The following is a 72089-nucleotide window of genomic DNA, read 5'->3' on the forward strand; positions in this document are numbered from 1 at the left end:
AATTTATAAACCGCAAATCCAATCCAAACCGCATCGCAAGTAAAATTAGTGTTCGAATCGGATGAATTTTTTACTCAAAACCGATCCAAACCGCACCGCAAACACCTCTAGTGCCGAACTCATCAAGAAGGTTCAGCTCCTTTGCGATAACCTCCGCTCCGTCATCTGTGCCACCACTACTCAGCCCTTTAATGAGCGTGCCATCCGCCGCATCGTAGCCGATGTCTCCAAGACCCTTGACCGTACTCTTGCCCTCCTACGCCGCTGCCATGGTAACGGTGACGTCCTCCACCAGGTCTTCTCCATCACCACCACCGTTGATTTTTGCAAGATTTGAGAAATCTATTCTCCCTAAGGTTCCAATTCTGTTTCTATTTTTTATTTTGTTAATTAGATTGTTAATCACATTATTTTTTATTTTGATTTTGTTAATCCACCAATTCTGATTTTGATTCTAATTTTGTTAATCTATTATTAATCACATTGTTTCAAATTCTGATTCTATACTTCTGTTTCTTCTGCTTTTCATTTTACTTTTGTTTTTTATGCTTCTAATTCTTCTTATGTTTCTACTTCTATTTTTGTTTTCAATTCTACTTCTGTTTCTATTTCTAATTTTGCTTATGCTTCTGTTTTTTCTACTTTTGATTCTATTTGTGTTTGTGTTTGTGTTTTTTATGTTTATTACATTATTTTTGCTTCATTATTTTTGTTGTTGAAGAAGAAGAAAAAGAAGAGATGTTGCTGTGATGGAAAAGAAAAATAGAAACTGTATTTTGGTGAAGAAAGAGAAGGATATTTTGGTTTGAAGGACGATTTTAAAAAGTTAAACTTAGGGACGATTTTGTATGCAAAAAAAGGTTGAGAACGAAAAAATTTGTTGACCTATATCTTAGGGACTAAAATTATACTTAACCCTAAATTGTATCTTTTTTTTATTTTGTAAATTGATCCAAATCATATCATAAATATTATTTTAATCGTAATTTTTTTTGTAATAATATACATATCTCGTTTATAGTATAAACGAGAAACAATTTTAATTGTTTATACTGTAAACGAAATATATAAAAGAAATAAAAATTGGTAAATGTGCTACAAATTTTCTATATACGTAAATAAAATATTTAAATTATTTATTTAAAATAAATCCAGTTAGAAGACACTAAATTTTGTTGTTCATTTAAATTTCATGGATTTAAATCCATAAACAAAATTTAATAAAAAAAGTGGAAAAAAGGAATTTAGTATATTGCACTGTGGAAAAATTCAGCGTGTATTAAACAAAAATCAACAAGAATTATACATTTGCAAAAAAAAAAAAAGTTATTTGATCTAACAATATAGGTCCTAATAAAATTATAATTTATAAAATTAATTGAGAGAAAAATTAAGAAAATTCGATCACGGATAAAATATATAGATGCAGTATTGATAATAAAATTGTTGAAAGTTTGAGGTCCTTACCAGTTCAGAAATACAAACAGATTAGTAGTTACAACTTACAATAGAAAATAAGTCTAAGCCACAAGAGCAAGCATTATAATTTTTGTTTGAAATATCAAACATGAGTTGTCTTGTTAAGAATTTCATGATACCACCACAACAAAAAGAGTCAAGCCAAGAGAAGCCAATAACAAAAACTATTACAAGCGAGTGGGGGAAGAAACAATATCCTCTTTGTTCTTTTGCCCCCTTTTTTTCCAATGTTGTTTTAGCAAAGCTTGTTTTTGGGAGTAAATTATTCATCCAGTCAATTGGTCCCAATTGATTACAAAGTGGACCACATTGTCAATGTCTTTGCAGGCTTATAAACTCTTTCTGCAGAATTCATGTGTGTGTCGCTATGCATTGACATGAAGCCGAATAAGAACATTGTTACCGCTACAAATCAATCATCCAATAGAATCTTTCTTTATTTTCCTTCACTAAATAATATCATTTTTTGAGGGAATATATAATAGCAATTGGTCCTAGTTTTAGTTATATTTTTCATTTCGGGCCAGCAATTTTAGTGGGCTTATTATGGTTACTTGAGTTAACAGGCCCAATGTAGTGCAATTTAATTTGATCAAACACATGAAAATGTGTGGCTGAGCCATGTGATCCAGTGGCATAAGTATTTGCCTCCAACTACAGCCACATAAAGCCACATAGATTCGAATCCTAGCAGTGGTAGCTAGGTTAGTGTGTGTGAGTGTTTATAACGACAAAAAAAAAAAAAACACATGAAAATGTTAATGTGATATTAATACTAATGACAAAATATTAGTTCTCAATCTTCATAGAAGTTTACAATCTGAACCTAAGTGAATTGCAGATAGCTAATGTAAAAATTCTCTTTATATGTGATACTAGGGGTGTAATCGGTTCGATTTGATTCGATTTTGGACCAAAAACCAACTGAACTGACCTGATCGATTGTACATTGATACCAACTATTCGGTTGGATGTTTTTTGGACAATCGAACCGAACCGAACCGAACCAACAGCGGTTTGGTTCGGTCGGTTTTTTCAGTTTTTTTATACCTAATAAACAGAATTTAAAATATTATAAAATGAAGTTTAAAACCTTCAATAAACTAGAATAACAAGAGTATATCACATCCAAATCCAATACAAATTCAACTTAATTAAATATAAAACAAAAGTAATTAAAAATGTCTAGCAAAACAACAAAAATAAACACACTTTAAATCGCAACAGTCACTTTTAAACAGATAAAAACCAAACAGCCAGTCAACTCCATGCTTAATCTGAATCCACACGAGACTCATCCTCATCTTCTCTAGTTGATACAATTTCTACAAAAATAAAACAAGAAAATCAATATAGATTATAAATATAATATAGATTATAGATTATAAACATAAACCATGAAAGAAACTACAAATTTCTTTTTTCTTACCTAATTCAAGTTCCTCAAACTCTTCAATAAACTCCTCACTGATACACCAACTTTTGTTTTTTCTTGGTCAATCACCAACTTTTTTTTTTTTTGACAAGTGTGATGCACCAACCTTCAACATCTAGATCACCTACCGTAAGAGAAAAATGCAACTACCGACCCAAACACCCCCCTCCAAAGAAAAAAAAATAAAATCTCACTTTTATCCTTAATACTTGAGATAAGTTCTAAAATTATTCCTAATATTATAAAATTGTCTTAATATTATCCCATCGTTAGTAATTTGTTAATAAAATTCACAGTGAGACAAAATTAGGATGATTATGTTAGAAATTTAAATAGGACGAAAACGTTGGGAATAAATTAAAAATAATATTTTACTCTTAAAAAAATTACCAAATCAAGTAAAATAATAATAAATTTTAATTGAATGAATTGTATTACAAATTCAAGATTTTTACTCATATTTGTAGAATGGTTAATATATAAGCTTTTGAAAAAAAAAAACATAATATATAAGCTTTTGAAAAAGAAAAAAAAACATAATACATATACAATAAAATATAAATTATACATTTTACTGTTTAATATACCAAATTTCTTTAATATTTAATTTAATTAAATTTTATTTTTAACTTTTAAATAAATTTTAATTTTTTGTTTAGTAATTTCAAATTTTTTACAACAGATAATTATTCAATTTTTTTTTAAATTTTGCTCTTAATAAAAAATGTATAATTTATATTTTATTGTATATGTACTTTGTTTTTTATTTTTAAGAATAAAATAAAAAGAAAAGATAAATTTATTTAGCATGAAAGTAATGTAATTAAAAATAATTTACTTAGATGTAATTAAAAAATAATTAAATAACTATATACTATAAAAAATTATATTATTGAAAGATAAAATTAAAATTTATTTTAAAATTAAAAATAAAGTGTATTTAAATAAAATATTAAAAAAGTTCGATACATTAGAGATAAAAATGTATAACTTATACTTTATTATATATGTATTATACTCATTTTTCTTTCAAAAATTTATCTATTAATCATTTTACAAGTATTTTATGATAAATAAAAATCTTGAATTCATAATATATTATTTTTGTCTCCAACATTTTTATCCTATTTAAGTTCTTCACATTTCAAAATTTTTTCAATTTTGTCTCAACATAAAATTTATTAACAGGTCACTAGCGACACTATTAACATTGTTGGAGTTGCAGGAATCAAGAAGTGCACGACCAAGGGTAGTAATTTTCTGAAATAAATTAAGAAATTTATTATTTCCTAAAAATATTAATGGCTTTAATTATCTATATTCAATTTTTTTCTACCGTTGGCTTAATGTCCAGGCAAATTGCAATATATGTTACTCAATTTGTCTAGACATTAGGAAAATTGTCACGAATTCCAACTATATATATGTAGCTAGTGTGAGGTGAGATTTTTTTATATTTAAATTAAATAAATAAAAAGTAAAATATTAAATTAGTCTCTTACGTTTGGGTATAATCTTATTTTAGTCTTTAAAATTTAAAGTGTCCTATTTGAATTCAAAAAAATTTCAGTTAACTTCAATGTAGTCCCACCGTCAGGTCAAAGTTAAATAATTAATGAAATATCATACATGACAGCAGTACAAGAATAAGGTGGATAATCTGGAGAATAAGTACAAGTTCCAGAGGCACAAAATTAACCGTGGATGCATCATTGTATTTATTTATTATTTTTCTTACAATTTAAATGAAATATTTTCTATAGAACTAAAGAGAATGATAAATAAATGTATTGATATATCCACGGTTGATTTTGTACCTCTGGAGCTTGTAGTTATTCTCCAAATTATCAACTTATTCTTGTATTGCTGTCATGTAGGACATTTCGCTAATTATTTAATTTTGACCTCACGGTGGGACTACATTGAAACTAAATGAAACTTTTTTGGATTCAAATAGGACACTTTAAACCTTAAGGACTAAAACAAAATTATGCCCAAACATGATCATGCGGGTGAGGCGGCTGCTGCCGAGGTCGATGTTGAGGTCGTGGAGATTCCTATTCTAGAGTATAGTAAGAAGCGGAAGAGAACGATTGAGGTGAGTAGCAGGGAGAATATGGAAGAGGAGGGGCCTGTCCCATTCGTGATGGATAAGAGTTTTGACGCCCCAACTTTCATCGATCAGCACCTCCTGCCGGGCACCAAGGACTTCTTCCATGATTGTGACGTTGCCGGTCAGGCGAAGTCCTATACCACGCTATCTTTCGCTTGGATGCTATCATTCTAAAGGTGGAGCCGATGCTGTCTCAAGTGGCTCTTTTGGATGGCATGCTTTGCCAATCCCAAGCAAAATTTGGTAGGTTGAAGGAGTAGTTGGGGGCGTTGGAGGCTACTCCGTTGAAGCCTGTGAAGGATGGTAAGGATTCTGGCTCGGAGATCCTCCGTCTCTTCAAGTTGAAAACTTTACTTTTTTCCCAAGTGTCTCGGGAGAAAAAACAGGCATCCGATGCTGAGTCGGGGGCCGCTTCCCTGCTTGCCAAGGTGGAAACTTCGAAGACTGAGATTGCCATGCTAAAGAAGGAGAAGGAAGGTTTGCTTACTGATGCAAAAGACACGATCTCTGCAACGGAGGAGGTTTTGATGGCTCAGGTTTGGGTGTTGGCACCTGATGTTAACGTGTTAGTCATAGGGGCCTTCTAAACTGTGAGGGATTGGGCGATTGTGGATTTAGAATAATTTTGTTTGTCTTTATCTTATAAGTTTGTAAGCCATATGTTCGGCATATACATTGCTTATTTTTTGATGCAACGATTTCTTTTTATTTGTAAGCCATTTAGTCGGTGATTTGAACGTCTTTATTGTCTTGTTTTGGCCATTTTGTTATGAATTGTGTTTTAGGCATCGTGGCAGGATGAATTTGTACGTGTTGCTTGTTTCTTGGGATATTCGTTTCGTTGGCCTTGGGGTTGATTGGGCCCCGGTGGTAGCCGTGTTTGTTCATACTATCTGTTTGGAAAAAATGGTTAAAAATTCAAAGGGGAATTTATTTTAAATGAACTTTGTATTAAAGACTTGGGCCTCGTTAAAATCTCCCATTGTGTTTGGGTAGGAAAGAGTGCCCAGAAAAGAAAATATCGTGAACTTAATAATTAATAAAAGATAAGAGATAAAAGAATTAAAGCTAAAAAGAAAAAACCTAAGTTGTCATCTAGGGAAGGTTTATCAATGGGTAGTAGCGTCAAATGTCCACGGCGTTGCACGACCTGGGTATCTTGGTGTCGTTGAGTCGCTCCAGTTTATAGGCTCCCTTGCTCGATTATGGATTTAACCTGGTAGGGTCCTTCCCAGTTGGGAGTTAGTTTTCCTTCTCCGAGTGTCAAGGGGCCGATATCGTTTCGTCGTAAAACCAGGTCCCCTTGCTTGAAATCTCGCTTCATGATATTTTGGTTGTACCGTAGACTTATCCTTTGCTTCAAGGAGAGTTCTCGCAGGTGGGCTATACTCCTAACCTCTTCTACAAAATCTCATTCCGCTGTTTCGTCGTGACCTCCTATGGTCCTTCGAGGGCTAGGTTCCCTGATTTCTACGTGGATGACGGCCTCTAAACTGTATGTTAGCCTAAGGGGTCTCTCCATTCTTAGTTTATGGTAATGTTTGGTATGACCAGAGCACTGAATTGAGCTCGTCAGCTTACAATCCTTTGGGTTTGTGTAGGCTTTTCATGAGCCCTTTTAGGATGATTTTGTTGGCCGTTTCTACCTGGCCATTGGTCTATGGGTGTTTTACCGAGCTGAACTTCTGTGAGATGTCGAGTCCTTCTAGGAATTTTCTAAAACGTCTATCAGTGAACTGGGTCCCATTATCTAAGATCACGACTTTTGGGATTCTGAATTGGGTTATGACTTGTTTCCAAAAAACCTTTCGGCATTGGCTGGCCGTGATTGTGGCCAGTGCTTCGGCCTCGATCCACTTTGTGTAGTAGTTGATGGCTACAATGAGAAATCTGAGTTGTCTGGGAGCCATGGGTAAAAGTCCTACGAGGTCAATTCCCCAAGTTTTGAAGGGTTGGTTTGTCGATATCGTACTAAGTTGGTGAGGGCTGCCTGGTGGAGGTCGGCATGCACTTGGCACTGCTTGCAGCTTTTGACCAACCGGAGAGCATCTTTAATGATCGTGGGCTAGAAGTATTTGACTCGGATGACTTTCTGAGCCAAGGTTCTTCCCCTAACGTGATGGCCACAGCATCCTTCGTGAATCTTGCGAAGTATGTAGTCCGTTTTGTCAGGTTCTATGCACTTAAAGAGGGGTTGGGACATTCCTCGTTTGTACAACTGTCCCACTATCGTGGTATATTTTACGGCCTCCTGCTTCACCCATAGCTTCCTTTGGGTCCTCGGGCAGCTTCCCGTTTGTGAGGTACCTGAGGATTGGGAAGGTCCATGAGTGTTGATTGGTCAAGGTCAGGTTTTTTGAGGGTGTGGTCGCGACGGAGGGTTCTTTGATGACCTCTTAGATTAGTAAGCGGTTTCTTAAGACTGACTTGGTGCTCGCCAGCTTTGAGAGTAAGTCGGCTCACGCGTTCCTTTCTCTGGCGATGTGCCGAATAGACACCTAGTCGAATTTGGTGATCAGCTCCTTAAACTTAGATAGGTATTGTTGCAGCAGAGCGTCTTGTTTTTGGTCATTTCTGTTTATTTGTGAACTGACTATCTGAGAATTGCTGTAGACCTCCAATGTTCTTGCACCGATCTCGTTGGCCAACGTTATTTCATCTAGGAGGGCTTCATACTCTACTTGATTGTTAGAAATCGAAAAGTCATATCAAATTAATTGCTCGATCATGATCCTATTCTCATTTTCCAATATTATCCCTGCTCCGTCAGAGCTGTTATTTAACGAGCAGTCAACATGGGGTTTCCATTATTTGGGAGCTTTATTTTTAGGATATCTCTACGATAAAATCTGCCATGACCTGAGCTTTAATTGCGTTCCTGGGTTCAAACTGGATTTTATACTGGGAGAGTTCCACTGACCAGGAAAGCATTCACCCCGATAAGCCTGGTTTCTGTAGGACTTGCTTAACGGCCTGGTCAGTCTAGACTGTGTTAGGGTGGCTCTGAAAATATTATCGGAGCTGTCAGGATGCCATGAGCAGTGCATGGAGTTTTTCGAGTCTGGAATAATGTGTTTCGATATTCTGGAGAACTTTACTTATGAAGTATATCAGCCCTTGTGTTTTTTGTTCATCTTCCTAGATTACTGCTAATGCATCTTCCGTTATGGATAGGTAAAGGTACAACGTTTCTCCCGCTTTGGGTTTTGAGAGTAGGGAGGTTTTGCCAGCATCTTTTTGAAGTATTGGAAGGCCTCTTCGCATTCAAGTTCCCACTTAAAATTTATGCCGTTTTTCATTAGTTTGAAAAAAGGGATGACTCTCTGGACCGAGGCTCCATGTAAGCATGCGAGGGCGGCGAGTCGTTCGATCAACCTTGGAACGTCCTTGAGATTTGCAGGGCTGGTCATCTCGAGGATGGCCCAACATTTTTTTGGGTTTGCCTCTACTCCTCATTGAGTGATCATGAAGCCTAAGAATTTTCCAGCCTCCATTCTAAATGCACATTTGGCCGAGTTGAGGGGCATCCGATGCCTCATCAGGGTGCTCAGTATAACTTTGAGATCGGCAATGAGTTCTTTACCTATTTTTGTTTTAGCCAGCATATCGCCAATGTAAACCTCCCCAGTTTGGTTCCAGAGAGATCTTTGAAGATTTTCGTGACGAGCCTTTGATAGGTGGTTCTGGCATTTTTCAGCGCGAAGGGCATGACTCTGTAAGAATAAGTGCCTTCAGGGGTTACAAATGCCGTTTTCTCTTTATTCGGCTTGTGCATGGGGATCTAGTTGTATCCCGAGTACGCATCCATGAAGATAAGATATTGGTGTCCTGACGCGGCGTCCACCAGTCCATTGATGTTTATCAGGGGAAAGGTGTCCTTTGGGCAGGCTTTGTTCAAGTCCATGTAGTCGACACACATTTGCCATTTGTCGTCTGCCTTTTTACCAACACGACATTGGCCATCCAAGTTGCGTACAAAAGTTCCCGAATGAAGCCTCCCTTAAGCAGGCTCTTGACTTGATTTTTGACCCCGGTTGCTTGTTCAACAGACATCTTTCTTCTACTTTGGGCAACCGGTTTGGCCTTTAGGTCTACGGCTAAATGGTGAGACATCAGATCTGGGTCTATTCCTAGAATGTTGGCAGGAGTGAAGGCAAAGAGGTTTTTGTTTTCTTTAAGGAGTTCCGTGAGTTCACTTTTAAGTTAAAGGGTAGGTTCCTGTTGATGAAGGTGAACTCATCATTGGTTGGCCCTATCTGTAGTTTTTCCATGTCTCCTTTCGGTTTTGGTCTGGGTTGGCCGATATGTCGGGCGTCCAGATCGGCTAGGAAGATTCCTGTCGCATCTCGGGATCATTTTCAGAGGGCTAGGCTAGTGTTGTCGTATTCCACTGCAACCTTCCTTTCGCCGTGTATGGTTGCTATGGTTCTGTCATCCGCTTGGAACTTCATGATTAGGAATTTAGAAAATGTGCCGGTGGAGAGGTCATTGATTATCTTTCTATTGAGGATGATGTTATAGGCTGTAGAATCCTTCAGGACCACGAACTCAAAGAGTGTGGTCTTCTTCTAGCTTCTAGTTTCGATGGTGACTGGCAGTACTATAGATCTGTCTGGCTTGAGGAAGTTGCTTTGAGTACGGTTACCCTATTATGGTAGCTGATAAACCACTATTTTATGGTTTACAATGTGCTTAATTGTGTGGTTTTATCATGGTCTTTACCCACTTATTCATATAATTAGCATGCATTTATATTTCCTTCCTAAAATTATTACATGATTGAAAACATGCTTCTTTGGTCTTAATTTAGCTAATCTTAATCCTCTCTTATTACCATTCGATGCCTTGATCTGTGTGTTAAGTGTTTCAGGCTTTATAGGGCATGAATGAGTGAGAGATTGGGAAGGAAGCTTGCAAAAATGGAAGGAACACAAGAAATTGAGGAGATGACCAGCGAGAAGTGACGCGTACGCGTCAGCGATGCGACCGCGCGGAGGAAAGGAATCCGCAGTGACACGGCCGCATGGCTCATGCGACCACACGGATTGGAAAAGCACAAATGACGTGGAAGCGTGGACGACGCGAACGCGAATGACGCGTCCGCATGGATGACGCGATCGCCTGACGTGCGCGATCTGCAGAATTACAAAAGTCGCTGGCAGAGATTCTGGGCCGCATTTCAACCCAGTTTTTGGCCCAGAAACATAGATTAAAGTCAGGGAACTTGCAGAGACTCATCATGCTCTCATAATTCACGATTTTAGGATTAGATGTAGTTTTTAGAGAGAGAGGTTCTCTCCTCTCTCTTAGGATTTAGGATTTTAGGATTTCTATTAGTTTAATTCAATTCATCTTCATTCCAGGTTCAATATTCCTTTTACTATTTAATTTCTCTTTTATTTTTATTTACTCTGAAGCTTTTATTTATGTTTGATTTATGTTGTCCAATTGGCTTATGAATATTTTCTATGTTAGATTTTACTGCTTTGAATAAATTTGAGGTATTCCAGATATTTATGATTTTAATTTAGCTTTCTACATTCTTGGTTTTGGTTAAGAAATCAGTAACTCAGAGTTATCTCAACTCAATATAATTGATAATTCTTATCTTTGCTAATTGAATTGAACTTCAATAATCCCAACCTTTTCTTAGGAAATAAATAGGATTCGAAGATCAAATTAATTAGTCGCTTGACTTTCCTTTGCTTTAGCAAAGGTCAACTAAGTAGAATTAAGATTCAACTTTCATTATTATTGATAAGGATAACTAAGTCTGGACTTCCAATTTCTCATACCTTGCCAAGAGTTTATTTTATAGTCAATTATTTACTTTACTTGTCATTCATCATAATTGTTCCTCATTCTTAAAACCCCCAATTTACAACTCATAACTAATAATAAGAACATACCTCCCTGCAATTCCTTGAGAAGACGACCCGAGGTTTAAATACTTCGGTTATCAATTTATTTAGGGGTTTGTTACTTGTGACAACCAAAACGTTTGCACGAAGGGATTTCTGTTGGTTTAGAATCTATATCTACAACGCGACTATTTTTATAAAATTCTTTACTAGCAAAAATCCTAACGTCAGTAGCTTTCTAGATTTTCATTTTGGAGTCCTAGCTTATCGAAGGCTTCTCTGAAGAGGATGTTGGAGTCGGCTCCGGTGTCTACCAGTATATGTTTTACTAATCCAGTTCCGACTCTGGCCAAGTTGACAAAAGGGGCGTTTTCTGCCGAAGTGCTATTCTGGCAATCGTCGGGGGAGAACATTATTGTCGTCGAGAGGGAGGGAGCTCTTTTTTCGTTTTTTACGGCTAGCACCCGGAGATCCTTTTTCAGTGTGGATTTGAATTTTTTAAATGTGTCTTTCCCAGTAATAACATTTATTATTATCGTTGGGTCGGTCTCCGGGCTTTCCTGGTGCATCACTCTCACCATTTCGGGATTGCGTCCTTCCTGGGCTCTCGAATAATTTTGGCAAACTCGGGGAGTTTGTCGTCTCGGATGGTCTGTTCAAGGGTATCTTTAAGGTCGAAACAATCTTGAGTCATGTGTCCATATACTCTGTGATAATCACAATACAGGCTTTTGTCACCACCTGTTCGCTCCTTTAGTTTTCTGGCTCTTATGAGGATGCTTCACGCTGCTATTTGGTGGTAGATCTCCGTGATTGGGGCCGGCTGGAGGGTGTAGTTCGTGAACTTCCCCACTGTAGGTGGTTGGTTGGGGGTGATGGATTTGAAATGCTCTTTTGGGGTTTCTTTGGGCAGCGGGTGGCTTCGTGGTGCCGTGATGCCGTTTATTGGCTGCCATGACTTGGCTTACCTCTTCATCGTTTATGTATTCCCTTGCCACAATCTAGAATTCATTTATTGTCCAGACCGGCTTAGTTGTGAGTTGTTTTCGGAAATCCTCATTCACTAGCCCGTTGCTCAGACATAGACTGGCCACTGAGTCCGTAAGCCCGTCAACCATCAATAATTTGTCGTTGAATCAGTCTAGGTACTTCCTTGTGGGTTCATCTGGTCATTGTGTGACTTCGAGTAGGCTAATCGGGTGTTTCACTTTTGTGATTTTAATGGTGAATTATGCCATGAACTTCATGGAGACGTTGTCGAAACTGGCTATCGAGCCATACGGGAAGGTGTTAAACCACTTGATTGCTGGGCCGGCTAGGGTTACCGGAAAGGCCCTTCTAGGTTCATCCTGGCCTCAAAGGCTATTAGGTGTTCATGTGGGTCTTTAGTGTCATCATACTTCGTGTCGGTTGGTTTGTCAAAACCTTTCGATAACTTGACTCTTAGGATTTTTTCAGTGAACAGGGTGGCTCCCATTATCACGTGTTCGCTCCTCCTTCACTTGGAATCTTTGGTACCTCATTTCATCATCGTTGTGTTGACATTCGCGTTCTCGCAATATGCTGCGATTTCGGCGTCTGTGGTGGTGTCAGTTGGGTGATCTTTCGTTCATGGCTTCTTGTCGTGGTATGCCCTTGGATATTGCTTTGCTTGCGTGTTCCGGTTGGTATCGTTCTTTTGAAACGACTTAGTCTTCCATGGTTTATACCCTTTGGTAGAGCTCTTGAATTATTTGGATCACTTTTTCTCCCAGGCCATCGGTTGTTCTAGCCTCGTCAGATTAGCAGTCGTCTTCTTGTAGTTGCTGTTTGCCTTGGGTCACTGGGTGTTCACAACACTGGTTATCCTCTGGTCAGTCAGTGGACGATCATTGTCTCGTGGTTGGGGCGTTGGGTTCAGTGGATCTGGTTCATGGTGATGATCTAAGAACCGCCCTTTGTGTTCTTCCGTCATGCTGCCAAAACTTGGCAAGTCTCCACAGATAGCGCCAATGTACAGGACTTCGCTGATACAGATTGAGAGAAGGATCAGGGATTCGCCGGCCTTGGTGGTGACGGGGTCGAACCTCTAGAGCGGCAAGGGGTGGTACCTGCAAAGACACTCTAATGCTCAAATTAGAATGGATCTAAGAGGTATAGGTAGAGGTTAGAAATGTGTAATGTACCAGAAGGAGCCTTTTGCTCCTTTTATATAGCCTGTAATTGTTATCTTATCTTTGTTAGCTAAGATAAGGGAAGTATTTGAATTTGAATATTGGTTAGGAATTTGTGGTCACCTGGCCAATTTGGGCCGTGGTAGTGGCCTGGGCCCGTGTAATTGGGTTGTTGCTGCTCCGATCAGGAACCCAGAGATCGAGTTTGGAATAAATGGATTATACATGTGGCACCATTTTACTCATCTTTTTTTAAAATGATACAGTATCTTCATGATACTAGTATCATTTTAAAGATAATACGTATTCAATGTAAGTTTTAATTTTAAATCATTTTAATTATTGTAGAAGTCAAAAGTGATATTCAAAATTGATCTTATTGGAGTTGTTCTTATGATTTTAAAATGGGAAAGAGAACTACATTGTAAAAAAAAGAGTTTACTTTGTCACATCAGCTAACTGCTGGTATGCTAGCATGGCAGATATCAAGTCACTTTAGCTTTTCAATAATCAGTATTAAATAAAAATTGGCCGAAAAATTACTATAAATTTCGAAGTATAATTTTAAAGATAAAATTAAATAATTATAAATTTAAGAAACCATTTTAAGTTTTGAATATAACTTAAAAAATCACTTTAACACTTAACTCCACCTCAGCACATACAAAACAGAAAAAAAGAAAAAGTTTAATGAATGAAACTGTTGTAATCATCAATTCATCGCATGTTTGGGAAAAAAATCATCAATTCATCTTACTACTATTATAAAGAAACGTGGTCTTCATTTAAATATTAATTTTTAATTTTAATTTTTATTTTTCATCAAATTTTTCGTTTATTTATTTTTTAACAAGTGGCAACACATAAATCTGGTTAAAACATTTACATCCAATTGTTCTATTAGATGGAAGAAAAAATGTTTGTCATAGTTTGAGAAACTTATAGAAGATCTGAAGTAATTATAAATGTAATTATTTAGAATGAACGGAGCTGAGAAGTAAAAAAAAATAATTAACTTTAGTTCTACGCCTCGGTTCATTTTGATTTTGTCATAGCGTTTTTTTTGTATTTTTGAGGGTTCTAAAAATTGAATCGATATAACTAAAAGTTTAAAGGATTAAAAATTTAATTAAAATTTATTTAGATATAATAAAAGAATAGAATAAATGATAATTAAATTTTTGAAGATTTTGATTTTAGACTAATTAGTTTCTAAAAAAAAATACTAATTTAATTCTTTACAATAGTAAATTGTAGACACGTAATGTTCTTTTATCGATTCATCATGTAAAATTTAACTGTAGTATTTATAAGTACTGGATTTGATGGTCCCAAAACGTTTGGACCATTAAATGGTCCTATAACAAAACATGTTTTTTAAAATTTTTAATAATTATTAAATAGTCCTTATTTAATTTTAATTACAAATTAATTTTTTATATATTATTTAATTATAAAATTTATTTTTTATTTTATAAATTATTATTTTATCATTCATTTATCATGTTTATTAATAATAAAAAACAAAAACAATAACGAATTAGATCTTTCATTAATCATAATAATTTTTCGACAATCCTAATCGATTTGTAAAATCATATTTCTTAAAAAAACCAATGAATTGGATTAACAAAACAATCAATTGAATTTCAAGTTTTCATAATTTAATCTATTGGAATTCAGGTTTTTCATAAAACAATTAATATGTATCAATGTAGCTTTTTCACAGTTCGGATGATCAGCTGCTCTTTTCTTATTGTAAGTCCGACAGCTGACAACATCGCCACATAGGGCAGATATATCTGTCTTCATCTCTCAAGGCATTTCGAAAGATTCAATAGGAGCGTGCTGGCATGGAATTGGGTAGTGACACAGAAAATACCATTTCTAAACGTTTGAGTTCTGACTCTGTTAACAATGTGAAAAGATCTCAAAACAATGGTAGAACAGACTTAGTGACAAAGCCAAAAAATAATAATGGATCTTCATATGCTAACCAAGGGAATCTGAATGTAAAACAAAATAATGTTGAAGGGGAAACCCAGTGCTGACACTGTACAAAGTGAATGTAAAGAATCAGATAAGATATTAACTTCATAAGTTGTTATATCTGAAAATTCTGTTCCGATTGGGTAATATGAAGAATCCATTGAATTAGAAAAAATTCACATTCTAATCATCGTTCAATTAACTGTGTAAAAGTTACAATAGATTGATTTTTGAGAAAATCATACTATCGTCCAACATTCAATCGATTGTTTTGTGAAAATCTGAATTCTAATCAATTGAATTATGAAAACCTGAAATTCAATCGATTGTTTTGTTAATCAAATCGATTGATTTTCTAAGAAACACGATTTCACAATCCTATACAGATATAACGGATCAAAGATAAAATTTTAATCAATTAGGATTGCCAAAAAAATTATTACGATTGATGAAAGATCTAATTTGTTACCGTTTTTGTTTTAGATTATTAATAAACATGATAGATGAATGATAAAATAATAATTTATAAAATAAAAAATAGATTTTATGATTAAATAATATATAAGGGATTAATTTGTAATTAAAATTAGATAAGAACTATTTAGTAGTTATTAAAAAATTTAAAAAATATGTTTTGTTATGGGACCACTTAATGGTCCAAACGTTATGGGACCGTAAGATCCTTTGTTGTACTTATATATAGCATTAACTATTGTGACGTGTCTATCTATGAAAAATCGTAATATACATAATAACTTTCGAAACGCAATCTCATCTATTTGGGTAGAATTTGTGATAAAAAAAAAGAGCAGTTGGTAAATGTTGTATAAAAACTCAAAAATAATAAATATTTTACAGTTTAAAATTATATTATTTTTATGTTTATGTGGCACCAACGAAACACATACTATTATAGATAATAAAATACATAAATAATTTAATTTTATTTGGTATTATCTATTAACAAAAAGATATATATATTTATCACTATTTATTATTGTAAAGGACCGGTATTTTTTTTTAAAGACTAATTAGTTTGAGATTGAAATCTTCGATCATTTAATAGTCACTTTACTCATTAATTTATATATAAAATATATAATTTATTTTTTTTTTATCTTAAACTCGTTAACTACTAAAAATCAGATTTGTTGAATCATTAAATCGGCTATTCGATTGTTTTTTAATTTTGACTTATTTATTACCCATTAATTTTAACCCTGAACCGGATTGATTTGGTGGCTAATTCAGCTTGGTTCTCAGAGCAATGGTTTTTTGTTTTAAAATATATAATACACTCATTTTTTTTATATAATATTTATCAATAAGTTATTTAATTATACGAATTTAATTTAATGTACTGTCATCATAAAATTATTTTATATAAATATTTAATTATATATCATTATTTTAATAAAAATATTTATTTTTTATATTAGTTACAAGAATAACCATCCAAAAATAGATCGATATAATTAAAAAAATTATGTATCAACACATTAAAATTAAATTCTTAATTATATTATGCTAAAAAAAAGTTATATTGATGGTAAAAATTTGGAGCATATTCCAAAATACAAAAGGTAACTGCTTTGATAATTTTCAGAAACTAGAATGTAAATTATGATTTCTCATATATATTTTATATAGTAGCCTATTTTATGTATTTTTGACTTACAGATATAATAACATATTCGATTAAGAGAAGTTATAGAAAATATTTGACTAGTAAGTCTAGTTATCCTCTTCACTCTAAAAAATTAACACATTAAACTTTTGTAAAAAAAATTAAAATAAAAAAATTAATAAAATAATATTTTAATCATCTTTAAATTTATAATTTTTATTATTTATGAGTTGAGTGATTATTGCATTACTTTACCAACCTACTCGATTTAGAGAAATTTAATCCAAAATTTTACCTATTCTTTAATGAATATTTCTCTTTCCTATCATCAATTTATTCATGTTTTTTTTACAACTATTCAATTATAATTGTTCATACCCTGACCCAATAGTAAAGGCCCAGATCCAAACAAAAGGTCTAATCCCACGGATTGAGCCTCACCCGGCACCAACCTTCGTCTTACGAAGTCGGCACTCACCACGACTTGTTCTAAAGAAGTCGGGAACGAGGGTTAGCTGGCAGATAAGCACTCATTCAGATGGGTAACTGCCTCTAAAATCTCTCTAACCACTTCCAGTATCCATATTTTAACCTCCCCAAGATAAAAGGACGGTTAACACCCTAAAAAAGTGGCACTACTCCAACGGTGGTTATTGGTTCACCACTATAAATACACTGACATTCCTCAGGTATCTCTAAGTCCCAATACTCTCTAGACCTGCTTACACCCTTGCTGACTTAGGCATCGGAGTGTCTTTGCAGGTACCACCCCCATTCTTTCACATACACAACTCGGAGGCGGCTCCCAGACGTAAACCAAGTCGGAGACCACCTTCCTCTAGCACTTGGACCTCACAAACAAGCCCAACCACCGTCTGGTTCTAGGTAAGCCCCGGAACATTGGCGCCGTTGCCGGGGACCCGAGAGATCAATCAGTGATGGCGGACAGATCCCCCGAAGAGGGTCATGTGGAATCAGATTCTGAACAAGAGAATCTGGACACCGGAAACAATGACACAGACTTGACCCTTCACCAGGAAACCAACGATCAGCACAGAGAAGGTACCTTCGGAGTCAAAAATCCGAAGGCAAATTCTTCAGAAGGGCGCGAATCGGAGAAAGATGGACCATCCCATGCAACTGAACTCATGGGATTAGTCCACGTCCACCAAAGTCACCTGGAACAGTTAGAACATGAACGGGAGCGACAAAGGGAGACTGAGAAGAACCTAAAAGAGGAGATGGAACGACGAAAAGAGTTAGAAAGAAAACTCTTGAAGTTAGAATCCTTCCTCAAAGGTCGGAACTCCCGTGACGAACGAGAAGAACCGCCCCTAGGAGGGGAGGATCCTTTCAGCGAGGACATAATGAGGGCAAAAGTTCCGAGGAACTTCAAAAGCCCCGATATGGACCTCTATGACGGAACCACGGATCCGAAGCATCACTTAAGCAATTTCAAAAGTCGGATGTACCTGACTGATGCTTCCGACGCTACGCGATTCAAAGCTTTCCCGACCACCATATCGAAAGCGGCGATGAAGTGGTTCGACAGCCTCCCGCCGAGGTCGGTCACCAGTTTTGAAGACCTCTCAAGAAAGTTTTTGATGAGGTTCTCTATCCAGAAAGACAAAGTGAAACATGCGCCAAGCCTCCTGGGAATAAAGCAGGAGGTCGGAGAATCCTTACGAGCCTATATGGAAAGGTTCAACAAAGCATGTTTAGAGATCCAAGACCTGCCCACCGAGGCAGTCATAATGGGGTTAGTCAATGGGCTTAGAGAAGGTCCCTTCTCACAGTCCATATCCAAAAGACACACCATCTCCTTAAGTGATGTGCAGGAAAGAGCTGAAAAGTACATCAACATGGAGGAAAATGCTAAGCTGAGAGATCTGAGTTGGCAACCTGGGCACCTTCCCTCAACAAAAGAGAGGGAGAGGGAAACCAAGAAAAAGGAAGAACTAGGCCTCGATAGACCAAGGAAATATCACTCTTATACTCCTCTAAAGGTTTCTATAGTGGATGTATACAGAGAAATTTGCAATACCGAAAGGCTGCCACCTCCCAGACCCATCAAAAATAAAAAAGGGGGGAACCGCAGCGACTACTGCGAGTACCATAAAATATATGGTCACTCTACAAACGATTGTTACGACCTTAAAAATGTGATAGAAAAGCTGGCTAGAGAAGGTCAGCTTGACAGATATCTCATAGAAAGGTCGGACAGTCATGGGAAGAGAAAGCGAGACGATATGGATAGAAGAGACCCACCACCGCAGACTCCGGAGAGACATATCCATATGATCTCAGGAGGGTTCGCGGGAGGGGGACTCACCAAATCCTCTCGTAAAAGGCATCTCAAGAGAGTCTACCAGGTCGGAGGAGAATCATCCGACCTCCCTACCATTTCATTCACAAAAGAAGATGGGCAAGGAATAATCCCTGGACACGATGATCCAGTGGTAATAACTATGATCCTAGCAAATGCCCATCTCCACAGAACCCTAGTAGACCAAGGAAGCTCAGCGGACATCCTTTTTAAGCCCGCTTTTGACAAACTAGGGTTGGATGAGAAAGAATTAAGAGCTTACCCCGACACCTTATACGGATTAGGCGACACGCCAATAAAGCCACTGGGATTTTTGCCCTTCCACACCACTTTTGAAAAAGGGGAAAATCAAAAACTCTGAGTGTAGACTTCATAGTCATCGATGTAGGGTCAGCATATAATGCTTTAATCGGCAGAGCTACCCTTAATCGACTCGGAGCGGTGGTATCCACTCCCCACCTTTGTATAAAATTCCCGACCCCAGCGGGGATAGCAACGGTTAGGGGAGATTAGAAATTGGCAAGGAAATGCTACAATGAAAGCCTAAACCTGAGAGGAAAAGGCAGAGAGATTCACACAATAGAACTCGGTGGTGCAAGGGCTAGAGAAGAGCTGCGACCACAGCCGGGAGGAAAAACCGAGGAGATACAGGTAGGCGAAGAGGAAGGAAAAAATACTCACATAGGAGCCAACCTAGGGGAAACCCTAAAACAAGGGTTGACTAAACTCCTAAGAGACAACTCCGATCTCTTTGCCTGGAAGGCCTTCGATATGCCCGGGATAGTCTCCGAGCTCATGTCCCACAAACTCTTGGTCTACCCGGGGTCCCGACCCATACAACAAAGAAGGCGCAAGCTCGGCCCAGAACGAGCCCTAGTAGTAGAAGAACAAGTACAGGCGCTCCTAGAAGCCGGCTTCATCAGAGAAGTCAAGTACCCAACATGGCTAGCCAATATAGTGCTAGTCAAAAAACAAAATGGCAAATGGAGAATGTGTGTCGACTATACCGACTTAAATATGGCCTGTGCCAAGGACCCTTATCCACTACCAAGTATTGATACCCTAGTAGACTCCAGCTCGGGGTATCAATACTTGTCGTTCATGGATGCCTACTCGGGGTATAACCAAATCCCAATGTATGAGCCAGACCAGGAAAAGACATCCTTCATCACGCCCAGAGCAAATTTTTGCTATGTGGTCATGCCATTTGGATTAAAAAATGCAGGGGCTACATACCAAAGGCTGATGAACAAAGTGTTTGCTCCCCACCTTGGGAGCCTAATGGAAGTATACGTCGACGACATGCTGGTGAAAACCAAGAAAGAAGTCGACCTCTTGTTAGACCTCTCGCGAGTCTTTGACACCATAAGGTTACACGGGATGAGACTAAATCCCGTAAAGTGTGCCTTCGCGGTAGAGGCGGGAAAATTTCTAGGGTTCATGCTGACACAAAGAGGAATTGAAGCCAATCTCGATAAATGTAGAGCTATCCTGGAAATGAAAAGCCCGACCTGTTTAAGAGAGGTCCAGCAGCTAAATGGCCGACTCGCAGCCCTCTCCAGATTCTTGGCATGATAAGCACTAAAATCCCTTCCACTGTTCTCCCTATTGAGAAAGGGATGTCAGTTCGAATGGACTCCTGAATGCGAGGAGGCATTCCAGGAGTTCAAAAGATTCTTGAGCCAACCTCCGATTCTGACCCAACCTGTAGCTGGAGAAGACCTCGTCCTATATTTATCTGTAGCAGACAAGGCTGTCGCGTCAGCCCTGATAAGAGAAGACGAGGTCGGCTAGCATCCAGTGTATTTCATCAGCAAAGTTCTACAAGGACCCGAGCTAAGATACCACAAACTAGAGAAGTTTGCCTACTCCTTAGTAGTAGCCTCACGAAGGCTACGATCTTACTTTCAAGCTCATACAGTAAGAGTCCGTATGAACCAACCCATGAAGCAAATCCTCCAAAAAATGGATGTCGCAGGGAGAATGGTTCAATGGGCAATAGAGCTCTCCGAGTTCGACTTGAGGTATGAAACTCGGACGGCGATTAAAGCCCAGTGCCTCACCGACTTCATCGCAGAATACGCAGGAGATCAAGAGGAAAAGCCAACTACATGGGAACTCTATGTAGATGGATCCTCAAATAAAACAGGAAGTGGTGCAGGCATAATATTGGTGGATGAAAGAGGAACCCAAATAGAGGTTTCCCTCAAATTTGAATTCCCAGCTTCAAATAATCAGGCCGAGTATGAAGCCCTGATTGTTGGATTGAAGCTGGCAGAAGAAGTCGGTGCTACAAAGGTGATGATATACAGCGACTCACAAGTGGTGACCTCCCAAATAAGTGGAGAGTATCAGGCAAAGGACCCAAATATGAAGAGGTACTTGGAAAAAACTCTGAAACACCTTGGGCGCTTTGCAGAAACCGAGGTCAAACACATAACTCAGGATCTGAATAGCAGAGCAGACGCCCTATCCAAGTTAGCAAGTACCAAGCCAGGAGGGAATAACAGAAGCCTGATCCAGGAAACTCTACAGGAACCCTCCGTGGTAAAAATAGAAGACAAACAAGAGGTCCTTGAGGTAGCCGGTTTAAACCTCGGATGGATGAATCCCTTGGTCGAATACATGAAATTCGACATCCTTCCCAAAGAGGAAAAAGAGGCCAAGAAAATTCGGAGGGAAGCACAACATTACACTTTGGTGAGAAATATTCTCTACAGAAAGGGGATATCAACGCCTTGTTAAAGTGCGTACCGACCTCAAGAACCACCGAGGTGTTAGAGGAAGTTCACAGTAGTATCTGCAAAAATTATCTCAGAGCAAGGTCACTAGCCAGGAAAGTGATCCGAGCTGGATTCTACTAGCCGACCTTGCAGAAAGATGCCATAGAATTTGTGAAAAAGTGTCAACCATGTCAGATGCATGCAAATTTCCATATGGCTCCCCCGGAAGAGCTCATCAGTATCACTTCTCCATGGCCCTTTGCAAAATGGGGAATGGATTTGTTAAGTCCTTTTCCTCAAGCGCCAGGACAAGTTAAATACCTGATCGTGGGAATAGATTACTTCACAAAGTGGATAGAAGCAGAACCATTGGCCAACATCACCGCTTAAAGAAGTCGGAGGTTCCTCTACAAAAATATCATCACAAGATATGGGATACCTTATTCCATTACTACAGATAATGGAACCCAGTTCACCGACTCTACCTTTAGAAGCCTAGTAGCCAGTATGAAAATCAAACACCAGTTCACCTCGGTAGAACATCCTCAAGCCAATGGACAAGCTGAGGCAGCCAACAAAGTCATACTGGCAGGACTAAAGAAAAGATTACAAGATGCAAAAGGAGCCTGGGCTGAGGAGCTCCCACAAGTGCTATGGGCTTACAGGACAACCCCCAATCCGCCACTGGAGAAACGCCCTTCCGACTAGTCTATGGCGTAGAAGCCATGATACCAATAGAAATCAATGAACAAAGCCCAAGGGTGACTCTCCATGACGAGATCGGGAACATACAGGGGCACAAAGAGGAGCTCGACCTTCTCCCCGAAATTCGAGAGCGAGCCCAGATAAGAGAAGCAGCGTTGAAGCAAAGGATGACTAGAAGATACAACAAAAAAGTCATTCGAAGAACATTCACCCCAAATGACTTAATCTTGATCAGAAACGACATTGGAGTCAACAAATCGGGGGAAGGAAAGCTCGCTGCTAATTGGAAGGGACCATACAAAGTCAATGAGGCCTTAGGAAAAGGTTATTATAAAGTGACCGACTTGAACGGCGCCGAGTTATCGAGGTCGTGGCATGCTTGTAATATGAAAAGGTACTACAGTTAAAAACGAACTCTACTCCCTGATGCACTCTTTTCCCAATTTCATGATTTTTTCCCAAAATCAAAGGGTTTTTTCTGGAGAAGGGTTTTTAACGAGACATCATAGTAGGGGCTAAGGGAAATAGATTGGCAAAAACCCTTAGTAGCAATAAAGTACCTCCCCAATAAATAAAGATCTTTTCATTTTACAAATATCTCTTATAAATTCCCTTTTGTTTTCTCTTTCTTTCAACGAAACGCGCCGACTTAAGCTCGACAAAACGTGAAAATCCCATGAACCAACCTAGATGGTTGTCAGGATAAAACGACGAGGTACAAGTCGGTATAAAGAGGTTATAGAAGTTGATCATGATAAACTCGGAAACATACCGACTCATAAGTCGAAATGAGAAACCGAATAAAACAAAAACGAATTACAAAAGTAGCCTAAGTCATAAGAGCTCAATAAAACAAAGTTGAGTACAAGGAATAACCAAAAAGAGATAAAAAAAACCTAGGAGAAAAGCTTAAAAGCTGTCCTAAAAAACCTTGAAAACAAAAAGGCTTAAAAAGACAGACAAGCCAAGGGTTTTCAGAAAAGATCAAGGGAACTTCCGAAAATCAAAACCAGAAAAGTATGCACACATAAGGTAACTTAAACCCTTATCCAAAAAAGGGTATTTTTTGTTAACTTAAAACCCTTATTAAAAAAGGGTATTATAAAATGTTTTGTTTACAGCCTTAAAAGGCCAAAAAGAAAATTGTTCAGTAAACCACCAACAAACAACAAATAAAAGAGTTTAAAAAAGGGGGGGACCCACAGGCCGGGCCCCCATATAGCCAACAAAATCATTTTTTCAAAGGAGTAGACGGATCACCACCAGAAGGAGTAGTAGGAGAAGCATCAGACCAGGGAGAGAGGCATCCATAGGAGATGAAGAGGAAGTCGGAGGAACTACGGAAGAGCTCGGAACGTCCTTTGGGCGAGGAGGGGACTCAATGATCCTCTGCCCCCGAGTCTTCAATTCTGACTCGAAAACGATCACGGGAGCAGGGGGATCCACTATGGCACCGTCGATAACGACTTTGTCAGGATCCAAAGGAGAAAGATCCAAGTCAGGAGCGATGACTCTGACTTGCTCCTTAAAAATCCTCCAAGCCTCCTCGGCCCTGTCAGCAATCGAGTCTTCCAACTCGGCATATGCATTCCGAAAATTCAGCAGATCCTCCTCACAGACACAAGATCTTCAAATAAACTTTGATAACTCTCCTGTGCTATTTTCCTCAAGCCCACCTCCATGTTGCATTGGGTTTGCAACTTACTCTCCTTCTCCCGGAGGCTATCTCTCTCCTCCCTCAGCTTGGCGACTTCCTCCTTCAACTCCCTCTCATGCTCTTGATATATAAGAAGCCTTCCTTCTAGCTCTTCAACCTTCGAGGTTAAACCCAAAGAGCTGAGAGGAGTCTTCTCAAAAATATCTAAGAGTTTACCACAAACACCCGCCGCCCTGAGACTCTCCTCAGCCAGAGTGGTAAGGTGGTTCCGAACAAAAACATCATCCATACTTATACGAGCATGGGGGTAGATGTACTTTCGGACAAATGCAAGAGCATCTGCTTTAACCTCACCTTCAAAAGAAGAGCCAGACTCTAAAGTCTTGCGCTTCTTCTTCTCTGGCTCAGGAGGAGGTCGGGCGAAGGGGGGCGACCGAGATAAAGCTGAAGAAGAAATCACAATGGGCTGAGAAGGAGTCCCTGTGTTCCGGGGAGGAGGAGGAGGAGGAGGAGAGATAATCGCCTTGGTGCCACCAGTCCTGGCTCGAGACCTTGCCTTGGCCTCCTGGACTCTCTGGTAAGATTCCTGAGCGTTCTTCTTCGCCATCTCTGCAAAAACAAGTAGTAACTAAAAGTCAAACAAGTCGGTACAAGAAATCACGAGTCAGAAGCAAATTAGAAAAACAAAAGCTACCTAGTTGCGCCTGGATAAAAGTCAGAGAACCCTGGAGGAATTTCTTAGTGTCCAGATATGGGGCCCTCCCCCACACTTCTCGGAGGAACCCCACAACGGCCACCTCAACTTCGTCTAGGTCGTCCAGACCATATTTCTCATAGGGGGAGGCCTCCAACCAATACAGGGGAAAGCGAGGAGAAGAACTCTCGTCCAAGAAAAAGGGGTGGTGACTCTACAGCTTGAACTTTGAAAAAATAATTTTTAAAGTCATGGAAGGATTCGTCAAAGAGGGTGAAAACTCTCCGACCTTGTATGGCCCGGAAAGACACCCACTGTTGCTTATTATTTAGCCCACTGAAGGGTTTGGTCATATGAAAAAGATAGAAAAAAATCTTCAGAGAGGTCGGGAACTCCAAAGCCTGGCTGATAAATTAATAAATTTTCAAAAAACCCCAAGAGTTAGGGTGAAGCTGAGTAGGGGCAACTCGGCAGTGACGCAACACAGACATCTCAAAATTTGAAAAAGTAAGAAAAACACCCAAACGGGTGATCATACACTCATACATAAAGAAAAAATGAGGGGCCGCTTCATTGGCCCTCCCAAAGCAAACCCGGTCTTCTGGGCCCGGGACTACCAACTCATACTTCGGCTTATCCTCCTCAGAAGTACAAATTCTGTGGCGAGTACAAAGGTGGGTGATAAACTCAGTATCGACCGAAGGTTCCTCCCCTAAGACTGTAACATCAACCCACTGGGAAAGGATATCTACGGAAGACATTTCTTTTCTTAAAAGGTGACAAAAACCTACAAGGGAAAAAGAAAAGAAAAATAAAAAAACACGGTCTCTAAAGGGAGGGAATACGGAACCAAACAGAAATCTACAAACCAACCTATCTATCTACAAAATAAAAGCATGCAAATAGAAAGCATGTTACAGAAGAAGAAAAAGCTAACCTTTATCTGAAAATCAGGATTGAGAAAGTAAAAGCCTTCGAACACAAGAATGCAGCACGAACAAATGAAGAAGAAATTTGAAAATCGCAGAAACGAAACAATGAAAGAGAGGAAAAGTATTTATAAACATGCTAGGGGCACAATGGTAAAAGCGGGGCAGTCATTAATGAGAATGCACCGTTACCAAGACCATCAATCCCTACGCACATCCCTAACGGACGCGACGCTTGATTAGACGTAACTGTCAGAACCAAAAGGTCACGAAAAGTCACATCGGTTTCAAACCATCACGTCGGTCCTCCAACAAGTCGGCTACGACCCCGAGTAGAATACTCGAACCCAAATCTTGAAAAGAAAATTGGGCTCGAGTAGGGGCACTGTTCATACCCTGGCCCAATAGTAAAGGCCCAGGTCCAAACAAAAGGCCTAATCCCACGGATTGAGCCTCACCCGGCACCGACCTTCGTCTTACGAAGTCGGCACTCACCACGACTTGTTCTAAAGAAGTCGGGAACGAAGGTTAGCTGGCAAATAAGCACTCATTCAGATGGGTAACTGCCCCTAAAATCTCTCTAACCACTTCCAGTATCCATATCTTAACCTCCCCAAGATAAAGGGATGGTTAACACCCTAAAAACGTGACACTACTCCAACGGTGGTTATTGGTTCACCACTATAAATACACTGACATTCCTCAGGTATCTCTAAGTCCCAATACTCTCTAGACCTGCTTACACCCTTGCTGACTTAGGCATCGGAGTGTCTTTGCAGGTACCACCCCCCATTCTTTCACATACACAACTCGGAGGCGGCTCCCAGACGTAAACCAAGTCGAAGACCACCTTCCTCTAGCACTTGGGCCTCACAAACAAGCCCAACCACCGTCCGGTTCTAGGTAAACTCCGGAACAATAATATTGTTAAATCATCAATTATAATAAAAAGATTTCAGTAATATTCATTACTTTTATATAATTAGATTCAAAATTTAATTCATCCCAGATATATAAGAAAATGATAAAGAAATAGTTTCACATATAGAACAAAAATTGCCAAATGAACAATGACATAATAACAAAAGTACAACGAACCACATATCTAATTAATACATTTTTTAATTTTAATATGGAGGTAAAGAATGAGTTGGAGGCATTTATAGAGAAGAGAGGTGCTTGACCTGTGTGTGGTGTCAAGAACACCACAAATCGAACCATGTGAGTTCTTCATAGTTTGTCGGACGGTTCGACTTGTAGGTAAGAACACGAATTCATACAAAAATTCATATATATACAAAACGCACCGTTTGATTTGCATGCTATGAATTTCAACCCCTACCAAATCGGACCCTCTAATTTATTATGCAATTTTTGCCAACACAAAATTCGCACAATTCGAATTTTAATTCCTGTCATTCAAATAAAGCTATCCCACAATTTGACTTAACAAATTCTGTTTCCATACCCAGATACATGGGTTCCATCACGAAAAAATTGAGTCTAATTAATATACCAATTAATCCAAAAACAAAAGGGTAAAAATAAAATTTTATGTCATGACCACTTTAATATTTTAATAATCTAATTAGTCATGTTTTCATAGTTATTTTACAAAATCTGCAGATACATAAACCAAAGATCACACTAAATAAAGTTTCATGAAAACAGGTTAAAAAAAATCTGTTAGCATTAAATTATTATCTTTTAAGATAGATTCCATTAATAGTCTTTTGTGCCTTTTTTTTTTACAAATGTACATCAACAAAGTTTAAAAGGTCACTACTATACAGATTAAAGTTGTATAAAAAAAATATAAATTTTTTTATAGTTATTTTTTATTATTTTACTATTGTTCAAAATGTAAGTCTTAATTTTTTCAATCTCTTTTTCATCTCATAAAAAGAAAGATCTATAAACTTACATCTTTACTATATAATCCACCAATTTAAAATCAATGTTACAGAATAAGAATAAAAATCTCAGTTTTATAATAATAATAATAATAATAATAATAATGTAAAATATAAAAAATAACGGTGTTAATGTTATTCAACTTAGATGTGTAAAATTTATAATATTAGTGGTAGTTTCTTCTAAATTTTCGACAAAGCCATCATTGGCAAGGGCAACAGAAAAGTTATTGCCAGAGTGACTGTTGAGTGGACATGGAATTGTCAATGTCAACGACAAAGCCACTATTAGAAGCGTTGTTGGGAATGGCACTATTAATAGCGATTACAGGGTCACTCTTAACAAAGTTGAGTAGGAGAGAAAGTGTTTGACACTACATCAATGGAGATCACTAGGGCTAAGGAACATGAAAAGATTACTTCAGAGAGACGATCATGGTGTCATGAAGGAGTATCTCAAGTGATCAATGATTTTTGTGGTTGTTTTGGTAGGTTAATTATTCTTGCATGAAGGAGCTTTCAATTTTTTGAGTTTAGAAGATGATGTCATTATTTTATATTTGAGAATTGAGAAATTAAAAGAATTTGTTGAGAGTTTGAGGGAATAGGAAAAAGATATAAAAGAAAGTGAGGACTAAGGAGTAACATAAGAATAAAAAATTAAAAAATTTTAGGTGACATATTTTTTATACGGTCTTATATTTAAACTAATAATAACGAACTCTGTATTATTATTTTTCACTAAAAATAACCCTGGCATTTCCCCAAAAAAATGATAGTAGAGTGAGTGTCAATTTTACAGGAAAATAAGTAGACTTATCAATATAAAAAAAATTAGGAACCAACTATAATATAAACCAATTCAATTAATTTCTTTTTATTTTTAATTTTAAAATTAAAAAATTAGGATAGTAAAAAATTATTTTTTTTATTTTTTCTATAATGAACCTATTTTTTCAACTAATTGACTCCAGTTAGCTACTCTTCTAGTTAATTTCCTAGTGAAATTGAATCAATTAATCTTTCTAATAATTTTTCTTTAACTAATATATAGTGAAAATTTATATAAAAATAATATTTGGACAACAAATTAAATACACTATAAGATTAGCAAGTATTTTTCAAGTTTTATAGTTCTATAAAAATAGAAATGATGTGATAAATTAATTATTTAGAATTTAGTTAAAACATAATAGTTAAAGTTAAAATAAAATATATTTTATTTCATATGTTAAACATCTATATAATTAAATTTATTTTATAATAATACATAAAAGAAGGATTAATTTATCCTCTCATTTTTGTATATGTATGGGATTAATATCCATAAATTATGATGGATGTTTTGAAATGAACTAAACTTTCATTACTGAACGACGCAGTTTTTTTTTTTCCTCTCTCTCTTTTCTTCTGCTTCAAGAAAACTCACGTACACAGTACGGTAATACACACACCACATTCCTTCTGAATCCTGATTCCACCGCCGTGTTAGCGTAGTAACCTTTTCTACTCTCTCTCATTCTCTATCTCCGCTTTTTCTCCATCTATTGTTCCTACCTTTTCAATCATTTTTTGCTTGTTGAATCTTCCATTGTTTTACTGTTACATTGCGCTATTTTCATTCAACTGTACGGCTTCAAGAAAAAGTAACGATTGTGTTTTCTACTTACTGATACATTTTAGGGTAAGTCTGGTTGGGCTGAAAATTTTTATTATTTTCACGGAAAATTTTCTTCCTCGACCAAACATAGCCTTAATGTGACAGCTGTAGTGTTCGGATTTTGAAACTAGTTCTGCGAAATTGGTTGACTCTTCGTCTTCTTCTTCTTAGCTTCAAACTCATGGTATGTTCATGTTCCCTTTCTAAATCTACGCTTACCAGTTTCGAGTTTCAGTTGTGTTTATTTGTGCTGTTGAATTTATTTATTTATTTTTACAGCATTCACAAGGTTCAAGCTCAAGGAATCAATATGATTGGGACAGTGATGACGAGCTTGAGGTATTTGGCATGCCTCAAGAGAGCAATGTACACGGTGTGGAGGTAAATCCTGCGTCCAAATGTGTTACAAATAGTTTTGCTGAGATCACACAAGTATAAAGTCTTGTTTAATATTAATCACATGTCATAATATTAATTTCAAATTTCATGTTTCGTATTTCATATTTCTCAGTCTTGTTGCTATAATGTGGTGGATGTATTCAATGTTCTGTTTAGGAGAGTGGTTCAACTTGTTCAAGTGCCAAGAACAGCAAGCTGATTCATCACTTTGTGGGAATGGGGTTTTCCGTAGAGGAAGTGATCAAAGCTATTGAGGAAGATGGTTGTTTTGCATTCTCATTTCACATATTTGGAAAGCATTACTCTTACTCCGCCTTGCATCTGAATGGTATCAACTTTATTTTTGTTTCGAACTGTTGTAGGAGAAGACAATGAGGAAAACATTCTGGAGACTCTACTAACACTTGCAGCTGTGAGAAAACACTACTTTCTGTCAATTGCCTACTATTTCACCATCTTATCCATTTACTATTGAAGTCAACCACTTCCCCACTTCGTTTTATTTAATTAATAAATATTTGACATTGCCTATCGATAACCTATCACAAACTTCTTTTTATCCAGACTTAGAACCAGCTATGAAAGCTTTGCAATAAAGTTTAAACATAGGCAGAGTTTTAAATATCATTAACTGCTACTTATTAGTTTTCACATATACGATTCAGTGAATTTATATTAGTCGATCCTTTGAAGTAGTTATGTAGAAGTGAAGATAATCTTGCTGATATTATCATCTATTTTATCTCTTGTGACTCATGTCAAGTAGAAGTACAAAAATATGTATTTAGCAGTAAGTGATTTCATTGTCTTTAGCAGCAGGGGTTGCAATGATTTTAATTTTTTTTAATGGAATCCTCGAGCTTGCAGACCATCGACGATCCTATGCGAGAAGCTTTCACAGAACCATGTGATTTTGCTAAGAAAAGTGTTACAACAATTGACATATCTGATGATGATGATGATTATGGTATTACTGATTCTGAAATTGAGGTGGATTTCTTTTCTATGATTTTTCTTTGATACACAACTTTCATTCCATCCTTGTAATTGCAATAGAGTAATCCCTTGTAAAATAGTATTCTCATTTGGATTTACTCTGTTTAAACCTCAATTTCAATTATAGACTCAACAGGGGTGATATTATGCATTTTTGTGCATTCTGTAGGTTAGCTAGACCTTGGGGTTCTTTCAGATTAGGAGTATTTCAGTGTTCTGAGCTTGATATCCTTATTGTAACTCAAGTAGAACATGAAATGACAATAATAGATGAAAAAACTCGGATCATAATTAGTTAACACTCGTGAAGTTGTGATATACGAAATACATAGCAAGCCTAGTCAAGTCATTGGATTGCCACTAGAATCAGCGAGTTAAAAAATGAAGTCTTTCATTAATTGAGTGTGACCTTTGATTTTCTGTCATAATCTTGATAAATTAATTTTGACACATCTAAGTGTGAGTCGGCAAAGATCACATCTTTTCAAACTCAATCAACTTCGCAACATAGATACATAATCCATTTGCTAATTAAGATAAAAAAGTTTGCAGTCACTAGATATATAAATCTTGGTTATGCTTATGCAGGAAGATGCCTTTACATCAGAGAAGGATGAGACCTTGTCAATACTTGTGAATATGGGATACCCTTTCAAGGAAGCTTTGATAGCTATAGACAAATGCGGTACATGTACTCTGCTATCTTTGTATAAGTAATTAGCATGTTTGAGTTTTGTTTATTTTTTCAATAGCTTGGCCATTCTTCACAATATTTGTTTAATGTTGATTCTTGAATTGTTATTGTAACATTTGGCACTGGCAGGTCCTGGAGCAGATCTCAGTGACCTTGCAGATTTTATTTGTGCTGCTCAATTAGAAAAGGAAATTGAGTCTCATCTTCAAGATCGACCTAACAGGATACATGATACCTCTCTTCATGTGCATAAAAGGGTTTGAGGCTTATAAACTTATCAAATTAATCATTGATGTTTCTACTTGTAAGTAATGCATGCAGTTTTCTGACATGAGGTCTATGCCTTCTTCTATGCCAGTCAAGAGATCACTACTATAATGGGAAAAAGAAAAGCAGAATGTGCAGGACAAGCCAAAAGAAGCCTTTAGAAATTGACATGGAGGAGATAGAACTATCTATCCCAACAAATGGATTTAGCATAGCAAAAGGACTCTATCCCAGGGTTGTAAGAAAGATCCCAGATAAACTAGCAGGTCCACCATACTTTTATTATGAAAACGTCGCTATTGCTCCTGTAGGAGTTTGGAATAAAATCTCAAATTTTCTATATGGGATTCAGCCAGAGTTTGTTGATTCAAAATTATTTTGTGCTTCAACAAGAAAAAGAGGGTATATCCATAATCTCCCCACTGAAAACCGTTTCCCATTGCTTCCTATCCAACCCCTTACTGTCCAAGAGGCTTTGCCTAACACCAGACAGTGGTGGCCTAAATGGGATCGAAGAACACAGCTCAATTGCCTTCTAACAAGCATTGGAGCTGCCACAGTGACAGAGAAAATAAGAAGAGACCTTGAAGAGTGTGGTGCTGAAACTCCTCCTCCAAATGTCCAAGACACTGTGCTTAAACTGTGTAAAAAGTGGAACTTGGTTTGGGTTGGGAAAAACAAGGTGGCAACCCTTGAACCTGATGAATATGAGATGCTTCTGGGATTCCCAAAGGATCACACTAGAGGTGGAGGAATCAGCAGAACAGATAGATACAAAGCACTTGGGAATGCCTTTCAGGTTTCTTCTTGTTATATATCCTCTCACCCACTTAACTTTAGCTTGACATAAAAAATGTTTTGCCATTATGATAACTAAAAATGTTTTCCCCTAAACCTTTGTCTTTTATCTAGGAAAGGTTGGTGTTTTATGACTAACTAATTCAGTGGAAACAAATGGAATTGGTTTTCAGGTTGACACAGTTGCCTATCATCTTTCAGTATTGAAGGATCAATATCCAAATGGCGTTAATGTTCTGTCCCTCTTCTCTGGCATTGGAGGTGCTGAAATTGCTCTTCATAGGTTAGGAATAAAGCTCAAGAATGTAGTGTCCGCGGAAATATCTGAAGTCAACAGAAACATCCTTCGCTGTTGGTGGGAACAGACAGAACAAAGGGGTAACCTATTTGAGGTTGAAGATGTACAAAGGGTGACTTCAGAGCATATAAGCCATTGGATAAACCGTTTTGGTGGATTTGACCTTGTCATTGGTGGGAGCCCATGTAATAACCTTTCTGGTAGTAACAGAGTCAGTAGAGATGGCTTGGAAGGGGAGCATTCCTCACTCTTTTATGAATATTATAGGATTGTTAATGAAGTAATGCAAGCACAACGATAACGTGTTGTGTGCTTTTGATAGTGGAAAAAGAGCGGATTCCCACTTAAAGGAGGGCGAAAGTTACTTGAATATTAAGACTACTATTACATTTCATTTTTATATGGGACATGATTCTTTCAGCACTATGGCTACGCATATTTTATTAGATCTTTGTTCTAACATACAATTTCTTCTTCAGCCTTTTCTTAGGTTTTGTTTAGGATATTATGGGCTAAAAATTTTGATAGCAAATATAAATTAAATATTATTTGAATTTTAATTTTGATACATTGATAATATAAAATATTTTATACAATTGTTCAATAATATTTGTTTTTTTTATGTCTATTTACACGATTATTGTAAAAAATAGTTATTTTTGCTAAAATAGCTTATATAACTAGATGCACGTATAAAACTAATTTTATTGACCGTGCATCAAAAATTAAATTCATATTATTTTTTCAAAATTTTTTTTGAGACATTGCTTACATTGAGAAAATAAAAACCTTTCTCTTTCACTCTTTTAACCAATACTTTTAAGACGCTCTTTAACTAAATTATTTTTATTATTTTATTTGTTAGTCAACAGCAGCCAATTTCATTGATTGAAAATCAAACCTAAGCCTCCTTACAATGAGTAAATTTATAATTTGACATGGCATAACACTAATGAACATCCAAGTCTAAGACTTTACCAAAAAGCTCTACACAATTCTAAATAGGATAAAACAAACTAAGGACGAATTTACATCACACAAATAGACAAATATAAAAGTTCCAGTGAGTTCATCACATATCCTGGCTTGCCTTGAAGACAATGCATGAGTTGTTAGAGTCAGACTTGTGATTTTGACACAGATGCATCAGCTCAGCAATCCTAGCCTACGCAAATTGCAAAGACTTCCACAAGATTTTACAAACAATATGTAGTTCAGTTTCTTTTTAATTGTGCAGTTGGTGACCACCATTTATTAAATTTCCACGGTTTTAAAAGCGGGATAGGTTATTATTAGGTAGCATACAACATTGCGAATTCGGTTGACAGTTAGAAAATACTAATCAAAGTATTGGTTTGAAATAGCTAATCCTTTAAAAAAACAAAGCTAATTCTATTTTTTCAAAAAATAAAAAAAAAACTGTAATTTTCTTTGTTAAGAAAGACTTACAAATATTACTTCCTTTTTTATTTTAATTATTCAACAAGTAATGTCAGCCTCAGGAGTCAGGACACATTTACCTTTCCCCTATTTCTCTGTTCATAATCATTGTAAACAATTGATGCATCTCATCAGCAATTAGGTGAAGCTCCATGGTGAAAAAAGTCTACATAAAAATAGGCTTTTGGTACAAGGAGCATATGTACTAGTGTTATTAACACAAGTGTATAGAACTATCCCTTGAAGTAGTTCATTTTTTTTAGGTGACAAGTACTTTTTAACTTGAACATTATGATGAACTTTTTCACACAGAGAGAAGAGTGATTCTTTTTTTTCTTTTTAAGTACTTCCATTTTGCGAGTTATGACTTATGAGAGATATACCTCCACACTTCCAGTCTTAATCAATTGGCAAACAGGACAAACATTGATAAATCCATCACAGTCCTTACACAAGCACAGGTGCCTACAAGGCATCAACAACATGCAAACCTCCTTCGCCTTGCACGCTCGGCAACTCAGGTTCTCCATGCCTTGGTAATTCTTGTACGTGGATTTCATATGCTGTGCGCCTGCAACGCTGAAGAGGTTATTAGGATCTATGTAGGAAGCAGTGTCGTCAATTTCGCTGTCTCCGAATCCTTCCTTCCCTTGTTCAACTCCTTGAGATATTGCCTGCTGGAGATTGTTTTTTAACACATTGACGATTGACTCGTTGTACTTGGCTCTGTAGTGCCAGTTTTGTGCTTCCATAGCCACCTGCTTTATTCTATCTGCTAGCTCCCTATTTTTTCTGTTCATGTTATCAATCTCTATATCTTTCTCCTTTAGCTTCTTAGTAACGCCTTTTTCAATCGAAGTAAGGAGAGAAGCCATGTGTTTTTGCTTCATGTCCCTCACTCCTTTTGACAATTGTTCCTTCTGTACAGATAGGAATATGAAAAACTCAGAACAGCACAAAATAACCAAAAGGAGAAAATTCAGCCCAAATAATAGCACAATGATATATTAAAAAACATGATACTAGTGGCAATTTCATAAGAAAAGCGCGAAAGCATCAAAGATGAAAGTGAATAATGTGTGTATTTCTCCCTTTTGATATAGAGTAGGATAATCATCCATAACTTCCTGAAGGATACAAATATCATAAACATGGATCACAATAACCCTAATGACATTCACAACCAACATTATCTAGGGGAAACAAAATCCTGCGAAGATATATTACCTGAAGTTTAATATATTGGTCTAACTCTTCTTGCTGCCTATCAAGCTCGCTTCTGATATTATCACCGAGTGACAGCAAGATAGAGGGTGCAGCATTCATGCTTCCACTTGCGGAAGTGACAGATGAGTTGCGCTCATCGTCATCATATGAAAGCCTTAATCCTGTTGACACAGGATTAGGATTCGGAATGCTTGCTGATCGATCAGCATCATCTTGGCAGACATTGTAATTTAAGGAAATCTGAAGCCTTTTCTGCTTCGAGATATCTTCCATTTCCCTGCTTCTTTTGTTTGGCTGAATCATGGGACTGATATGCTCATTTCCAAAGTAATTAACTGGATCAACACTGCATCCAGCTTGTACTGCAACAGAGTTTGCACTTTCATCACTAGTCTGACAAGGTAGAACTCTAGAGTACAAGAATTATTAAAGGAAGTATAATTAATTAAGCAGCTATTTGGAATACTTTGTTTGCTACCTTTGATTAAATCATAATTCTCACACCTTCAATGACAAATTTTTAGGACAAGTCTTGTTGAATAAGAGTAGGTGCTTAGCTTTCATTTGGTGCAAAGCACATGATCTTTTTATGAGGGATTTCTCATTTTTGGCTTTTGTACGATCTCTTATCCATGTTTTTTGCATTCTTATCCTCTCCGTACTAATATTATTTTATATATAATTTCAAAAGAAAAAAGGAACTGGACAACTATCAAAATTTTGAAAGAAAAAAAAAGAAGAAATAGTTCCTAATTTCAGCAATATAAAATAAGAATATCACAATAACAGCAGCAAAGACATTCATCTGTTCTAAAAGCAATCTATATTCTAATATTTAAACATCAAAATATATAAGAAAGGAGACCAGGATAAGTACAAGAAACAATCTTGACCATGTTCTACAGCATCGGGAATGCATACTTGCAATGCAAGAAGAAAAATATGCATACATACACTAAACAGGACAAGTTCAAAAGCCATAACATTGCACTCCTCCATCGGTCCATCCACATTCAACAAAAAATGGTAATGTTACCATGCTTGGGGCAGATAAGACTGAAAGGGACAGAACCATAGAAAGTTCAAAATAAAAATATGTAAAGTAGCTCTTGACTAAATCCAGGAAAATAAAGTAATGTTATGTAACTTCAAAATTAGTTAACCGGACAAATAAGTTGAACAAAACAAAGAATAGACGCAATGTATAATGTCTAACTAGCAACCATATCACTACAAAACCAAAAGGAGAAGAGAACTCACAGTTTCCAAACAACTGCAATTGATTTGCTGGATTTGTTTGATATCGAAATTGAGTCTCGTCCAGGAAAACAGGAAGCGGGTTACCATTGTTGCCCCCCAACATTATACCAGAAACTTCCCTTTCCTAACTCAACTTATGTAGCTTTACGTTTCTTTGTTAAAGCTACCAAAAAATACCTACTCGAACAAGAAAAAATGTCAAACACAACATCAAATTCAAAGGATAAGAAAAAGTAAACAACAAATATCCAAGAACCACCAAAACAATGATATCACCACAACAATTTAAATTATATATCTTGAGAAGTGTGGGGTAGTTGATGTTCCAATGAAGCTTCAGCTCACAAAGCGATACACTAGCTTCTAAAAATTGATAAATAGGAGTTTCAAAGCAGTTACTTGAAGTTCAATAAACAAAAAAAAAGTTTGGTTGGTTGCAAAAATAATAAGATGCAATTCTTCAGAAGCAATATGAACATCAAATGCTGGCAATATATATCTTCACTTTCATATAATTTATCATACAGATTCTCAGATAAATGCTGACATTCTCGCAGCTACAAGTTTAAGAGTAAAACACCAGATATTAACAACTACAAAGCGCAAAGCAGCTAACCCTTAGGGTTCCTCCAAGGTCCAACCAAAAACGAAATCCAAGAAATAAGGGCCTAACATTCCCTTTAAAGAATCATAATAAGAAGCAAGGAAATTATTTTTTTTATTTATTTTTATGCAGAAACAATATTTAGCAGGTTTTCTGATACAAATGTGCACTAATTAGATATGCCAAATTCCAATCAAGGGAAAATTTGAAAGCATAAAATAAAAGTAGTACAATAGCATGTGAGTACCCAGAAACTAAAATGGATTGAAACTCAGCTAAGCCCCATTCAATATGCTAAGAGAACATGATAAAGGTTACAAACAGAACTAGAAATTGAAACACCCCTTAAACCAGATATACATTAAAATCTGAGCACAAGAAGCTCTCTAAGGAATTGGCAACGCATGATGTTAATTAGACAACATAGGATGGGAAACATAAGATGAATGAATAATAATAACAAAATCATATCTTGTTCCTAAATATAAAAACACAATCACAATCAACGCAGATTAAAAAACAAAAACAATAAATAAAAATTTCCATGAAAAATCAAACTTAATGGTTGGACAAAGAACTAAGTATGAAAATTCATGGTTACCTCGAGTTTCACGAACTTTATTGGGCTCCTGGGTGGAAAAACAAAATCTGCAATGCAATCAATTGTAAAATACACAAAATCAGACACCACAACCCGAAAAGAAAAAAACTTTATAACAAGAGAATACGAATTAACAGCACAAATAACAAGCGATTAATACCTGGAGAATGAAATGCTTTGAAATAGGGCCGAAAGAAAGAAGAAAAGGAAATTCCTCTAGAAGGAGAAAAGGATCAAGTTGATAGACATCGAGAGAGAACGATGGACCAAAAGGATCACGGAAAAGAAGAAGAGAGAGAGATCTGGAAAAGAAGGTTTAAGAGAGTGGATGTGTGATGATTGATGGATAGAAGAAATAGAATGGAGAGTAGTGGATGTTGCAGAAAATAAGCCAAAAAATATTTATTTATTTATTAATATTAATGCATTTAAATTGAAACTGGTTACGCAAACCGAAACCAATTTCAGGTTTTTCTCTCTTTTTTTCATTTTTTTTTTTAATTGTAAAGCAATATTATTCATTTATTATTTTTTATTTGTTGAATTTTGATAAATGGATACGACAAAGTGTGAAGAGTGAGAGAGAGCATTATTTCCGGAATCCCGCTAAGTCTCTCCGTACTATCTGTCATGCGTGACATAAACATTTGCCTAATCACAAAATCATGTCCCTCTTTAATTTCTTTTATTAACTATTTAAGTATTGACATATAATATTACTTACTATTCTTTTTAAAATGATGGTATTTTTTTACTTTTCTTAATACAATAAAAAACAACATACTTAAATATAACATAGGTTTAGATATAAATTTTTTAATATACAAAAAATATAAGTGATAATTATTTTTATTAGAATGGAATAGAAGTTAGTCACGTGTTTCGCACAAATTTATTATTATGTAATAATGGATAATTGTTTTAAAAACACTTATAGAGAATGTATTAAATAAAAGATATACATCTAGATATAAAACTAACCATATCATTAATGAAATTTTCACAAAAATAAAACAGAATAAATGCATAATTACGTTATTCTTCTACGTTGAATTTGGTTTTGGTTATATCCGTATTCTTATCAATCACCATAAATCATTGTTATTATGTTAAAAAAGTATAGGGAACCAAATTTTGTATTGTGTCGTTGCTTTACTAACCAAATTTTGTCTGCAACTTGGTTTAAATGGTTGAAAAATTATTTAATTTTTTAATTTATTTATGGATAATATTTATTAATTATAATTATAAATTATATTATTTTAAATTAAATGACTTATATAATGATAATTTTATTTATTGTTATAAATGTTAAATTAAATTAGTCATAATTACTTTTGATTTGGAATTAAATTAGAATAAAATCAGATACTACTTTTATTTGTACTTTAGATATTATTTTTATTTGGAGCTTTAAGTTTTAATGAGTATCACACTCAAATATAAATAGTAACTTTAGGGTTTTGGTCTCTAACATATCAAAGTCGTTTCCGTAACTTTTTTTCTATCAGAGAAGTTACAATTTAGTCCTATCAGAAATACAAAAAATTTTGATTGAGAAAGAATGAAACAACTCTTCTATCACTTTTATGAATATAAATATGCTTTCGCATTATGACATGTATTTTTTATGTTTTAATATGGATGATATGGATTATAAAAACAATTTGTTCTAACATAAATATGTATTGCTTTGATTTTTCTACAAAATTTTTATTAAAATTGTCAAATTGGTAAAATTAAAACACAAATAATATGATAGTCTAGCTCTATGACCGCTAGAAATATCATTGGTCGAGTATGTGTGCATCTATTATATTTTCACACTCTTCAGTTTTCAATAATATTTCTGTTTCTTAATAACATTTCTATTGTCGAAATGTCACTCGAAATGCCAAAATTTCACATTCTTTAAGAACGACGTGATACAAACAGAGACGGCAAATACGGATAACGACTCAAATGATGCGACATCAGTCAAGGTGCAAGAGTTAGTGGACGCAGACGAACTGGCGACTATGTGGTGAGAGGGAAATGGTTAAGGCGTCTGATGCACCATGGTAGACGAAATTGTGATCATTAACAATGGCTCCAAAGACTTGGTGCTCTCAAACATAAATCACACTTTGTCACAATTCCGCACAACTAACCAGCAAGTGTACTGGGTCGTCCAAGTAATACCTTAAGTGAGTAAGGGTCAATCTCACAGAGATTATCGGTATGAAGCAGCTATGGTCATCTTGTAAATCCCAGTCAGACGGATTCAACTGTATTAAGAAATTATAGTATACGCGAAGGAATAAAATAGTAAATAGTTACTCATATAATTCAATAGTGGGAATTTCAGATAGATGCATGGAGATGCTGTGTTCCTTTTGAATCTCTGCTTTCCTACTACTTTTATCCCATCTTTGTCACTCCTTTCTATGGCAAGCTGTATGTAGGGCATCACTGTTGTCAATGGCTACATCCCATCCTCTCAGTGAAAATGGTCCAAATGCTCTGTCACAGCACGGTAATCATCTGTCGGTTCTCGATCATGTTGGAATAGAATCTCTTGATTCTTTTGCGTTTGTCATCACACCCAGCAATCGCGAGTTTGAAGCTCGTCACAGTCATTCAATTCCGAAATCCTACTCGCAATACCACAGACAAGGTTAGACTTTCCGGATTCCCATGAATGCCGCCATTAATTCTAGCTTATACCACGAAGATTCTGATTAAGGAATCCAAGAGATATGCGCCCGGTCTAAGGTAGAACGGAAGTGGTTGTCAGTCACGCGTTCATAGGTGAGAATGATGATGAGTGTCACGGATCATCACATTCATCATGTTGAAGTGCAACGAATATCTTAGAATAAGAACAAGTCGAATTGAATAAAAAATAGAAGTACTTGCATTAAAACTCGAGGTACAGCAGAGCTCCACACCCTTAATCTATGGTGTGTAGAAACTCCACCGTTGAAAATACATAAGTGATGAAGGTCCAGGCATGGCCGAGAGGCCAGCCCCCAAAACGTTATCAATAGTCTCCTAAGATGAATAATAAAATAAAACTGAGACCAAAGATGTCTAATACAATAGTAAACTATCCTATTTATACTAGACTAGCTACTAGGGTTTACAGAAGTAAGTAATTGATGCATAAATCCACTTCCGGGGCCCACTTGGTGTGTGCTTGGGCTGACTTGATCTATCCACGAGCTGAGACTTCTCTTGGAGTTGAACGCTAAGTTGTAACGTGTTTTGGGCGTTCAACTCTGGTTCATGACGTGTTTCTGGCGTTTGACTCTAGAATGCAGCATGGAACTGGCGTTGGGTGCCAGTTTACGTCATCTAATTACGAATAAAGTATAAACTATTATATATTGCTGGAAAGATCTGGATGTCCACTTTCCAACGCCGTTGAGAGCGCGTCATTTGGAGTTTTGTAGCTCCAGAAAATCCATTTTGAGTGCAGGGAGGTCAGATTCCAACAGCATCAGCAGTCCTTTGTCAGCCTTCTATCAGAGTTTTGTTCAGGTCCCTCAATTTCAGCCAGAAAATACCTGAAATCACAGAAAAATACACAAACTCATAGTAAAGTCCAGAAATATGAATTTAGCATAAAAACTAATGAAAACATCCCTAAAAGTAACTAGATCGTACTAAAAACTACCTAAAAATAATGCTGTTCTGAGGGTTACATGAAACTGTAGGTCGATCTCAGATGAGATCTTCTATGTTGGTCGGAGCCAACTTGTCCGGCAGGTGTACGGCGGCCGGAGCTGGTGTGTCCGACTTGTTGGACTTGGTGGTGGTACTGATCCTTCGTCCCCGGAGGGTGGGGGGTACCTGCAAGGGACTCCGATGCTTAAGTTAGCAAGGGTATTAAGCAGGTATTGAGTAGAATCAGAGTATGAGTTATACCTGGGTGCTCCAGTGTATTTATAATGGTGAGATGTGGCCTCCTGTGGATAAGATAAGTTAGTTATCTTATCTTATCTTTATCTTATCTTTAAGTGAGGTCATCTTTTTAAGGGAACCACCCTTATCTCTGTGGGCTTGGGCTGCCCTTGGATTTTGGGACGTGTCCCCCTTATTTGGGCCCTTTGCTTGGGCTTTCCTGTGACTTGTCCGAGCTCTTTGAGAAGAGGTCGGGCTGTCCTGACCTCAAAGAGGTCGGTCGCTTTGTCTGTAGAACATCTCGGATCGGACAGCTCGGTCCAGGGTATGAACAGTGCCCCTGCTTGAGCTCGGTCTTCTTTTTTCGAGGCCGAGTCTTTTGACTTCGGTCCTTTCTTCAGTGAAGTCGAACTCAAGCATTTTGTCGATTCTTTTCTTTTGTAGAGTCTTTTTTGAATGTAGAACGTTTTCCTCTAAAAACGCGCGTTTTTTTGTATTAGCGCTATTTTGGGAATGCAAGCGGTTTTAACATCCGCATTTAATTGGCATTAATTGCCCCATTCTCTCTTGGCTTTTATTTTGAATCTCTCAGTCAAAAAACGGTTTCTCTTCTTCACTTCTTCTCTGTAACTCCTCCCTTTACACTCTCATTTTCTGTTTCTTGCCCAGAGTTTGTAGCTTCTTCTTTGTGACGTCTGTTCTGCTACTGCGTTTTCGGAAGGGGGCTGATTCCACATTTCCTCCTTCTGTGTTTACATTCTTCCACTTCGAGGGGGTGGCTTTGTTGCTTTTGCTCTTCAGCTTTCTTCGGGGTTTTCTTCTATTCTCCAGGTTAGTCCCATTTCGTGTTTCCTCGTTTATGACTGACTTTGCGATGGAGTTTTCCTTTTGATCTTTCCTTTGGAGAAAGTTTGGATCTTTCTGTTTTTATCGCGCTTGACTTGTTGCATGTTATGGTTTTTTCTCTTTTTCGGTGCGAATCTTTTGTTTGCTTGAATCTTTTTCTTTTGCATGTTGCCGCTGTTTCTGTTTGTGCCTTGGATGATGATTTTTGCTTGTTTTGAAAAGTTTGTCCCTTTTGGTGTTCTGATGAACTGTAGCAGTAGTGTTGGTAAACTGTAGGAGCAATGCTTTTCCTCATAAACTGTAGAAGGGTGGACTTTTGCTTTTTTGCTTCCTTTGCTTTTTTTTCTGGACTTTATTCTGATGAGTGCCGAGATGTAGATTGTAGAAATGATTTTGAGGACCCTTCTTGTTTACTGCCTCCAAGGGATGCTCCAAGACTTCTTCTCTTGAGTCTTGGGGTTTTTCCCTTTTTGGTTTATCCGTCTGTTTGAGACGTTTTGACCCATGTCCGAGATGTTTTTAAGTAATCCACTCTTCTTTTCTTTTGTAGGATTTAGTCGGCCTCATGTCTTCCCGAAATAACGTTGTAGAGATGCCTTCCCAGGTTCCTGCGGGTATGGCCGATTGGGTGGACTCCATGGTTCTCCTGTCTCGCTGGCTGATTCTGCGTTTTGTGCTCAGCTTAGGCAGTTTCATAGTGTCTGTAGCAATTCTGGTGATGAGAAGAACTATGAACTTGTCCCTCCTTCTTCTGACGAGAGAGTCTGTTTTTCAACTCGGGTTGTTGATGGTCGCCCTTTCTTTTATGTTTATGACTTTTTCTTTGGTCCACTGGGTATTACCCTTCCTTTTACTCAATTTGAAACCGACTTGTTATGGTCTTGTAATATTGCCCCCTCTCAACTTCACCCTAATTCCTGGGGTTTTATAAAGATTTTTCAATTGTTGTGCAATGGTTTAGGTATCCCTACTTCCCAATCTCTCTTTTTCTATCTGTTTGTCTTGACTAAGCCCGGAGTGGTGAAAAAGAAGGCAGCTTGGGTCTCCTTTCGCTCTACCCAAGGAAAGAATGTCTTTTCCATGTTTGACGAGTTATTCCGTGATTTTAAAAACTACTTTTTCAAGGTCCGAGCTGTTGAAGGAGCTCGGCCCTTTTTTCTAGACGAAAATGATGAGCCTGCCTTTCCCCTGGAATGGAAAAAAGATGTGAGGGTCTCCAGGTGTTCTTGGGACATGTTGGATGAGGCTGAGTGGGCCTTTGTGACTGTTTTGGAAGATCGCTGGGGTCAGCCTCCCCATCTTGATACAAAAAAATTTCTAACCAATCATTCTCTTCTTCAAACTGAACTGGGTATCTTGTGTTTTCTTTGCTATCTGTTTATGTTTACCTGTAGCTGTATTTCCGACTTGTTTGATTTGTAGCTTGACTTCTGTTTTATTTGCAGAGGCAATGAAGAATAACGAATCCATGAAAGCTTTTAAGAGGTGCAGAAGGTGACTGCTGCCAGGAATATTGCCGCCAAGGTGGCTGGGGAAGGGTCCTCCCAAGTGCGCGAGAAGCCATCAGTGCCGAGTTCCCCCATAGTGAAGAAAGCGATTCCGACACCTCGGGTCCGCTTGGTGGATCCTCATCCTGCTTCTGCCGTTCCATCTGCTGCCCCTCCGAGTAAGAAGCAAAAGACGGTTGAGCCCTTCGACCTTAATGCCCTTGACTTCAATGCCATCGAATTCATAGATCAACAAATTGGGCCCTATGGTACCCTTTTGATGGACGATGTGTCCATCCTCCATCATTTGGAATTTATGGCCCAGAATCACGTGCAGATGGCGTTTATGGCGGCCGCTATACACCGGACTGCTCAAAGTCTCCCTCTTCATGCCACCAAGGCATTTATGGAGGAGGCAAAGCAAGAGTTTGACCGGATGAAGGGGATGAAGGAGAAGCTTGAATTAAAGGTGACTAAGTTAGAGAAGGATCTAGAGAATGAGAAGGCGAGTTCCCTTTCATTGGCGACTTCTTTGAGGTTGGCGGAGGACACAGCCCTGATGCATAAAGATAGTTATGTTACAACTTATCGGGAGGTGATGCGTCTGAGGGGGGAGTTGGACAGTGCTCGGGAGGATTATTCTGAGCTCCAAGGTCATCTTGTCGGCAGCGTGACTGCTGCTTACGAGAACTTGAAGGAGCAAGTTCGGGTCATTGCTCCCGAGGCCGATCTCACCCTTTTCAGTTTAGACAATGTTGTCAGAGATGGCAAGATTGTCCCTGATGACGAGGGTGATGATGATGCTGATCCTCCTCCTGTGTCCTCTGCCAAAGTGTCGACTTCCTCTGCTCCTCCGGTTGCACCTGATTCGGATTGCCAAGTTCTGAACCGGGAGGATGGAACTATAGATGCCGTGCCTATTCAGACTCGTCCTCTTTCTCCTTGTCCTGATACTGCCAAGGATGCTCCTGCTGTTTGCTAATCTTTTTCTGGATTCTTATGTTAGTTGGCCCGGCTTGTGGGCTCTTAAAACTTTTTATTTATTTGCTGACGTTTTCTGGTTGTTTTGTCTGGCAACCTTTTTGAAAAACAAAAGTAACTCGTTATCCTTTTTTGATGGCCTCCGAGGCTTTAAAACTTTGTAGATCTATCAAGGTTTTTGATATTTTCTTCTGTTTTCTGAGAATGTTGGACCTTGCAGTTTGTCCTTTTTGGATTGCCTCGTGCTTATCTTTTGTAGCTTGGATCCTCTGTAATTGTGTGGATCCGACTTGTTTTCTCGTTTTTGTAGGTATTTTTGGTGTTTCTCCAACTGATTTCTTTGCGTTGATTCCCTTTATCTCTGTAATCCTCTTTCCTGGACCTTCGTCAGGTCTCTTTCAGGGATTACTTTTGTTCGTAGGAGTCCGACTTCGTTTAGGTTGGTCTCTTCTGTAATCCTCTTTCTTGGATCTTTATCAGATCTCTTTCAGGGGTTACTTGTATGACTTTTCAGTAGCAGAAGTCTGACTTCGTTATGTCAGTCTCTTTTAAGTTATAGCGTAATCCTCTTTCTTGGATCTTTATCAGATCTCTTTCAAGGATTACTTGTATAACTTTTAAGTAGCAGGAGTCTGACTTCGTTATGTCAGTCTCCTTTAAGTTATAGCGTAATCCTCTTTCTTGGATCTTTATCAGATCTCTTTCAGGGACTACTTGTATAACTTTTTAGTGATAGGAGTCCGACTTGGTTGTGTTGGTCTCCTTTAAGTTATTTTTCGTAGTCCTCTTTCTTGGATCTTTTGTCAGATCTCTTTCAGGGACTACTTGTATAACTTTTTAGTGATAGGAGTCCGACTTGGTTGTGTCGGTCTCCTTTAAGTTATTTTTCGTAGTCCTCTTTCTTGGATCTTTTGTCAGATCTCTTTCAGGGACTACTTGTATAACTTTTTAGTGATAGGAGTCCGACTTGGTTGTGTCGGTCTCCTTTAAGTTATTTTTCGTAGTCCTCTTTCTTGGATCCTTTGTCAGATCTCTTTCAGGGACTACTTGTATAACTTTTTAGTGATAGGAGTCCGACTTGGTTTTGTCGGTCTCCTTTAAGTTATTTTTCGTAGTCCTCTTTCTTGGATCTTTTGTCAGATCTCTTTCAGAGACTACTTGTATAACTTTTCGTTTTGGGCTGACTTTATTATGCCGGGCCCTTCTAAGTTAAAGTAATCCTCTTTAATAGGGTTGGCCAGAACTCTTTCCAGGGTTTACTTATAACTTGGGTTGACTTGGTCCAACTTCTGCACGTCGGCCAGTCTTTAAGTTATTATTTTAGCTATCCGTAAGACCTCGTCAGGTTCTTTTTTTGGATTGCTTTCGATAACTTCTTACATTATTCTGTGTTCATCTTTGCCGATTTGTAGAAAATGGTTGGCATCTTTAGATCGTCCTTTGGGTGAATCGCATTTTCACCTTTATCGGACGATTATCTTTATCGTGGTCGGGCAGTGAATTTGTTTTTCACTTTCTGCCGACCTGTTGCTTTATAATCGGACGATGAATACTTCAGATTAATGCGTCTTGGATTCTTGTAGAATATCTAAAATATATTTTATTTAAAGGAAAATGCGAATATATACATGTGGGATTTTTCTGGTCTAGATCTCGACCTGGTGCCTCATTAAAAAACCTTTTCCGGAAAAAGAGTGCATCCATTTAGTGAGACCTTTTACCTTTTCTAACTGTAGTACCTTCGTAGGTTGCAGGCGTGCCATGATCGGGGAAGCTCTCATCCATCAAGCTCGGACAGTCTGTAGTAGCCCTTCCCAACTACTTCTATGACTCGATAGGGTCCTTTCTAGTTTGCTGCCAGCTTCCCTTCTCCAGGTCGAGTTGTTCCAATGTCATTTCGAATTAGGATGAGATCATTTTATGCAAAACTTCTCGGTACTACCTTTTGATTATATTTGGAAGCCATTTGGTGTTTTAGAGCTTCTTCCCTGATCCGAGCTCTTTCTTGGATTTCGGGTAACAAGTCGAGTTCTTCTCTCTGAAGTTGGGAGTTTACTTGTTCATTGTAGTGGACTACTCGGGGAGATTCTTCTTCAATTTCTATTGGAATCATTGCCTCCGCTCCGTATGCTAGTCGGAATGGTGATTCGTTTGTAGTAGAATGGGGGGTTGTTCAATACGCCCATAGGACTTGTGGAAGTTCCTCGGCCCAAGCTCCCTTTGCTTCTTGTAGCCTCCGCTTTAGTCCGGCCAATATGACTTTGTTGGCCGCTTCGGCTTGTCCATTGGCTTGGGGATGTTCAACGGAGGTGAACTGGTGTTTTATGTTCAAGTCGGCCACCAGTTTTCTGAAGCTTGCATCTGTAAATTGGGTACTGTTGTCCGTGGTGATGGAGTATGGTATTCCAAACCTCGTAATAATGTTCCTATATAGGAATTTTCGACTTCTTTGAGCGGTGGCATTGGCTAGGGGTTCTGCCTCGATCCATTTTGTGAAATTGTCTACTCCTACTATGAGGAATTTTACTTGTCCCGATCCCTGTGGGAAGGGTCCGAGAAGGTCGAGTCCCCATTTCGCAAATGGCCAGGGTGAGGTCACGCTGATGAGTTTTTCTGGTGGGGCAATATGAAAGTTGGCGTGCTTCTGGCATGGTGGGCATGTCCTCACAAATTCTGTAGCTTCCTTTTGTAGAGTTGGCCAATAGAATCCCGCCCGGAGTATCTTTTTGGTGAGAGCTTGCGCTCCGAGATGATTACCACAAATGCCGCTGTGTACTTCCTCCAAGACTTCCTTTGTGTTGAAAGTCGGTACGCATTTTAGTAAAGGTGTTGATATCCCTCTTTTGTATAGTGTGTTGTTTATGATAGTGTAGTACTGTGCCTCCCTTTTCAGCCTCTTTGCCTCCTTTTCATCTGTAGAGAGTGCTTCTGTTTTGAGGTAATTTATTATGGGGGTCATCCATCCTTGATCCCGACCTATTATGGCTAGGACTTTTTCTTCTTATGCTATTGACGGGTTCTGTAGTACCTCCTGGATGAGGCTTCTGTTGTTGCCCCCTGGTTTGGTGCTGGCTAATTTTGAAAGGGCGTCAGCTCGGGCATTTTGCTCACGAGGTATGTGGTAAATTCTATATTCCCCGAGTTGTCCGAGCTGTTCTTTGGTTTTATCCAAATATTTTTTCATGGTCGGATCTTTGGCTTGGTAGCTTCCTGTTATTTGTGAGGTTATGACTTGTGAGTCACTGTAGATGTTGAGTTTTCGAGCTCCAACCTTCCTAGCCAGCTTCAAACCAGCTAATAGTGCTTCGTATTCTGCCTGGTTGTTTGAGGCCGGGAATCCGAATTTAAGGGAGAGCTCAAGTTGAGTTCCTTGGTTGCTTTCGATTATCACACCCGCACCGCTTCCTGTTTTATTCGAGGATCCATCTACGTATATGCTCCACTCTATGGGGATTTTCGGGGTGTCTATGAATTCTGCGATGAAGTCGGCCAGGTGTTGTGATTTGATGGCTGTCCGTGCCTCGTATTGGAGGTCGAACTCGGACAACTCGATTGCCCATTGTAGGATTCTTCCTGCTAGATCTGTTTTCTGTAATATCCCTTTTATGGGTTGGTTGGTCCGAACTTTAATGGTATGCGCTTGGAAATATGGGCGAAGCCGCCGTGATGTGAGGATCAGAGCGTAGGCAAACTTTTCTATTTTCTGGTAGTTCAGCACAGATCCCTGTAGCACTTTGCTAATGAAGTAGACGGGTTTTTGCCCATGTCCGTCTTCTCTGACTAGTGCTGAGGCTATTGCCGGCTCTCTACTGCGAGATATAATATGAGCGGTTCTCCTTCTCGTGGCCGAGATAGGATAGGTGGCCATCCTAAGAACTCTTTGAAGTCTCGGAAGGCTTGCTCACATTCCGTCGTCCATTCGAACTGTTTTCCCTTTCTTAAAGTAGCATAGAAGGGGAGAGATCTTATCGCGGCTCCTGCTAAGAATCGGGATAGAGCGGCCATCCTCCCGTTGAGTTGTTGTACTTCTTTGACACAAGTTGGGCTCTTCATGTTGAGTATGGCTTGACACTTGTCTGGATTTACTTCAATCCCCTTTTGTGTGAGCATGAAGCCCAAGAATTTGCCTGCTTCTACTGCGAAGGTGCATTTTGCGGGATTGAGCCGCATGTCGTGTTTCCTGATAGTGTAAAACACTTGAGCCAGGTCGGCTAATAATGTATCTTCGCTTTGTGTCTTTATCAACATGTCGTCTACATAAACTTCCATGGTTTTCCCGATGTGATCTGAGAAAACTTTATTCATTAGCCTTTGATAAGTAGCTCCTGCATTCTTGAGACCGAAAGGCATCATGATGTAATAGTAGTTTGCTTTCGGCGTTAGGAACGAGGTCTTTTCTTGATCTGGCGGATACATGGGGATTTGGTTGTACCCTGAATACGCGTCCATGAATGAGAGATACTTATATCCTGATGAAGCATCTACTAGAGCGTCGATGCTTGGGAGTGGGTAAGGGTTTTTTGGGAAGGCTTTGTTGAGGTCAGTGTAGTCGGTGCACATTCGCCACTTCCCATTTGACTTTTTCACCAAGACGACGTTTGCTAGCCATAGTGGGTATTTGACTTCCCTTATGAACCCGGCCTCTAGTAGCGCCTGTACTTGTTATTCCACAGCTTGAGCTCATTCTGGTCCGAGTTTTCTTCGTCTTTGTTGTACCGGCCGGGATCCCAGGTAGACTGCCAATTTGTGGCTCATTAGTTCGGGATCAATACCTGGCATGTCGGTAGCTTTCCATGCAAAGAGATCAACATTATCTCGTAGGAACCGTATTAGTGATTCCTTTGTGTTTCCTTTCAGGATCGTGCCAATATTAGTTGTTTTATCCGAGGTGTCTCCAATCTGGACTCTTTCTACTTCTCCTTCGGGTGGTGGTCGGAATTCATCTCGCCTCTGAACTCCACCGGGCTCGATTGTGTGGAACTCTCTTCCTTCACCTCGGAGGTTTAGGCTTTCGCTATAACAGCGACGTGCCATCTTTTGATCTGCCTTTATTGTAGCTATCCCTTCCGCAGTCGGGAATTTCATACATAGATGTGGAGTCGAAACTATTGCGCCGAGTTGATTTAACGTTGTCCGACCTATTAAGGCATTGTAGGCTGAGCTTACGTCGATCACGATGTAGTCTATCTTGAGTGTTCTGGATTGGTTCCCCTTTCCGAAGGTTGTATGCAGCGATACGTATCCCAGCGGTTGAATTGGGGCATCTCCTAGTCCGAACAGGCTGTTCGGGTACGCTCTTAGCTCTTTTTCTTCTAGACCGAGTTTGTCGAAGGCAGTTTTGAATAAGATGTCGGCAGAGCTTCCCTGGTCAATTAGTGTACGGTGAAGGTTGGCGTTCGCCAGTATGATCGTAATGACCATGGGGTCGTCATGTCCCGAGATGATTCCGGATGCGTTTTCCTTGGTAAACGTGATTGCTGGGATGTCTGGGGCTTCCTTTTTTCCTTCGACGTGGTACACCTCTTTGAGGTGTCACTTGCGAGACGATTTAGAGATTCCTCCTCCAGCAAATTTTCCGTGTATTACGTGAATGATGAGCGGATAATTTATACGCTTTTTGGCATTGTTTTTAGGTAGTTTTTAGTAAGTTCAAGCTACTTTTAGGGATGTTTTCATTAGTTTTTATGTTAAATTCACATTTCTGGACTTTACTATGAGTTTGTGTGTTTTTCTGTGATTTCAGGTAAATTCTGGCTGAAATTGAGGGACTTGAGCAAAACTCTGAAGAAGGCTGACAAAAGGACTGCTGATGTTGTTGGAATCTGACCTCCCTGCACTCAAAATGGATTTTCTGGAGCTACAGAACTCCAAATGGCGCGCTCTCAACGGCGTTGGAAAGTAGACATCCAGAGCTTTCCAGCAATATATAATAGTCCATACTTTATTCGGAAATTGACGACGTAACTTGGCGTTGAACGCCAAGTATAAGCTGTTGTCTGGAGTTAAACGCCAGAAAAACGTCATGATCCGGAGTTGAACGCCCAAAACACGTCATAACTCGGAGTTCAACTCCAAGAGAAGCCTCAGCTCGTGGATTAATCAAGCTCAGCCCAAGCATACACCAAGTGGGCCCCGGAAGTGGATTTATGCATCAATTACTTACTCATGTAAACCCTAGGAGCTAGTTTATTATAAATAGAACATTTATCTATTGTATTAGATATCTTTTGATCACTTTAGATCTTAGGATCAGGGGGACGCCTAGTCCTTAGACCATGGGGGGCTGGCCATTCGGCCATGCCTGAACCTTTTACTTATGTATTTTCAACGGTGGAGTTTCTGCACACCATAGATTAAGGGTGTGGAGCTCTGCTGTACCTCAAGTATTAATGCAATTCTATTTTCTTTTATTCAAATCTCTCTTATTCCTATTCCAAGATATTCATTCGTACCCAAGAACATGATGAATGTGATGATAAGTAACCCTCATTATCATTCTCACTTATGAACGCACGTGATTGACAACCACTTCCGTTCTACATGCAACAGAGCTTGAATGTGTATCTCTTAGATTCCCCAACAGAATCTTCGTGGTATAAGCTAGATAGATGGCGGCATTTATGAGGATCCGAAAAGTCTCACCTTGTCTGTGGTATTCCGAGTAGGATCCTGGGAATCCGGAAAGTCTAACCTTGTCTGTGGTATTCCGAGTAGGATTCCGGTAAAGAATGACTGTGACGTGCTTCAGACTCACAAGTGCTGGGCGTTAGTGACAGACGCAAAAGAATCAAGGGATTCTATTCCAGTAGGAGCGGGAACCAACCAGTGATTAGCCGTGCTGTGACAGAGCGCGTGAACGTAGTTTTCACTGCGAGGATGGGATGTAGCCATCAACCATGGGTGATGCCTCCAGACGATTAGCCATGCGAGTGACAGCCGCAGAGGATCATTTTCCCGAGAGGATTGAAAGTAGCCACCGCTGATGGTGAACCCCTATACACAGCTTGCCATGGAAAGGAGTAAGAAGGATTGAGTTGAAGCAGTAGGAAAGTAGGCGTCCTTGAGCCATACAGTATCTCCATTCGCTTATCTGAAATTCCCACCAATGAATCTGCATAAGTATTTCTATCCTTTTTATTATTATTTCTATTTTCTTAACTCTATTTTCGAAACCATAAATCAATTTAATCTGCCTAACTGAGATTTACAAGGTGACCATAGCTTGCTTCATAAGGTTTATTACTTGGACGACCCAGTACACTTGCTGGTTAGTTGAACGGAGTTGTGTCCACTCGTGCCAATTTCAAATTCCATAATTTTACAATGAAAACAACTTAAAGAATAGTGATCACAATTTCGTCCACCAAGTTTTTGGCGCCGTTGCCGGGGATTGTTCGAGTATGGACAACTGACGGTTCATCTTGTTGCTCAGATTAGGTAATTCTCTTTTCAAAAATCTTTTTCAAAATTTTTCTTTTCTTTTTCGTTTTTCCAAAAATGTTTTTCGAAAAAAATTTAAAATAAAAATACAAAAAAATTAGAAAATCATAAAAATCAAAAATATTTTGTGTTTCTTGTTTGAGTCTTGTGTTAATTTTAAGTTTGGTGTCAATTGCATGCTTTTAAAATTTTTCTTGCATTTTTTTCGAAAATCTCATGCATTCATAGTGTTCTTCATGATCTTCAAGTTAAGTCTTCTTGTTTGATCTTGATGATTTCTTGTTTTATGTCTTTTGTTGTTTTTCATGTGCACTTTTGCATTCATATTTTCCATGCATTAAAGATTTCTAAGTTTGGTGTCTTGCATGTTTTCTTTGCATCAAAAAAAAAAATTTTTCAAAATTATGTTCTTGATGTTCATCATGATCTTCAAAGTGTTCTTGGTGTTCATCTTGACATTCATGGCATTCTTGCATGCATTCATTGTTTTGATCTAAAAATTTCATGCATTGAGTATTTTTGTTGTTTTTCTCTCTCATAATTAAATATTCAAAAATCAAAAAAATATCTTTTCCTTATTTTCCTCCAAAATTTTCGAAATTTTGGGTGGACTTGGTCAAAAATTTTTAAAATTAGTTGTTTCTTACAAGTCAAGTCAAAATTTCAATTTTAAAAATCTTATCTTTTCAAAATCCTTTTCAAAAATCATATCTTTTTCAATTTTTTTTATAAATTTCGAAAATTTCAAAAATCTTTTTCAAAATATTTTCAAAATCTTTTTCTTATTTTTATATCTAATTTTCGAAAATATGCTAACAATTAATGTGATTGATTCAAAAAGTTGAAGTTTGCTACTTTCTTGTTAAGAAAGGTTCAATCTTTAAATTCTAGAATCTTATCTTGTAGTTTCTTGTTAGTTAAGTCTTTTTAAAGATTAAATCTTTTTCAAAATATCTTTTTATTAAAATTTTTATCTTATCTTTTTATCTTTTATCTTATCTTTTTCAAAATTTGATTTCAAAATATCTTATCTAACTTCTTATCTTCTTATCTTTTTCAAAATTTGATTTCAAATCTTTTTCAATCAACTAACTAACTTTTTGTTTGTTTCTTATCTTTTTCAAAACTACCTAACTACTTTTCCCTCTCTAATTTTCGAAAATTCTCCCTCTCTTTTTCAAAAATTCTTTTTGTTTCAAATTTTAATTTTAATTATATTTTGTCTTTGATTTTCGAAAATTACTAACCTCTTTTTCAAAAATTATTTTCGAAATCTTCCTTCTCTTTTCTTCTTCTATTTAATTATTTAATTACTAACACTTCTCTTCACCTCTCTTCATCCAAAAATCCAAATCCCCATCTCCATTCTTCTAACTCCTTTCTTCTTCTACTAACATAAGGGAATCTCTATACTGTGACATAGAAGATTCCTCCTTCTTTCCTTGTTTTCTTCTCTTTCATATGAGCAGGAACAGGGAAAAGGGCACTCTTGTTGAAATTGATCCAGAACCTGAAAGGACTCTGAAGAGAAAATTAAGAGAAGCTAAATTACAACAATCCAGAAACAACCTTTCAGAAATTTTCGAACAAGAGAAGGACATGGCAGCCGAAAATAATAATAATAATGCAAGGAGAATGCTTGGTGACTTCACAAAGCCAACGTCCAAGTTTGATGGAAGAAGCATCTCCATTCCTGCCATTGGAGCCAATAACTTTGAGCTTAAGCCTCAACTAGTTGCATTAATGCAACAAAACTGCAAGTTTTATGGACTTCCATCTGAAGATCCTTATCAGTTTTTAACTGAGTTCTTGCAGATCTGTGAGACTGTAAAGACGAATGGAGTTGATCCTGAAGTCTACAGACTCATGCTTTTCCCTTTTGCTGTAAGAGACAGAGCTAGAATTTGGTTGGATTCACAACCTAAGGATAGCCTGGACTCCTGGGATAAGCTGGTCACTGCCTTCTTGGATAAATTCTTTCCTCCTCAAAAGCTGAGCAAGCTGAGAGTGGATGTTCAAACCTTCAAACAAAAAGATGGTGAATCCCTCTATGAAGCTTGGGAAAGATACAAGCAGCTGACCAAAAGATGTCCATCTGACATGTTTTCAGAATGGACCCTATTAGATATATTCTATTATGGTCTATCTGAATTCTCGAAAATGTCATTGGACCATTCTGCAGGTGGATCTATTCACCTGAAGAAAACGCCTGAAGAGGCTCAAGAACTCATTGACATGGTTGCAAACAACCAATTCATGTATACCTCTGAGAGGAATTCCGTGAATAATGGGATACCTCAGAAGAAAGGAGTTCTTGAAATTGATGCTCTGAATGCCATATTAGCTCAGAACAAAATGTTGACTCAACAGGTCAACATAATCTCTCAAAATCTGAATGGATTGCAACATGCATCCAACAGTACTAGAGAGGTAGCTTCTGAAGAAGCTTATGATCCTGAGAACCCTGCCATGGCAGAGGTTAATTACATGGGTGAACCTTATGGAAACACCTATAACCCATCATGGAGAAATCATCCAAATTTCTCCTGGAAGGATCAACAAAAGCCTCAACAAGGCTTTAACAATGGTGGACGCAATAGGCTGAGCAATAGTAAGCCATATCCATCATCTTCTCAGCAACAGACAGAGAATTTAGAACAAAACACTTCTAATTTAGCCAATATTGTCTCTGATCTGTCAAAGGCCACTTTCAGTTTCATGAATGAAACAAGATCCTCCATTAGAAATTTGGAGGCACAAGTGGGCCAGCTGAGTAAGAAAGTCATTGAAACTCCTCCCAGTATTCTCCCAAGCAATACAGAAGAGAATCCAAAAGGAGAGTGCAAGGCCATTGATGTGATCAATGTGGCCGAATGCACTAGGGAGGAGGAGGACGAAAATCCTAGTGAGGAAGACCTCCTGGGACGTCCTTCAAGCAAGAAGGAGTTTCCTATTAAGGATCCAGAGGAATCTAAGGCTCATATAGAGACCATAGAGATTCCATTAAATCTCCTTCTGCCATTCATGAGCTCTAAAGACTATTCATCCTCTGAAGAGGATGAAGATGTGACTGAAGAGCAAGTTGCTCAATATTTAGGAGCTATCATGAAGCTGAATGCCAAGCTGTTTGGTAATGAGACTTGGGAAAGTGAACCTCCCTTGCTCATTAGTGAACTAGACACTTGGATTCAGAGAACTCTGCCTCAAAAGAAACAAGATCCTGGCAAGTTCTTAATACCTTGTACCATTGGCACCATGAGCTTTGAAAAAGCTCTATGTGATCTAGGGTCAGGGATAAATCTTATGCCACTCTCTGTAATGGAGAAGCTAGGGATCATTGAGGTACAGCCTGCCTTGTTCTCATTACAATTGGCAGATAAGTCATTGAGGCAAGCTTATGGAATAGTAGAGGACGTGTTAGTAAAGGTTGAAGGCCTTTATATCCCTGCTGATTTCATAATCTTAGACACTAGGAAGGAAGAGGATGATTGCATCATCCTTGGAAGACCTTTCCTAGCCACAGCAGAAGCTGTGATAGATGTCAACAGAGGTGAATTAGTCCTTCAATTGAATGGGGACTACCTTGTGTTTAAGGCACATGGCCATCCCTCTGTGACAAAAGAGAGTAAGCAGGAAGAGCTTCTCTCAGTTCAGAGTCAAGAAGAGCCCACACAGTCAAACTCTAAGTTTGGTGTTGTGAGGCCACAACCAAACTCTAAGTTTGGTGTTCAAACCCCATATCCAAACTCTAAGTTTGGTGTTGGGACTACACACTAACATTGACCTGATCATCTTGTGGCTCCATGAGAGCCACTGTCAAGCTATTGACATTAAAGAAGCGCTTGTTGGGAGGCAACCCAATTTTAATTATCTAATTTTTATTTTATTGTTATTTTGTGTTTTATTAGGTACATGATCATGAGGAGTCACGAAAAAAATCAAAAAAATTAAAAACAGAGTCAAAAATAGAAGAAAAAAAATTTTCACCCTGGAGGTCGCGCAGACTGGCGTTCAACGCCAGTAAGATGCATCTGGCTGGCGTTCAACGCCAGAACAGAGCACCATTCTGGCGCTGAACGCCAGAAACAAGCAACATCCTGGCGCTGAACGCCAGGAATGTGCCTAGAGGAGACAAACTGGCGCTGAACGCCAGTAACAAGCATGAAACTGGCGTTCAACGCCAGAAACATGCATTACATGGGCGTTGAACACCCAGAACGTGCACCAATGGGCGTTTAAACGCCAGAATGATGCACGAAGGCATTTTACATGCCTATATGGTGAAGGAATGGTATTTCTTTTCACCTCAGGATCTGTGGACCCCACAGGATCCCCACCTACCATATTCCCACCTTACCTTTTAATCCTAATCACACTCTCCTAATCCTAAATCTCATTTTCCTACTCCCCATGTCACACTTCCCAACACCCATCACCAATCACCTCAATTCCTCTTCCCAATTACCCCATTCACCATTCACATCAACCCACTCTTCCCCATAAACCCCACCTACCTTCATCAAATTCAAATTCAACTTCCCACCCATTTCCACCCAAAATGGCCGAACACCCACCCTCCCTCTCCCTATAAATACCCTTCCATTCTACTTCATTTTCACACAACACAACCTCTTCTTCTCCCACATAGCCGAACCTACCTCTCTCCCTCTTTACCATTCTTTCTTCTTCTTCTTCTTCTCTTCTTTTCTTTCTTGCTCGAGGGCGAGCAAAATTTTCAGTTTGGTGTGGTAAAAGCACAAGCTTTTTGTTTCTCCATTACCATCAATGGCGCCTAAGGCCGGAGCATCCTCTAAAAAAGGGAAAGGGAAGACAAAAGCTTCCACCTCTGAGTCATGGGAGATGGAAAGATTCATCTCCAAGAGCCATCAAGACCACTTCTATGATGTTGTGGCAAAGAAGAAGGTGATCCCCGAGGTCCCTTTCAAGCTCAAAAAGAATGAGTATCCGGAAATCCGACATGAAATCCAAAGAAGAGGTTGGGAAGTCCTAACCAACCCCATGCAACAAGTCGGAATATTGATGGTTCAAGAGTTCTATGCCAATGCATGGATCACTAGGAACCATGATCAAAGTATGAACCCGAATCCAAAGAACTATCTCACAATGGTTCGGGGGAAATACTTAGATTTTAGTCCGGAAAATGTGAGGTTGGCGTTTCACTTGCCTATGATGCAAGGAGATGAACGCCCCTACACTAGAAGGGTCAACTTTAACCAAAGGTTGGACCAAGTCCTTATGGACATATGTGTGGAAGGAGCTCAGTGGAGAATAGACTCCAAAGGCAAGCCAGTGCAACTAAGAAGACTGGATCTCAAGCCTGTGGCTAGAGGATGGTTGGAGTTCATACAACGCTCCATCATTCCTACTAGCAACCGATCTGAAGTTACTGTGGATCGGGCCATCATGATCCATAGCATCATGATTGGAGAGGAAGTAGAAGTTCATGAGGTCATCTCCAATGAACTCTACAAAATAGCCGATAAGTCCTCCACCATGGCAAGGCTAGCTTTTCCTCACCTTATTTGTCATCTATGTTACTCAGTTGGAGTTATCATAGAAGGAGACACCTCCATTGAAGAGGATAAGCCCATCACCAAGAAGAGGATGGAGCAAGCAAGAGAAACCATGCACGGTTCTCAAGAAGTGCATGAGGAAGCTCATCATCAACAAATTCCTGAGATGCCTCAAGGGATGCACTTTCCTCCCAACAACTATTGGGAGCAACTCAACACCTCCTTAGAAGATTTGAGCCACAATGTGGAACAATTAAGGGTGGAACATCATGAGCACTCCATCATTCTCCAAGAAATAAGAGAAGATCAAAGAGCAATGAGGGAGGAGCAACAAAGGCAAGGAAGAGACATAGAAGAGCTTAAGGACATTGTTGGTCCTTCAAGAAGAAGACGCCACTAAAAGGTGGATTCATTCCTTGTTCTTTATTTCTTTCTGTTTTCGGTTTTTAATATTGTGTTTATCTATGTTTTGTGTCTCTACTTCATGATCATTAGTATGTAACCATGCCTTAAAGCTATGAACAAAATCCATTAATCCTTCACCTCTCTTAAATGAAAAATATTTTAATTCAAAAGAACAAGAAGTACATAAATTTCGAATTTATCATTGAATTTAATTTAATTATATTGATGTGGTGACAATACTTTTTGTTTTCTGAATGAATGCTTGAACAGTACATATGTCTTTTGATATTGTTGTTTATGAGTGTTAAAATTGTTGGCTCTTGAAAGAATGATGAACAAAGAGAAATGTTATTGATGATCTGAAAAAAATCATGAAATTAATTCTTGAAGCAAGAAAAAGCAGTAGAAAAAGCCAATAGCCCTTAAAACCAAAAGGCAAGGGTAAAAAAGGATCCAAGGCTTTGAGCATCAATGGATAGGAGGGCCCAAGGAAATAAAATCCAGGCCTAAGCGGCTAAATCAAGCTGTCCCTAACCATGTGCTTGTGTCATGAAGGTCCAAGTGAAAAGCTTGAGACTGAGTGGTTAAAGTCGTGATCCAAAGCAAAAGAGTGTGCTTAAGAGCTCTGGACACCACTAACTGGGGACTCTAGCAAAGCTGAGTCACAATTTGAAAAGGTTCACCCAGTTATGTGTCTGTGGCATTTATGTATCCGGTGGTAATACTGGAAAACAAAGTGCTTAGGGCCACGGCCAAGACTCATAAGTAGCTGTGTTCAAGAATCAACATGCTTAACTAGGAGAGTCAATAACACTATCCCAAATTCTAAGTTCCCAGAGACGCCAATCACTCTAAACTTCAAAGGAAAAAGTGAGATGCCAAAACTATTCAGAAGCAAAAAGCTACAAGTCCCGCTCATCTAATTAAATTAATATTCATTGATATTTTAGAATTTATAGTATATTCTCTTCTTTTTATCCTATTTGATTTTCAGTTGCTTGGGGACAAGCAACAATTTAAGTTTGGTGTTGTGATGAGCGGATAATTTATACGCTTTTTGGCATTGTTTTTAGGTAGTTTTTAGTAAGTTCAAGCTACTTTTAGGGATGTTTTCATTAGTTTTTATGTTAAATTCACATTTCTGGACTTTACTATGAGTTTGTGTGTTTTTCTGTGATTTCAGGTAAATTCTGGCTGAAATTGAGGGACTTGAGCAAAACTCTGAAGAAGGCTGACAAAAGGACTGCTGATGCTGTTGGAATCTGACCTCCCTGCACTCAAAATGGATTTTCTGGAGCTACAGAACTCCAAATGGCGCGCTCTCAACGGCGTTGGAAAGTAGACATCCAGAGCTTTCCAGCAATATATAATAGTCCATACTTTATTCGGAAATTGACGACGTAACTTGGCGTTGAACGCCAAGTATAAGCTGCTGTCTGGAGTTAAACGCCAGAAAAACGTCATGATCCGGAGTTGAAGGCCCAAAACACGTCATAACTCGGAGTTCAACTCCAAGAGAAGCCTCAGCTCGTGGATTAATCAAGCTCAGCCCAAGCATACACCAAGTGGGCCCCGGAAGTGGATTTATGCATCAATTACTTACTCATGTAAACCCTAGGAGCTAGTTTATTATAAATAGAACATTTATCTATTGTATTAGATATCTTTTGATCACTTTAGATCTTAGGATCAGGGGGACGCCTAGTCCTTAGACCATGGGGGGCTGGCCATTCGGCCATGCCTGAACCTTTTACTTATGTATTTTCAACGGTGGAGTTTCTGCACACCATAGATTAAGGGTGTGGAGCTCTGCTGTACCTCAAGTATTAATGCAATTCTATTTTCTTTTATTCAAATCTCTCTTATTCCTATTCCAAGATATTCATTCGTACCCAAGAACATGATGAATGTGATGATAAGTAACCCTCATTATCATTCTCACTTATGAACGCACGTGATTGACAACCACTTCCGTTCTACATGCAACAGAGCTTGAATGTGTATCTCTTAGATTCCCCAACAGAATCTTCGTGGTATAAGCTAGATAGATGGCGGCGTTTATGAGGATCCGGAAAGTCTCACCTTGTCTGTGGTATTCCGAGTAGGATCCTGGGAATCCGGAAAGTCTAACCTTGTCTGTGGTATTCCGAGTAGGATTCCGGTAATGAATGACTGTGACGTGCTTCAGACTCGCAAGTGCTGGGCGTTAGTGACAGACGCAAAAGAATCAAGGGATTCTATTCCAGTAGGAGCGGGAACCAACCAGTGATTAGCCGTGCTGTGACAGAGCGCGTGAGCGTAGTTTTCACTGCGAGGATGGGATGTAGCCATCAACCATGGGTGATGCCTCCAGACGATTAGCCATGCGAGTGACAGCCGCAGAGGATCATTTTCCCGAGAGGATTGAAAGTAGCCACCGCTGATGGTGAACCTCTATACACAGCTTGCCATGGAAAGGAGTAAGAAGGATTGAGTTGAAGCAGTAGGAAAGTAGGCGTCCTTGAGCCATACAGTATCTCCATTCGCTTATCTGAAATTCCCACCAATGAATCTGCATAAGTATTTCTATCCTTTTTATTATTATTTCTATTTTCTTAACTCTATTTTCGAAACCATAAATCAATTTAATCTGCCTAACTGAGATTTACAAGGTGACCATAGCTTGCTTCATACCAACAATCTCTGTGGGATCGACCCTTACTCGCGTAAGGTTTATTACTTGGACGACCCAACACACTTGCTGGTTAGTTGAACGGAGTTGTGTCCACTCTTGCCAATTTCAAATTCCATAATTTTACAATGAAAACAACTTAAAGAATAGTGATCACAATTTCGTCCACCAGTGAACGTGTCTTTTCGGTGTGCGAGGTGATCGTTCAGATTGTCCAACATCCTCATCCCTTCTTCTTTTTCTTGGTTCGTCATCCCGATTAGCCAAAAACTGATCTTGTTTTCCTTCTCTTACTAGTTTTTCTATGACATTTTTCAAGTCGAAGCATTCATTGGTGGAATGCCCTCGAAGCCGGTGATATTCACAGTATTCATTCCGATTTCCTCCTCCTCTTTTGCCTTTAAGTGGCCGAGCTGGAGGGATTTTCTCTGTATGGCAGACTTCTTTGTAAACATCTACCAAGGATACCCTAAGAGGAGTATAGTTATGATATTTTTTGATTTTCTCTCCAGAGCGATCCTCCTTTTTCTTGGATTCTTTATCTCGGTAGGCAGAACCGAACCTTGAGGCTTCGCTAAGTCGAGAATTTTCCTCCATGTTGATGTATTTCTGTGCCCGTTCTTGTACTTCGTCTAAGGATGTCAGGTATCTCTTTGATATAGATTGGCTAAATGGTCCTTCTCGTAGGCCATTTATGAGGCCCATAATGGCAGCTTCTGTTGGAAGATTTTGTATGTCCATGCATGTTTTGTTGAATCTTTCCATGTAGTTGCGAAGGCTCTCCCGATCTCCTTGCTTGATCCCTAGTAGGCTAGGTGCGTGTTTGGCTTTGTCCTTTTGTATGGAGAATCGGGCCAGGAACTTCTTGGCCAGGTCGTCGAAACTCAAGATGGATTTTGGAGGTAGGTTGTCGAACCATTTAATGGCTGTCTTGGTGAGAGTTGTTGGAAAGGCTTTGCAGCAAACTGCATCTGAGGCATCAGTTAGGTACATTCTACTTCTGAAGTTGTTGAGATGATGGTTGGGGTCCGAGGTGCCGTCATATAGAGTCATATCTGGAAGCTTGAAATCTTTAGGAATTTTGGTCTTCATAATTTCTCTGGTGAATAGATCTTGATCTTTCTGAGAGCTATCCTCTGTGGATGGTCGAGTAGCTTTAGTTTTAAGATCAGCTTCGAGTTTTATAAGCTTATCTTCTAATTCTCGGCGCCGCCTTATCTCCCGGCGTAGATCTTCTTCTTTTTCACGTCGATGTTGGGCTTCTTTCTCAAGTTGCTCCAATCGATTTTGAAGTGCTTATATTACTCCTGGATTTGATGAATTTTTGTTGTTGGTTTCTGGAGTATCTTTGAGTATTGTGTCCGCATTTTTATGCGGCGTTCTGTCTTCCAGACCTGAATCGCGGTCGTTGTCATGGTCATCCGCCATGTTAATGGGATGACTTCTAGGTTCCCCGGCAACGGCGCCAATGTTCCGAGGGTTACCTGAAACTGTAGGTCGATCTCGGATGAGATCTTCTATGTTGGTCGGAGCCGACGTGTCCGGCAGGTGTACGGCGGCCGGAGCTAGTGTGTCCAACTTGTTGGACTTGGTGGTGGTACTGATCCTTCGTCCCCGGAGGGTGGGGGTATCTGCAAGGGACTCCGATGCTTAAGTTAGCAAGGGTATTAAGCAGGTATTGAGTAGACTCAGAGTATGAGTTATACCTGGGTGCTCCAGTGTATTTATAATGGTGAGATGTGGCCTCATGTGGATAAGATAAGTTAGTTATCTTATCTTATCTTTATCTTATCTTTAAGTGAGGTCATCTTTTTAAGGGAACCGCCCTTATCTCTATGGGCTTGGGCTGCCCTTGGATTTTGGGACGTGTCCCCCTTATTTGGGCCCTTTGCTTGGGCTTTCCTGTGACTTGTCCGAGCTCTTTGAGAAGAGGTCGGGCTGTCCTGACCTCAAAGAGGTCGGTCGCTTTGTCTGTAGAACATCCCGGATCGGACAGCTCGGTCCAGGGTATGAACAAATGCCAAAAAGCGCATAAATTATCCGCTCATCACAACACCAAACTTAAATTGTTGCTTGTCCCCAAGCAACTGAAAATCAATTAGGATAAAAAGAAGAGAATATACTATGAATCCCAAAATATCAATGAATATTAGTTCTAATTAGATGAGCGGGACTTGTAGCTTTTTTGCTTCTGAACAGTTTTAGCATCTCACTTTTTCCTTTGAAGTTTAGAATGATTGGTTTCTCTAGGAACTTAGAATTTCGGATAGTGTTATTGATTCTCCTAGTTAAGTATGTTGATTCTTGAACACAGCTACTTTTATGAGTCTTGGCCGTGGCTCTAAGCACTTTGTTTTCCAGTATTACCACCGGATACATAAATGCCACAGACACATGACTGGGTGAACCTTTTCAGATTGTGACTCAGCTTTGCTAGAGTCCCCAGTTAGAGGTGTCCAGAGCTCTTAAGCACACTCTTTTTGCTTTGGATCACAACTTTAACCACTCAGTCTCAAGCTTTTTACTTGGACCTGCATGCCACAAGCACATGGTTAGGGACAGCTTGATTTAGCCGCTTAGGCCTGTATTTTATTTTCTTGGGCCCTCATATCCATTGATGCTCAAAGCCTTGGATCCTTTTTACCCTTGCCTTTTGGTTTTTAAGGGCTATCGGCTTTTTCTGCTTGCTTTTTTTTCTTTCTATTTTTTTCTCGCAAGCTTTTGCTTTTTCACTGCTTTTTCTTGCTTCAAGAATCAATTTCATGATTTTTTAGATTATCAATAGTATTTCTCCTTGTTCATCATTCTTTCAAGAGCCAACAATTTTAACATTCATAAACAACAAGATCAAAATTATGCACTGTTCAAGCATTCATTCAGAAAATAAAAAGTATTGTCACCACATCAATATAATTAAACTAAATTCAAGGATAATTTCAAAATTCATGTACTTCTTGTTCTTTTGAATTAGAAACATTTTTCATTTAAGAGAGGTGAAGGATTTATGGAATTTTTCATAGCCTTAAGACATAGTTACTACATACTAATGATCATGAAGTAGAGACACAAAACATAGATAAAAACAAAAAAAGGAAAAAATAAGAACAAGGAATGAATCCACCTTAGTGGCGTCTTCTTCATGAAGGACCAATGATGTCCTTAAGCTCTTATATGTCCCTTCCTTGCCTTTGTTGCTCCTCCCTCCTCCCTCATTGCTCTTTGATCTTCTTTAATTTCATGGAGAATGATGGAGTGCTCTTGATGTTCCACCCTTAATTGATCCACATTGTAACTCAAATTTTCTAAGGAAGTGTTGAGTTGTTCCCAATAGTTGTTGGGAGGAAAGTGCATCCCTTGAGGCATCTCCGGGATTTCTTGGTGATGAGCTTCCTCATGTGTCTCTTGGGTTCCATGAGTGGGCTCTCTTGTTTGCTCCATCCTTTTCTTAGTGATGGGCTTGTCCTCCTCAATGAGGATGTCTCCTTCTATGATAACTCCAGCTGAGTAACATAGATGGCAAATAAGATGAGAAAAAGCGAGCCTTGCCAAAGTAGAGGACTTATAAGCTATTTTGTAGAATTCATGGAAGATGACTTCATGAACTTCTACTTCCTCTCCATTCATGATGCTATGAATCATGATGGCCCGATCCACAGTAACTTCAGATCGGTTGCTAGCGGGGATGAGGGAGCGTTGAATGAACTCCAACTATCCTCTAGCCACAGGCTTGAGGTCCAGTCTTCTTAGTTGAACCGGCTTGCCTTTGGAGTCTCTTTTCCATTGAGCTCCTTCCACACATATGTCCATAAGGACTTGGTCCAACCTTTGATTAAAGTTGACCCTTCTAGTGTAGGGGCGTGCATCTCCTTGCATCATGGGCAAGTTGAACGCCAACCTCACATTTTCTGGACTAAAATCTAAGTATTTCCCCCGAACCATTGTAAGATAATTCTTTAGGTTCGGGTTCTTACTTTGATCATGGTTCTTAGTGATCCATGCATTGGCATAGAACTCTTGAACCATTAAGATTCTGACTTGTTGGATGGGGTTGGTTAGAACTTCCCAACCTCTTCTTTGGACTTCATGTCGGATCTCCGAATACTCATTTTTCTTGAGCTTGAAAGGGACCTCGAGGATCACCTTCTTCTTGGCCACAACATCATAGAAGTGGTCTTGATGGGCTTTGGAGATGAATCTTTCCATCTCCCATGACTCGGAGCCTTTCCCTTTTCTAGAGGATTCTCCGGCCTTAGGTGCCATCAATGGTAATGGAAAAACAAAAAAGCTATGCTTTTACCACACCAAACATAGAATATTGCTCGCCATCAAGCAAGAGATGAAAGAAGAGAAGAAGAAGAAGAAGAAAATATGGAAGAGAGGGGGAAAGGTGTATTCGGCCAAGAAGGAGAAGAGAGGTTTGTGTTGTGTGAAAATGAAGAAGAATGGAGGGGTTTATATAGTAAGGGTTGAGGGAGTAGGTTCGGCCATTTAGGGTGGATTTGGGTGGGAAAGAAATTTGAATTTTGAAGGTAGGTGGGGTTTATGGGGAAGAGTGGGTGGATGTGAGTGGTGAATGGGGTAATTGGGAAGAGAGATTGAGGTGATTGGTGAAGGGTTTTGGGGAAGAGAGGATGAATGTTAAGAAGAGGGGAGAATATGGTAGGTGGGGATCCTGTGGGGTCCACAGATCCTGAGATGATCCTGTGGGGTCCACAGATCCTGGGGTGTCAAGGATTTACATCACTGCACCCATTAGGCATGTATAATGCCTTAGCATACAATTCTGGCATTTAAACGCCGAAGTGATGCTCATTTTGGGCGTTCAACGCCCAATTGCAGCAGGTTTCTGGCGTTGAATGCCAGTTCCATGCTTCTTCCTGGCGTTCAGCGCCAGCTTTCCTCAGGGCATATTCCTGGCGTTCAAACACCAGGATGTTGCTTATTTCTGGCGTTCAACGCCAGATCCATGCTCTGTTCTGGCGTTGAACGCCAGCCAGATGCTCCTTACTGGTATTTAAACGCCAATAAGTCCTTCCTCTAGGGTGTGATTTTTCTTCTGCTGTTTTTGATTCTATTTTTAATTTTTGTATTTTTTTTCGTGACTCCACATGATCATGAACCTAATAAAACATAAAATAACAGTAAAATAAAATAAAATTAGATAAATAAAAAATTGGGTTGCCTCCCAATAAGCGCTTCTTTAATGTCAATAGCTTGACAGTGGTCTCTCATAGAGCCTCACAGGTGATCAGGTCAATGTTGTGGACTCCCAACACCAAACTTAGAGTTTGGATGTGGGGATTCAACACCAAACTTAGAGTTTGGCTGTGGCCTCTCAACACCAAACTTAGAGTTTGATTCTTGGGGCTTTGTTTGACTCTGTACTGAGAGAAGCTTTTCATGCTTCCTCTCCATTGTTAAAGAAGAAGATCCTTGAGCCTTAAACACAAGGTAGTCCCCATTCAATGGAAGGACTAATTCTCCTCTGTTAACATCAATCACAGCTCCTGCTGTGGCTAGGAAAGGTCTTCCAAGGATGATGCATTCATCCTCCTCCTTCCTAGTGTCTAAGATTATGAAATCAGTAGGGATGTAACGGCCTTCAACCTTCACTAACACGTCCTCTACCAATCCATAAGCTTGTCTTACTGACTTGTCTGCCATTTGTAATGAGAATATGGCAGGCTGTACCTCAATGATCCCTAGTTTCTCCATTACAGAGAGTGGTATAAGATTTATGCTTGACCCCAGGTCACATAGAGCCATGTTAAAGGTCATGGTGCCTATGGTACAGGGTATTAAGAATTTGCCAGGATCTTGTCTCTTTTGAGGTAATGTTTGCTGAACCCATGTATCTAGTTCACTAATGAGCAAGGGAGGTTCACCTTCCCAAGTCTCATTACCAAACAACTTGGCATTCAGCTTCATGATAGCTCCTAAATATTGAGCAACTTGCTCTCCAGTTACATCTTCATCCTCTTCAGAGGAAGAATAGTCTTCAGAGCTCATGAATGGCAGAAGGAGGTTTAATGGAATCTCTATGGTCTCTATATGAGCCTCAGATTCCTTTAGGTCCTCAATAGGGGACTCCTTCTTGCTCAGAGGACGTCCCAGGAGGTCTTCCTCACTAGGATTTTCGTCCTTTCCTCCCTCTCTGCATTCGGCCATATTGACTATATCAATGGCCTTGCACTCTCTCTTTGGATTCTCTTCTGTATTGCTTGGGAGAGTACTAGGAAGAGTTTCAGTTACTTTCTTACTCAACTGGCCTACTTGTGCCTCCAAATTTCTGATGGAGGACCTTGTTTCACTCATGAAACTTAAAGTGGCGTTAGACGGATCAGAGACTATATTTGCTAAATTAGAGGAGCTCTGCTCAGAATTCTCTATCTGTTGCTGAGAAGATGATGGAAAAGGCTTGCTATTGCTAAATTTGTTTCTTCCACCATTATTAAAGCTGGTGCACAAAATTGCAATCACACTTTTGTAATTCCGCACAACTAACCAGCAAGTGCACTGGGTCGTCCAAGTAATACCTTACGCGAGTAAGGGTCGATCCCACAGAGATTGTCGGCTTGAAGCAAGCTATGGTTATCTTGTAACTCTTAGTCAGGATATCAATAATTCTCAGGTTTAATTGTGAAAAGTAAAAGAACATGAAATAAATACTTGTTTTGCAGTAATGGAGAACAGGTTGAGGTTTTGGAGATGCTCTATCTTCTGAATCTCTGCTTTCCTACTGTCTTCTTCTTCATGCACGCAAGGCTCCTTCTATGGCAAGCTGTATGTAGGGATTCACCGTTGTCAATGGCTACCTCCCATCCTCTCAGTGAAAATATTCAACGCGCTGTGTCACAGCACGGCTAATCATCTGTCGGTTCTCAATCAGGTTGGAATAGAATCCAGTGATTCTTTTGCGTCTGTCACTAACGCCCAGCCCTCAGGAGTTTGAAGCTCGTCACAGTCATTCAACCCTTGAATCCTACTCAGAATACCACAGACAAGGTTTAGACCTTCCGGATTCTCTTGAATGCCGCCATCAATTCTAGCTTATACCACGAAGATTCTGATTAAGGAATCCAAGAGATATTCACTCAATCTAAAGTAGAACAGAGGTGGTTGTCAGGCACACGTTCATAGGTGAGAATGATGATGAGTGTCATGGCTCATCACATTCATCAAGTTGAGGAACAAGTGATATCTTAGAATAGAAGCAAGCGTGATTGAATGAAAAACAGTAGTAATTGCATTAATCCATCAAGACACAGCAGAGCTCCTCACCCCCAACCATGGGGTTTAGAGACTCATGCCGTAGAAGATACAGTAAGAAACGTGTAATGTCTCATGAGGTAAAGATACAATGTCAAAATATCATATTTATAGTGAACTAGTAACCTAGGATATACAGAAATGAGTAAATGACGTAAAAATCTACTTCCGGGGTCCACTGAGTGTGTGCTTGGGCTGAGCATTGAAGCTTTCATGTGTAGAGACTTTTTCTGGAGTTAAATGCCAGCTTTTATGCCAGTTTGGGTGTTTAACTCCAATTTTTGTGCCAGTTCCGGCGTTAAACGCCGGGAATTCTGAAGCTGATTTGCAACGCCGGTTTGGGCCATCAAATCTCGGGCAAAGTATGGACTATTATACGTTGCTGGAAAGCCCAGGATGTCTACTTTCCAATGCAATTGAGAGCGCCTCATTGGGCTTCTGTAGCTCCAGAAAATTCACTTCGAGTGCAGGGAGGTCAGAATCCAACAGCATCTGCAGTCCTTTTTCAACCTCTGAATCAGATTTTTGCTCAGGTCCCTCAATTTCAGCCAGAAAATATCTGAAATCACAGAAAAACACACAAACTCATAGTAAAGCCCAGAAAAGTGAATTTTAAATAAAAACTAATAAAAATATAATAAAAACTAATTAAAACATACTAAAAACATACTAAAAACAGTGCCAAAAAGCGTATAAATTATCCGCTCATCACAACACCAAACTTAAATTGTTGCTTGTCCCCAAGCAACTGAAAATCAAATAGGATAAAAAGAAGAGAATATACTATAGACTCCAAAATATCAATGAAACTTAGCTCCAATTAGATGAGCGGGACTAGTAGCTTTTTGCCTCTGAACAGTTTTGGCATCTCACTTTATCCTTTGGAGTTCAGAATGATTGGCTTCTATAGGAACTCAGAATCCATATAGTGTTATTGATTCTCCTAGTTAAGTATGTTGATTCTTGAACACAGCTACTTCATGAGTCTTGGCCGTGGCCCAAAGCACTCTGTTTTCCAGTATTTTCACCGGATACATATATGCCACAGACACATAAATGGGTGAACCTTTTCAGATTGTGACTCAGCTTTGCTAGAGTCCCCAATTAGAGGTGTACAGGGTTCTTAAGCACACTCTTTTTGCCTTGGATCACGACTTTAACCGCTCAGTCTCAAGTTTTCACTTGACACCTTCACGCCACAAGCACATGGTTAGGGACATCTTGGTTTAGCCACTTAGGCCAGGATGTTATTCCCGTAGGCCCTCCTATCCACTGATGCTCAAAGCCTTGGATCCTTTTTATTTTTACCCTTGCCTTTTGGTTTACAGGGATATTGGCTTTTCCTGCTTGCTTTTTTTTTGTATTCACTGCTTTTTCTTGCTTCAAGAATCAATTTGATGATTTTTCAGATCCTCAATAACAGTTCTCCTTTTCCATCATTCTTTCAAGAGCCAACAATTTTAACATTCTTAAAACAACAAATTCAAAAGACATATGCACTGTTCAAGCATTCATTCAGAAAACAAAAAGTATTGTCACCACATCAAACTAATTCAACTAGTTTCAAAGATGAATTTGAAATCCTATACTTCTTGTTCTTTTGTGATTAAAGCATTTTTTATTTTAAGAGAGGTGATGGATTCATAGGACATTTATAACTTTAAGGCATAGACACTAAGACACTAATGATCATGAAATAAAGACACAGACATAGATAAACATAAAGCATAAAAATTCGAAAAACGGAAAATAAAGAACAAGAAAATTAAAGAACGGGTCCACCTTAGTGATGGCGGCTTGTTCTTCCTCTTAAAAATCTTATAGAGTGCTTTTGAGCTCCTCTATGTCTCTTCCTTGTCTTTGTTGCTCTTCTCTCATGATTCTTTGATCTTCTCTAATTTTATGGAGGAGGATGGAATGTTCTTGGTGCTCCACCCTTAGTTGTCCCATGTTGGAACTCAATTCTCCTAGGGAGGTGTTGATTTGCTCCCAATAATTTTGTGGAGGAAATTGCATCCCTTGAGGCATCTCAAGGATTTCATGATGAGGAATTTTCTCATGCTCTTGTTTGCTCCATCCTTTTCTTAGTGATGAGATTTTAAGATGAATCTCTCCATCTCCCAGACTCAGAGGTGGAAGCTTTTACCTTCCCTTTCCTCTTTCTAGAGGTTTCTCTGGCCTTAAGTGTCATACATGGTTATGGAAAAATAAAAAGCAACGCTTTTACCACACCAAACTTAGAAGGTTTGCTCGTCCTCGAGCAAAAGAAGAGAAGAGGGAGTAGAAGAAGAAGAAAATAGATGAGATGGAGAGGTGTGAGTGGTTCGGCCAAGGGGAGTGTTAAGTGGTTATGATGTGGGAAAAGGAAGGAGTGATGGTTTGAATTTGACTGGGTGGGTGTAGGTGGGTTGTATGATGGTTTTGGAGGATTAATGGAGGTGATTGGTGGAGGTTATTTTGGGGAAGCGTGTTATGGAAGGGTGTGAAGAGGAGAGAAGAAGAAGTGAGGTAGGTGGGATCCTGTGGGGTCCACAGATCATGAGGTGTCAAGGATTTCTCATCCCTGCACCAAGTGGCGTATAAAAACGCCCCTTCTGCCAATCCTGGCGTTAAACGCCGGGCTGCTGCCCTTTTCTGGCGTTAAACGCCAGTCTGGTGCCCCTTTCTGGCGTTAAACGCCAGTCTGGTGCCCCTTTCTGGCGTTAAACGCCCATTTGCTGTCCTTACTGCGTTTAAACGCCAGCAAGCTTTTCCTCCAGGGTGTGCTGTTTTTCTTTCTGTTTTTCATTCTGTTTTTGCTTTTTCAATTATTTTTGTGACTTTGCATGATCATCAACCTATAGAAAACATAAAATAACAATAGAAAATAGATAAATATGACATTGGGTTGCCTCCTAACAAGCGCTTCTTTAATGTCATTAGCTTGACAGTGGGCTCTCATGGAGCCTCACAGATACTCAGAGCAATGTTGGAACCTCCCAACACCAAACTTAGAGTTTGACTGTGGGGGTTCAACACCAAACTTAGAATTTGGTTGTGGCCTCCCAATACCAAACTTAGAGTTTGACTATGGGGGCTCTGTTTGACTCTGTTTTGAGAGAAGCTTTTCATGCTTCTTCCCTTTCCTGTCTGCAAGCCATGGTACTTCCTGAATGGCGAAGAGTTGCTCATCCAGAAAGGTTTCAGAGATCTCAGTAGGAGGGTGGGGCGCTCCCGCTACTGGTTCTATCCGGGACAGGTGATCAGTTACTTGATTCTCTATCCCTTTTCTGTCTCTTATTTCTATATCAAACCCTTGCATAAGCAACACCCATCTTATGAGCCTGGGTTTTGAATCCTGCTTTGTGAGTAGATATTTAAGAGCAGCATGGTCAGTGCACACAATCACTTTTGATCCTACTAGATAGGATCTAAACTTGTCAATGACATAAACCACTGCAAGTAACTCTTTTTCTGTAGTTGTGTAATTCTTCTGTGCATCATTTAAAACACGGCTAGCATAATAAATGACGTGCAGAAGCTTGTTATGCCTCTGTCCCAACACTGCACCTATGGTATGGTCACTGGCATCACACATTAGTTCGAATGGTAATGTCCAGTCTGGTGCAGAGATGACTGGTGCTGTGACCAGCTTAGCTTTCAGAGTCTCAAACGCCTGCAGACACTCCTTATCAAAGATAAATGGCGTGTCAGCAGCTAGCAGATTACTCAGAGGTTTGGCAA

At 38.7% G+C, this 72089-nt stretch overlaps 2 protein-coding genes across 4 annotated transcripts; one reads left to right on the forward strand and one right to left on the reverse strand.

The window, feature by feature from the left end:
• Positions 1–28939: 28939 nt before the first annotated feature.
• On the forward strand, positions 28940–33136 carry LOC112801132 (DNA (cytosine-5)-methyltransferase DRM2). The gene is made up of 9 exons (XM_025843701.3): positions 28940–29448; positions 29544–29645; positions 29820–29925; positions 30026–30075; positions 30531–30653; positions 31248–31344; positions 31483–31610; positions 31712–32419; positions 32592–33136. The coding sequence occupies exons 1-9, from the start codon at positions 29446–29448 to the stop codon at positions 33015–33017; spliced, it is 1743 nt and encodes a 580-aa protein (XP_025699486.1). The 5' UTR covers positions 28940–29445; the 3' UTR covers positions 33018–33136.
• A 1025-nt stretch (positions 33137–34161) lies between these two features.
• LOC112801133 (probable BOI-related E3 ubiquitin-protein ligase 3) lies at positions 34162–38412 on the reverse strand. 3 transcript variants are annotated; one of them, XM_072237053.1, is made up of 6 exons: positions 38009–38293; positions 37849–37895; positions 36644–36820; positions 36338–36439; positions 35384–35745; positions 34162–35076 (listed from the first exon to the last, which is right to left on the reverse strand). In XM_072237053.1, exons 5-6 carry the CDS (start codon positions 35684–35686, stop codon positions 34525–34527), a joined length of 855 nt encoding a protein of 284 aa, XP_072093154.1. In that variant the 5' UTR covers positions 35687–35745; positions 36338–36439; positions 36644–36820; positions 37849–37895; positions 38009–38293; the 3' UTR covers positions 34162–34524. The 3 variants fall into 3 exon arrangements, with proteins under 3 accessions (XP_072093154.1, XP_025699487.1, XP_025699490.1); XM_025843702.3 differs by lacking the exon at positions 36338–36439 and having other exon boundaries at positions 38009–38412; XM_025843705.3 differs by lacking the exon at positions 36338–36439 and having other exon boundaries at positions 35384–35792.
• Positions 38413–72089: the final 33677 nt, after the last annotated feature.

This window comes from Arachis hypogaea, chromosome 5 (assembly GCF_003086295.3).
Source record: "Arachis hypogaea cultivar Tifrunner chromosome 5, arahy.Tifrunner.gnm2.J5K5, whole genome shotgun sequence".
Classification (NCBI taxonomy): Eukaryota; Viridiplantae; Streptophyta; class Magnoliopsida; order Fabales; family Fabaceae; genus Arachis; species Arachis hypogaea.

Excerpts from the sequence above, each read along its gene's own strand:
- LOC112801132 (XM_025843701.3), top strand. Across the intron at positions 29,646-29,819 it reads GCAATGTACACGGTGTGGAG|GAGAGTGGTTCAACTTGTTC; the intron begins GTAAATCCTGCG and ends TGTTCTGTTTAG. Across the intron at positions 31,611-31,711 it reads CTCTTCATGTGCATAAAAGG|TCAAGAGATCACTACTATAA; the intron begins GTTTGAGGCTTA and ends CTTCTATGCCAG.
- LOC112801133 (XM_025843702.3), bottom strand. The coding sequence starts at position 36,746 with ATGTTGGGGGGCAACAATGGTAACCCGCTTCCTGTTTTCCTGGACGAG. Across the intron at positions 35,746-36,643 it reads ATTGCAGTTGTTTGGAAACT|TACAAGCTGGATGCAGTGTT; the intron begins GTGAGTTCTCTT and ends ACTCTGTTGCAG. Across the intron at positions 35,077-35,383 it reads ACCAATATATTAAACTTCAG|AAGGAACAATTGTCAAAAGG; the intron begins GTAATATATCTT and ends CTATCTGTACAG.